Source organism: Salvelinus namaycush, chromosome 30 (assembly GCF_016432855.1).
Source record: "Salvelinus namaycush isolate Seneca chromosome 30, SaNama_1.0, whole genome shotgun sequence".
Lineage (NCBI taxonomy): Eukaryota > Metazoa > Chordata > Actinopteri > Salmoniformes > Salmonidae > Salvelinus > Salvelinus namaycush.
The window spans coordinates 2,303,945-2,376,033 of NC_052336.1; the positions used below are offsets into that span (position 1 = coordinate 2,303,945).

The 72,089-nt window shown below is 45.1% G+C and overlaps 1 protein-coding gene across 1 annotated transcript; it reads right to left on the reverse strand.

Moving 5' to 3' along the window:
• Positions 1–22,578: 22,578 nt before the first annotated feature.
• On the reverse strand, positions 22,579–54,349 carry LOC120024762 (elongation factor-like GTPase 1). Its single transcript, XM_038969048.1, has 9 exons — positions 54,058–54,349; positions 46,996–47,127; positions 45,974–46,121; positions 38,101–38,212; positions 37,751–37,874; positions 37,289–37,493; positions 36,143–36,726; positions 32,645–32,829; positions 22,579–23,517 (listed from the first exon to the last, which is right to left on the reverse strand). The coding sequence occupies exons 1-9, from the start codon at positions 54,347–54,349 to the stop codon at positions 23,329–23,331; spliced, it is 1,971 nt and encodes a 656-aa protein (XP_038824976.1). The 3' UTR covers positions 22,579–23,328.
• Positions 54,350–72,089: the final 17,740 nt, after the last annotated feature.

Sequence of the window (72,089 nt, forward strand, 5' to 3'; positions counted from 1 at the left end):
ACACCTCTTCCTCAGCCATCTCAGATGTTTTTATTTACATTTAAGTCATTTAGCAGACGCTCTTATCCAGAGCGACTTACAAATTGGAAAGTTCATACATATTCATCCTGGTCCCCCCGTGGGGAATGAACCCACAACCCTGGGAGGGGCAGAAAACTGTTTTCTGCCCCTCCCAAAAGATAGAATTTGTAGATAATTGGCCCTCTTTCTGGGACTCACCCACAAACAGGACCAAGCCTGACCTGCTGAGGAGTGACGGACTCCATCCTAGCTGGAGGGGTGCTCTCATCTTATCTACCAACATAGATAGGGCTCTAACTCCTCTAGCCCCACAATGAAATAGGGTGCAGGCCAGGCAGCAGGCTGTTAGCCAACCTGCCAGCTTAGTGGAGTCTGCCAATAGCACAGTCAGTGTAGTCAGCTCAGCCATACCCATTGAGACTGTGTCTGTGCCTCGACCTAGGTTGGGCAAAACTAAACATGGCGGTGTTCGCCTTAGCAATCTTATTAGGATAAAGACCTCCTCCATTCCTGCCATTATTGAAAGAGATCGTGATACCTCACATCTCAAAATAGGGTTACTTAATGTTAGATCCCTCACTTCAAAGGCAGTCATAGTCAATGAACTAATCACTGATCATAATCTTGATGTGATTGGCCTGACTGAAACATGGCTTAAGCCTGATGAATTTACTGTGTTAAATGAGGCCTCACCTCCTGGTTACACTAGTGACCATATCCCCCGTGCATCCCGCAAAGGCGGAGGTGTTGCTAACATTTACGATAGCAAATTTCAATTTACAAAAAAAAAAATGGCGTTTTCGTCTTTTGAGCTTCTAGTCATGAAATCTATGCAGCCTACTCAATCACTTTTTATAGCTACTGTTTACAGGCCTCCTGGGCCATATACAGCGTTCCTCTCTGAGTTTCCTGAATTCCTATCAGACCTTGTAGTCATAGCAGATCATATTCTAATTTTTGGTGATTTTAATATTCACATGGAGAAGTCCACAGACCCACTCCAAAAGTCTTTCGGAGCCATCATCGACTCAGTGGGTTTTGTCCAACATGTCTCTGGACCTACTCACTGCCACAGTCATACTCTGGACCTAGTTTTGTCCCATGGAATAAATGTTGTAGATCTTAATGTTTTTCCACATAATCCTGGACTATCGGACCACCATTTTATTACGTTTGCAATCGCAACAAATAATCTGCTCAGACCCCAACCAAGGAGCATCAAAAGTCGTGCTATAAATTCTCAGACAACACAAAAATTCCTTGATGCCCTTCCAGACTCCTTCTGCCTACCCAAGGACGTCAGAGGACAAAAATCAGTTAACCACTTAACTGAGGAACTCAATTTAACCTTGCGCAATACCCTAGATGCAGTTGCACCCCTAAAAACGAAAAACATTTGTCATAAGAAACTAGCTCCCTGGTATACAGAAAATACCCGAGCTTTGAAGCAAGCTTCCAGGAAATTGGAACGGAAATGGCGCCACACCAAACTGGAAGTCTTCCGACTAGCTTGGAAAGACAGTACCGTGCAGTACCGAAGAGCCCTCACTGCTGCTCGATCATCCTACTTTTCCAACTTAATCGAGGAAAATAAGAACAATCCAAAATTTCTTTTTGATACTGTTGCAAAGCTAACTAAAAAGCAGCATTCCCCAAGAGAGGATGGCTTTCACTTCAGCAGTAATAAATTCATGAACTTCTTTGAGGAAAAGATCATGACCATTAGAAAGCAAATTACGGACTCCTCTTTGAATCTGCGTATTCCTCCAGGGCTTAGCTGTCCTGGATCTGCACAGCTCTGCGAGGGCCTGGGATCGGGAGAGACACTTAAGTGTTTTAGTACTATATCTCTTGACACAATGATGAAAATAATCATGGCCTCTAAACCTTCAAGCTGCATACTGGATCCTATTCCTACTAAACTGCTGAAGGAGCTGCTTCCTGTGCTTGGCCCTCCTATGTTGAACATAATAAACAGCTCTCTATCCACCGGATGTGTACCAAACTCACTAAAAGTGGCAGTGATAAAGCCTCTCTTGAAAAAGCCAAACCTTGACCCGGAAAATATAAAAAACTATCGGCCTATATCGAATCTTCCATTCCTCTCAAAAATTTTAGAAAAAGCTGTTGCGCAGCAACTCACTGCCTTTCTGAAGACAAACAATGTATACGAAATGCTTCAGTCTGGTTTTAGACCCCATCATAGCACTGAGACTGCACTTGTGAAGGTGGTAAATGACCTTTTAATGGCGTCAGACCGAGGCTCTGCATCTGTCCTCGTGCTACTAGACCTTAGTGCTGCCTTTGACACCATCGATCACCACATTCTTTTGGAGAGACTGGAAACCCAAATTGGTCTACACGGACAAGTTCTGGCCTGGTTTAGATCTTACCTGTCGGAAAGATATCAGTTTGTCTCTGTGAATGGTCTGTCCTCTGACAAATCAACTGTACATTTCGGTGTTCCTCAAGGTTCCGTTTTAGGACCACTATTGTTTTCACTATATATTTTACCTCTTGGGGATGTTATTCGAAAACATAATGTTAACTTTCACTGCTATGCGGATGACACACAGCTGTACATTTCAATGAAACATGGTGAAGCCCCAAAATTGCCCTCGCTAGAAGCCTGTGTTTCAGACATAAGGAAGTGGATGGCTGAAAACTTTCTACTTTTAAACTCGGACAAAACAGAGATGCTTGTTCTAGGTCCCAAGAAACAAAGAGATCTTCTGTTAAATCTGACAATTCATCTTGATGGTTGTAAAGTCGTCTCAAATAAAACTGTGAAGGACCTCGGCGTTACTCTTGACCCTGATCTCTCTTTTGACGAACATATCAAGACTGTTTCAAGGACAGCTTTTTTCCATCTACGTAACATTGCAAAAATCAGAAATTTTCTGTCCAAAAATGATGCAGAAAAATTAATCCATGCATTTGTTACTTCTAGGTTAGACTACTGCAATGCTCTACTTTCCGGCTACCCGGATAAAGCACTAAATAAACTTCAGTTAGTGCTAAATACGGCTGCTAGAATCCTGACTAGAACCAAGAAATTTGATCATATTACTCCAGTGCTAGCTTCCCTACACTGGCTTCCTGTTAAGGCAAGGGCTGATTTCAAGGTTTTACTGTTAACCTATAAAGCGTTACATGGGCTTGCTCCTACCTATCTTTCCGAGTTGGTCCTGCCGTACATACCAATACGTACGCTACGGTCACAAGACGCAGGCCTCCTAATTGTCCCTAGAATTTCTAAGCAAACAGCGGGAGGCAGGGCTTTCTCCTATAGATCTCCATTTTTATGGAACAGTCTGCCTACCCATGTGAGAGACGCAGACTCGGTCTCAACCTTTAAGTCTTTACTGAAGACTTATCTCTTCAGTAGGTCATATGATTGAGTGTAGTCTGGCCCAGGAGTGTGAAGGTGAACGGAAAGGCTCTGGAGCAACGAACCGCCCTTGCTGTCTCTGCCAGGCCGGTTCCCCTCTCTCCACTGGGATTCTCTGCCTCTAACCCTGTTACAGGGGCTGAGTCACTGGCTTGCTGGTGCTCTTTCATGCCGTCCCTAGGAGGGGTGCGTCACTTGAGTGGGTTGAGTTACTGACGTGATCTTCCTGTCTGGGTTGGCGCCCCCCCTTGGTTTGTGCTGTGGTGGAGACCTTTGTGGGCTATACTCGGCCTTGTCTCAGGATTGTAAGTTGGTGGTTGAGGATATCCCTCTAGTGGTGCGGGGGCTGTGCTTTGGCAAAGTGGGTGGGGTTATATCCTTCCTGTTTGGCCCTGTCCGGGGGTTTCTTCGGATGGGGCCACAGTGTCTCCTGACCGCTCCTGTCTCAGCCTCCAGTATTTATGCTGCAGTAGTTTATGTGTCGGGGGGCTAGGGTCAGTTGGTTATACCTGGAGTACTTCTCCTGTCTTATCCAGTGTCCTGTGTGAATTTAAGTATGCTCTCTCTAATTCTCTCGTTCTCTCTTTCTCTCTGAGAACCTGAGCCCTAGGACCATACGTCAGGACTACCGGGCATGCTGACACCTTGCTGTCCCCAGTCCGCCTGGCCTTGCTGCTATTCCAGTTTCAACTGTTCTGCCTGCGGTTACGAAACCCCTACCTGTCCCAGACCTGCTGTTTTCAACTCTTAATGATCGGCTATGAAAAGCCAACTGAGATTTATTCCTGATTATTATTTGACCATGCTTGTCATTTATGAACATTTTGAAAATCTTGGCTCTCTCTAATTTTCTCCTTCTCTCTTTCTTTCTCTCGGAGGACCTGAGCCCTAGGACCATACGTCGGGACTACCGGCCGTGGTGACTCCTTGCTGTCCCCAGTCCGCCTGGCCTTGCTGCTATTCCAGTTTCAACTGTTCTGCCTGCGGTTATGGAACCCCTACCTGTCCCAGACCTGCTGTTTTCAACTCTTAATGATCGGCTATGAAAAGCCAACTGAGATTTATTCCTGATTATTATTTGACCATGCTTGTCATTTATGAACATTTTGAAAATCTTGGCTCTCTCTAATTTTCTCCTTCTCTCTTTCTTTCTCTCGGAGGACCTGGGCCCTAGGACCATGCGTCGGGACTGCCGCCCGTGGTGACTCCTTGCTGTCCCCAGTCCGCCTGGCCTTGCTGCTATTCCAGTTTCAGCTGTTCTGCCTGCGGTTATGGAACCGCCACCTGTCCCAGACCTGTTGTTTTTCAACTCTTAATGATCAGCTATGAAAAGCCAACTGAAAATTATTCATGATTATTATTTGACCATGCTTGTCACTTATGAACATTTTTGAACATCTTGGCATAGTTCTGTTATAATCTCCACCCGGCACAGCCAGAAGAGGACTGGCCACCCCTCATAGCCTGGTTCCTCTCTAGGTTTCTTCCTAGGTTTTGGCCTTTCTAGGGAGTTTTTCCTAGCCACCGTGCTTCTACACCTGCATTACTAGCTGTTTGGGGTTTTAGGCTGGGTTTCTGTACAGCACTTCGAGATATTAGCTGATGTACGAAGGGCTATATAAAATAAAATTGATTGATTGATTGAACCCTGGCGTTGCAAGCGCCATGCTCTACCAACTGAGCCACACGGGACCAAGTGAATAACATAATTTTTCCCATGAGGGACGACTCGTCTGGATAGGTTCCACAATAAACCTACAAACATAAACATAGTTTCACATACAACACATAACGAAAACAGAGGTCATCATAGACATGGGCAGGAGAACAGGAGTCCTCCTAACTGAGTTCTGAATGGGTAGTAGAACAGGAGTCCTCCTAACTGAGTTCTGAATGGGTAGTAGAACAGGAGTCCTCCTAACTGAGTTCTGAATGGGTAGTAGAACAGGAGTCCCCCTAACTGAGTTCTGAATGGGTAGTAGAACAGGAGTCCTCCTAACTGAGTTCTGAATGGGTAGTAGAACAGGAGTCCTCCTAACTGAGTTCTGAATGGGTAGTAGAACAGGAGTCCTCCTAACTGAGTTCTGAATGGGTAGTAGAACAGGAGTCCTCCTAACTGAGTTCTGAATGGGTAGTAGAACAGGAGTCCTCCTAACTGAGTTCTGAATGGGTAGTAGAACAGGAGTCCTCCTAACTGAGTTCTGAATGGGTAGTAGAACAGGAGTCCTCCTAACTGAGTTCTGAATGGGTAGTAGAACAGGAGTCCTCCTAACTGAGTTCTGAATGGGTAGTAGAACAGGAGTCTTCCTAACTGAGTTCTGAATGGGCAGGAGAACAGGAGTCCCCTAACTGAGTTCTGAATGGGTAGTAGAACAGGAGTCTTCCTAACTGAGTTCTGAATGGGTAGTAGAACAGGAGTCTTCCTAACTGAGTTCTGAATGGGTAGTAGAACAGGAGTCCTCCTAACTGAGTTCTGAATGGGTAGTAGAACAGGAGTCCTCCTAACTGAGTTCTGAATGGGTAGTAGAACAGGAGTCCTCCTAACTGAGTTCTGAATGGGTAGTAGAACAGGAGTCTTCCTAACTGAGTTCTGAATGGGTAGTAGAACAGGAGTCCCCCTAACTGAGTTCTGAATGGGTAGTAGAACAGGAGTCTTCCTAACTGAGTTCTGAATGGGTAGTAGAACAGGAGTCCTCCTAACTGAGTTCTGAATGGGTAGTAGAACAGGAGTCCTCCTAACTGAGTTCTGAATGGGTAGTAGAACAGGAGTCCTCCTAACTGAGTTCTGAATGGGTAGTAGAACAGGAGTCCTCCTAACTGAGTTCTGAATGGGTAGTAGAACAGGAGTCCTCCTAACTGAGTTCTGAATGGGTAGTAGAACAGGAGTCCTCCTAACTGAGTTCTGAATGGGTAGTAGAACAGGAGTCTTCCTAACTGAGTTCTGAATGGGCAGGAGAACAGGAGTCCCCTAACTGAGTTCTGAATGGGTAGTAGAACAGGAGTCTTCCTAACTGAGTTCTGAATGGGTAGTAGAACAGGAGTCCTCCTAACTGAGTTCTGAATGGGTAGTAGAACAGGAGTCCTCCTAACTGAGTTCTGAATGGGTAGTAGAACAGGAGTCCTCCTAACTGAGTTCTGAATGGGTAGTAGAACAGGAGTCCTCCTAACTGAGTTCTGAATGGGTAGTAGAACAGGAGTCCTCCTAACTGAGTTCTGAATGGGTAGTAGAACAGGAGTCCTCCTAACTGAGTTCTGAATGGGTAGTAGAACAGGAGTCTTCCTAACTGAGTTCTGAATGGGTAGTAGAACAGGAGTCTTCCTAACTGAGTTCTGAATGGGTAGTAGAACAGGAGTCTTCCTAACTGAGTTCTGAATGGGTAGTAGAACAGGAGTCCTCCTAACTGAGTTCTGAATGGGTAGTAGAACAGGAGTCCTCCTAACTGAGTTCTGAATGGGTAGTAGAACAGGAGTCTTCCTAACTGAGTTCTGAATGGGTAGTAGAACAGGAGTCCTCCTAACTGAGTTCTGAATGGGTAGTAGAACAGGAGTCCTCCTAACTGAGTTCTGAATGGGTAGTAGAACAGGAGTCCTCCTAACTGAGTTCTGAATGGGTAGTAGAACAGGAGTCTTCCTAACTGAGTTCTGAATGGGTAGTAGAACAGGAGTCCTCCTAACTGAGTTCTGAATGGGTAGTAGAACAGGAGTCCTCCTAACTGAGTTCTGAATGGGCAGGAGAACAGGAGTCCCCTAACTGAGTTCTGAATGGGTAGTAGAACAGGAGTCCTCCTAACTGAGTTCTGAATGGGTAGTAGAACAGGAGTCCTCCTAACTGAGTTCTGAATGGGTAGTAGAACAGGAGTCCCCTAACTGAGTTCTGAATGGGTAGTAGAACAGGAGTCCTCCTAACTGAGTTCTGAATGGGTAGTAGAACAGGAGTCCTCCTAACTGAGTTCTGAATGGGTAGTAGAACAGGAGTCCTCCTAACTGAGTTCTGAACGGGCAGGAGAACAGGAGTCCCCTAACTGAGTTCTGAATGGGTAGTAGAACAGGAGTCCTCCTAACTGAGTTCTGAATGGGTAGTAGAACAGGAGTCCTCCTAACTGAGTTCTGAATGGGTAGTAGAACAGGAGTCCCCTAACTGAGTTCTGAATGGGTAGTAGAACAGGAGTCCTCCTAACTGAGTTCTGAATGGGTAGTAGAACAGGAGTCCTCCTAACTGAGTTCTGAATGGGTAGTAGAACAGGAGTCTTCCTAACTGAGTTCTGAATGGGCAGTAGAACAGGAGTCTTCCTAACTGAGTTCTGAATGGGTAGTAGAACAGGAGTCCTCCTAACTGAGTTCTGAATGGGTAGTAGAACAGGAGTCCTCCTAACTGAGTTCTGAATGGGTAGTAGAACAGGAGTCCCCTAACTGAGTTCTGAATGGGCAGTAGAACAGGAGTCCCCTAACTGAGTTCTGAATGGGCAGGAGAACAGGAGTCCTCCTAACTGAGTTCTGAATGGGTAGTAGAACAGGAGTCCCCTAACTGAGTTCTGAATGGGTAGTAGAACAGGAGTCCTCCTAACTGAGTTCTGAATGGGTAGTAGAACAGGAGTCCCCTAACTGAGTTCTGAATGGGTAGTAGAACAGGAGTCCCCTAACTGAGTTCTGAATGGGCAGTAGAACAGGAGTCCTCCTAACTGAGTTCTGAATGGGTAGTAGAACAGGAGTCCTCCTAACTGAGTTCTGAATGGGTAGTAGAACAGGAGTCCCCTAACTGAGTTCTGAATGGGTAGTAGAACAGGAGTCCCCTAACTGAGTTCTGAATGGGTAGTAGAACAGGAGTCCTCCTAACTGAGTTCTGAATGGGTAGTAGAACAGGAGTCCCCTAACTGAGTTCTGAATGGGTAGTAGAACAGGAGTCTTCCTAACTGAGTTCTGAATGGGTAGTAGAACAGGAGTCCCCTAACTGAGTTCTGAATGGGTAGTAGAACAGGAGTCCTCCTAACTGAGTTCTGAATGGGTAGTAGAACAGGAGTCCTCCTAACTGAGTTCTGAATGGGTAGTAGAACAGGAGTCTTCCTAACTGAGGAGTCTTCCTAACTGAGTTCTGAATGGGTAGTAGAACAGGAGTCTTCCTAACTGAGATCTGAATGGGTAGTAGAACAGGAGTCCTCCTAACTGAGTTCTGAATGGGTAGTAGAACAGGAGTCCTCCTAACTGAGTTCTGAATGGGCAGGAGAACAGGAGTCCCCTAACTGAGTTCTGAATGGGTAGTAGAACAGGAGTCCTCCTAACTGAGTTCTGAATGGGTAGTAGAACAGGAGTCCTCCTAACTGAGTTCTGAATGGGTAGTAGAACAGGAGTCCTCCTAACTGAGTTCTGAATGGGCAGGAGAACAGGAGTCCCCTAACTGAGTTCTGAATGGGTAGTAGAACAGGAGTCCCCTAACTGAGTTCTGAATGGGTAGTAGAACAGGAGTCCTCCTAACTGAGTTCTGAATGGGTAGTAGAACAGGAGTCCTCCTAACTGAGTTCTGAATGGGTAGTAGAACAGGAGTCCTCCTAACTGAGTTCTGAATGGGTAGTAGAACAGGAGTCCTCCTAACTGAGTTCTGAATGGGTAGTAGAACAGGAGTCCTCCTAACTGAGTTCTGAATGGGTAGTAGAACAGGAGTCCTCCTAACTGAGTTCTGAATGGGTAGTAGAACAGGAGTCCTCCTAACTGAGTTCTGAATGGGTAGTAGAACAGGAGTCCTCCTAACTGAGTTCTGAATGGGTAGTAGAACAGGAGTCCTCCTAACTGAGTTCTGAATGGGTATTAGAACAGGAGTCTTCCTAACTGAGTTCTGAATGGGTAGTAGAACAGGAGTCTTCCTAACTGAGTTCTGAATGGGTAGTAGAACAGGAGTCTTCCTAACTGAGATCTGAATGGGTAGTAGAACAGGAGTCATCCTAACTGAGTTCTGAATGGGTAGTAGAACAGGAGTCTTCCTAACTGAGTTCTGAATGGGTAGTAGAACAGGAGTCTTCCTAACTGAGTTCTGAATGGGTAGTAGAACAGGAGTCCTCCTAACTGAGTTCTGAATGGGTAGTAGAACAGGAGTCCTCCTAACTGAGTTCTGAATGGGTAGTAGAACAGGAGTCCTCCTAACTGAGTTCTGAATGGGTAGTAGAACAGGAGTCCTCCTAACTGAGTTCTGAATGGGTAGTAGAACAGGAGTCCTCCTAACTGAGTTCTGAATGGGTAGTAGAACAGGAGTCTTCCAGTAGTTAGCTCCTACCTGAGTTCTGAATAAGCAGTCTAGAAGCTCTTTCTCAGGTCAGAATCACAGTGTGATACCAATATGTTGTGATGTTGCTAGCTACTGTTAGCTCTATGTATAGGACTGTTTTACAATCCCACAAACAGTGGCCTTTTCTGTTGTGAAATCGTGTGGAACATTCCTTGCTGTCAATCACTCAAACTGCCAACTTAAAAGGGGTGGGCTAAATTCAAACGAATCCAGGCATCCTGCAGAAATGTGAAATGGCTGGAATCGAGGAAACATACTTTAGACTACTTCAGAAAATGTACTATTTCTAGTCTAATCTAATGTTGTAATTTATAGGTTGAGCTCTCCTGGACAAGATCCTCTGCTGAAAGCATGTATGCCAATGAAAATGTCCAAATATCTAATATTATGTCAAGAAAGAATGTGGGGGAATAAAGGGGGTATTCAATTCAAACCAAAACACAATACAAGGCTTCTCCTGTGAATTAATGGAAAAACATACTGTTTTAGACAGAGGTGCGGAGATACAGTGTTACGGCCGAAGTGTTTGACTGGGATGTGATCCATGTTCTGTCGGCCACTCTGGGAAGACAGCCCTGTGTGTGTGTGTGTGTGTGTGTGTGTGTGTGTGTGTGTGTGTGTGTGTGTGTGTGTGTGTGTGTGTGTGTGTGTGTGTGTGTGTGTGTGTGTGTGTGTGTGTGTGTGTGTGTGTGTGTGTGTGTGTGTGTGAGGACAGCTATTCCCTGGCTAGCCCTGCTCCGGGTCCTAACATTGTGTGGTGTGTTGGTCTAAGGTCTTATATGGGATGGGTTTAGTCCCAGTCCGGGTGGAGAGTGATGCTGGACCAGTCCCTTCCTGACTGTATTTGTGTTCTCATGAGACTTTTACAGAACTAGGAGACACACAAACACACGCACAAACACACACGCACAAACACACACGCACAAACACACACGCACAAACACACACACACAAACACACTCCTCACTGATGTATGTGTGCTCCTGTGAGATGCTTCTGAAGAATACGGAAACTACAGGACTTCAACTTGTTCACACACCCACACTAACATGCAGGGCAGTGGACCCACACCCACACTAACATGCAGGGCAGTGGACCCACACCCACACTAACACGCAGGGCAGTGGACCCACACCCACACTAACATGCAGGGCAGTGGACACACACCCACACTAACATGCAGGGCAGTGGACCCACACCCACACTAACACGCAGGGCAGTGGACCCACACCCACACTAACATGCAGGGCAGTGGACCCACACCCACACTAACACGCAGGGCAGTGGACCCACACACACACTAACATGCAGGGCAGTGGACCCACACCCACACTAACATGCAGGGCAGTGGACCCACACCCACACTAACATGCAGGGCAGTGGACCCACACCCACACTAACATGCAGGGCAGTGGACCCACACCCACACTAACATGCAGGGCAGTGGACCCACACCCACACTAACATGCAGGGCAGTGGACCCACACCCACACTAACATGCAGGGCAATGGACCCACACCCACACTAACACGCAGGGCAGTGGACCCACACACACACACTAACATGCAGGGCAGTGGACCCACACCCACACTAACATGCAGGGCAGTGGACCCACACCCACACTAACATGCAGGGCAGTGGACCCACACCCACACTAACATGCAGGGCAGTGGACCCACACCCACACTAACATGCAGGGCAGTGGACCCACACCCACACTAACACGCAGGGCAGTGGACACACACCCACACTAACACGCAGGGCAGTGGACCCACACCCACACTAACATGCAGGGCAGTGGACCCACACCCACACTAACATGCAGGACAGTGGACCCACACCCACACTAACATGCAGGGCAGTGGACCCACACCCACACTAACACACAGGGCAGTGGACACACACCCACACTAACACGCAGGGCAGTGGACCCACACCCACACTAACATGCAGGGCAGTGGACCCACACCCACACTAACATGCAGGGCAGTGGACCCACACCCACACTAACATGCAGGGCAGTGGACCCACACTAACATGCAGGGCAGTGGACCCACACCCACACTAACATGCAGGGCAGTGGACCCACACCCACACTAACATGCAGGGCAGTGGACCCACACCCACACTAACATGCAGGGCAGTGGACCCACACCCACACTAACACGCAGGGCAGTGGACACACACCCACACTAACACGCAGGGCAGTGGACCCACACCCACACTAACATGCAGGGCAGTGGACCCACACCCACACTAACATGCAGGACAGTGGACCCACACCCACACTAACATGCAGGGCAGTGGACCCACACCCACACTAACATGCAGGGCAGTGGACCCACACCCACACTAACATGCAGGGCAGTGGACCCACACCAACATGCAGGGCAGTGGACCCACACCCACACTAACATGCAGGCCAGTGGACCCACACCCACACTAACATGCAGGGCAGTGGACCCACACCACACTAACACGCAGGGCAGTGGACCCACACCCACACGCAGGGCAGTGGACCCACACCCACACTAACATGCAGGGCAGTGGACCCACACTAACATGCAGGGCAGTGGACCCACACTAACATGCAGGGCAGTGGACCCACACTAACATGCAGGGCAGTGGACCCACACTACCATGCAGGGCAGTGGACCCACACCCACACTAACATGCAGAGCAGTGGACCCACACCCACACTAACATGCAGGGCAGTGGACCCACACTAACATGCAGGGCAGTGGACCCACACTAACATGCAGGGCAGTGGACCCACACTAACATGCAGGGCAGTGGACCCACACTAACATGCAGGGCAGTGGACCCACACTAACATGCAGGGCAGTGGACCCACACTAACATGCAGGGCAGTGGACCCACACTCAGTTCTCTGGCACCAGCTACAACGTAACCCCAGAGAGAGTAGCCTATAGAATGATTATTACAATGGGACTCATTCTTTATCATTAGAAAACACCTGGAAACATAGCAATGTCATACAGATTCTACACAGAATGATGGATGCATTAATGTCTATGTTTTGACATGAGTTTGCTAGTGCTATGTGGTATGTTTTTCTCATCATGCCTATTAGTTGTGACTTAGTTCTATGTCGGCTATGTCATTTTGAGACGGGTCTGCTCAGCCTCCTTGTTCAGATCATTTCTGGCGCCAATGGAACTGTGCCCATTCTCCCACATCACATACAGACAGGTCTATACAACATAAGTGAAATTCAAGAGCTTGTTAAGGTGAAGCAGCCAGTGTGTCTGCCTGTTCCTTGTTCCGAGGCCAGGTGTTTCTCTATCTAACGGCTGTGATAGAGCCGCCAGGGAAGTCACCCCTAGAGCGGGCAGACACAGGGAGTGGTGGGTGAAGAGAAAGAGAGAGAGTGGTATTAGAGGGGAGGCGTGAGAAACGTATTCTAGTGGGCACACAGACGGCTGCTGGCACTTGCTGGCACACTGACCTGGCAATTAGCCTCTGACTCACAACACCCACAGCACACTCCTCTGACTGGCCAGTGAGGGAACAGAGAGAAACAGAGAGAGAGACACTCACAGCACACTCCTCTGACTGGCCAGTGAGGGAACAGAGAGAAACAGAGAGAGAGACACCCACAGCACACTCCTCTGACTGGCCAGTGAGGGAACAGAGAGAAACAGAGAGAGAGACACTCACAGCACACTCCTCTGACTGGCCAGTGAGGGAACAGAGAGAAACAGAGAGAGAGACACTCACAGCACACTCCTCTGACTGGCCAGTGAGGGAACAGAGAGAAACAGAGAGAGAGACACTCACAGCACACTCCTCTGACTGGCCAGTGAGGGAACAGAGAGAAACAGAGAGAGAGACACTCACAGCACACTCCTCTGACTGGCCAGTGAGGGAACAGAGAGAAACAGAGAGAGAGAGACACTCACAGCACACTCCTCTGACTGGCCAGTGAGGGAACAGAGAGAAACAGAGAGAGAGACACCCACAGCATGCTCCTCTGACTGGCCAGTGAGGGAACAGAGCTAGGTCCATGTAACAGACAATATGAAGTACATTGACAAAGCACCCCAAGCCATGACATAATGCATCCTGTCCTCTACACATGACTGCTCTCTCTCTCTGTGTGTGTGTGTGTGTGTCTACAGGGAGTCTTCACCCTTCACCCTGGCCTTTATCTGGAAAACCTGAAATGAACACAAAAGTAAAGCACAGCAGCTCTGTGAAACCCATTAGCCTGCCATTGTCTCAGCACACTGCCACTGACGTCTGTAATGCATTAACACAGGAAGAAAGGAGACAGGGAGAGACAAAGGGAGAGATGGAAGAAGCAAAGGAGAGAGGAAAAAGATGGACAGACAGGGAGAGAGGAAGATGGAGAGTAGGAGGGAGGGCGAGGGGAGACAGAGAGGACCGGAGACTGGCTAGAGAGAGAGCTAGATAGAGAGAGCGGGACAGAGAAAGAGATACAGAGAGAGGCACATAGAGAGTGGAGCAGAGAGAGTGAGAGACGCGGCAGACAGGCAGCCCCAGACTGAACCATATGCAGAGTAACAGAAACCCCAGCCTGTTGAGCCGAGGTAAAAGTCAGGGTTCAGCTCCCCCAGGGCTGGAACAGTAACAGACAAAAAGAGCTTGTGTGTATGTGTCGTATGTACATGTCTGTGTGTGTGTATGTGTATGTGTGTGTGTATGTGTGTGTGTGTGTGTGTGTATGTGTGTGTGTGTGTGTGTACATGTAGGTGTGTGTGTGTGTGTGTGTGTGTGTGTGTGTGTGTGTGTGTGTGTGTGTGTGTGTGTGTGTGTGTGTGTGTGTGTGTGTGTGTGTGTGTGTGTGTGTGTGTGTGTGTGTGTACGTGTCTGTGTGTGTGTGTATGTGTGTATGTGTGTGTGTATGTGTGTGCAAGCAGCATCTGCTGCTCAACTGATCCTCCTGCCAAGTCAGCCGTTTCATGGGGGCTGTCACCCCTCGTCTCTCCCTCCTCTCCATCCATCTCCCCCTGCCTCCATCTAGCGCCCTCCCTCGTTCAGGCCTCCACTGTCCTCCCTCCCTCCCACCCTCATGGAGTGTGTGACTTCAGTAAACGAGGGGGTGGGTGAGGGAGGGGGGTTAGATGGATGAGGTAATGCTAGATGTGGCCCAGCTCAGCTTGGAGGAAACAAAGGCAATGAATTTCCGAGCTCCAGTTTGCAGATGAGCTTCCCTTTTGAAGTCAGAGAGGGTGAAGGAGCAGGTTATTACAGTGTGAGATAAAGTGTGTACAACATCCATAATTCTGTCTACCTCACAATTATCCAAATGAGTGTCTCTTTGTCACTTCTTGATGCTGGGGGAGACTGTAAAAACATTTATTTGTGTGTGTGTGTGTCTGTGTGTGTGTGTGTATTAGTTATTATATGTGGCTGTATGTTTCAATTGACCTTTATCCTCTGCTGAGTTGCTTTCTCTCTGTTTTAGGGGGATTGTCCTTGTGTAGCTGTGCCTGTCTGTCTGTCTGACTGTCAGCCTGTCTCTCTCTGTTTTAAGCCTAATGTATACCTGAAGGAGGTTAGCAGTTATTCTAAAGAAATGGTAGTAAACTCACATATACTGTCGCTAGCAGAATGTAGCACAGGGCAGGCTCCGCGGGTCGTCAAGATGCTCCTGAGAACCTGTGAGCTGACAGAAGCATATAGACAACCAGTGACCCGACATGACCCGACATGACCCACAAGGCTGCATCACCTCAGACATAAACGTACAGAGAGAGACAGCACCCAGACACACACACATATACAGTACACACATGCATGCACGCACACAGACTAAAGAAAACAAAACAATGTACGTTCTCTCACTCGCACACACAAACACACACACAAAGCTAGATAGTCCCCCATACTCATATACAAACAAAAGTAGATAAACAACCTGAAACGAGACTAGCACAACACTGGGATACATTTCACTGCCAATGTAAAGTACACAACAAACAATCACTGCTTCCTCTGTAGCCTGGTTGCCAGTCTCTTTCCACTTCTTTAGCTAACTCCTTTGTCCTGGCTATTGTTAGGCTAGTTCCTTTACTAGTAAGGCCAAACAGTGGAAGGTACAGTAAGACAGCAGAGGCAGGAGATCCAGACAGAACCATGTAGGGAGGGGGGTTGGTCTGGCTGCTGCCCTAGTTCAGGCTGTGTTTCTGGGCTAGTTTGCCTAGACAGGTCCCCTTTAGGTCTGGGACTCTCTCTCTCTCTCTCTCCCTGTGTGTCAGTGGACTCATTAAAAATACATCCCCACCGATTACACTGCTGGCCAACTGCAGCTCCTTGAAATCTGTTTTCAATCTCCTCCAACTTTATGTAACGTTATTAGTTTAACAGAAGGGGATTTTTATACAGTAGATTCTGGCACCAGTCAAACGCATGCACGAGGACATGGACGGACGGACGGACGGATGGACACACACACACACACACACACACACACACACACACACACACACACACACACACACACACACACACACACACACACACACACACACACACACACACACACACAAGTGATCTAAACCTCACCTGACTGTTTCAAAAAGTGTGCATTTCAACCATTACCCATGAGCCTTTGCTTCAGGCAGCACTCAGCAACTTGATAAATAATATATGGATGGACCCCCGCCCATGAGTCTGTCTCACGGACACACACACTCACACTCCCCTGGAGGCAATGATACACACACACACACACACACACTCCCCTGGAGGCAATGATACACACACACACTCCCCTGGAGGCAATGATACACACACACACTCCCCTGGAGGCAATGATACACACACACACACACACACACACACACACACACACACACACACACACACACACACACACACACACACACACACACACACACACACACACACTCCCCTGGAGGCAATGATACACACACACACACACACACACACACACACACACACACACACACACACACACACACACACACACACACACACACACACACACTCACACACACACACACACACACACACACACACACACACACACACACACACACACACACACACACACTCCCCTGGAGGCAATGATACACACACACACACACACACACACACACACACACACACACACACACACACACACACACACACACACACACACACACACACACACACACACACACACACTCCCCTGGAGGCAATGATACACACACACTCCCCTGGAGGCAATGATACACACACACCCAGAAACTTTCTAAAGTTGTGTTAGCCCCAAGCCAAGAAATATATACAGTACCAGTCAAAAGTTTGGATACACCTACTCATTCAAGGGTTTTGCTTTATTTTTTACTATTTTCTACAATGTAGAATAATAGTGAAGACATCAACACTTTGAAATAACACATAAGGAATATGGAATCATGTAGTAACCAAAAAAGTGCAGTAGCCAAAAAAGTGTCAAAATATATTATATATTCTTCAGATAGCCACCCTTTGCCTTGACAGCTTTGCACACTCTTGGCATTCTCTTAACCAGCTTTACCTGGAATGCTTTTCCAACAGTCTTGAAGGAGTTCCCACATATGCTGAGCACTTCTTGGCTGCTTTTCCTTCACTCTGCGGTCCAACTCTTCCCAAACCATCTCAATTGGGTTGAGGTTGGGTGATTGTGGAGGCCAGGTCATCGGATGCAGCACTCCATCACTCTCATTATTGGTCAAATAGCCCTTACACAGCCTGAAGGTGTGTTGGGTCATTGTCCTGTTGAAAAACAAATGATAGTGCCACTAAGCGCAAACCAGATGGGATGGTGTATCGCTGCAGAATGCTGTGGTACCCATGCTGATTAAGTATGCCTTTAATTCTAAATAAATCACAGACAGTGTCATCAGCAAAGCACCCCCACACCATCACACCTCCATGCTTCACAGTGGGAACCACACATGCGGAGATCATCCGTTCACCTACTCTGCATCTCACATAGACACGGCGGTTGGAACCAAAAATCTCAAATTTGGACTCATCAGACCAAAGGACAGATTTCCACTGGTCTAATGTCTAGCCCCAGTACATCACTGAGGCTAAGCTGCCTGCCATCTAGGACCTCTACACCAGGCGGTGTCAGAGAAAGGCCCTAGAAATTGTCAAAGACCCCAGCCACCCTAGTCATAGACTGTTCTCTCTACTACCGCATGGCAAGCTGTACCGGAGTGCCAAGTCTAGGACAAAAAGGCTTCTCAACAGCTTTTACCCCAAGCCATAAGACTCCTGAACAGGTAATCAAATGGCTACCCGGACTATTTGCATTGTGTGCCCCCCCAACCCCTCTTTTTACGCTGCTACTACTCTCTGTTTATCATATATGCCTAGTCACTTTAACTATGCATTCATGTACATACTACCTCAATTGGGCCGACCAACCAGTGCTCATGCACATTGGCTAACCGGGCTATCTGCATTGTGTCCCACCCACCAACCCCTCTTTTACGCTACTGCTACTCTCTGTCCATCATATATGCATAGTCACTTTAACCATATCTACATGTACATACTACCTCAATCAGCCTGACTAACCGGTGTCTGTATGTAGCCTCGCTACTTTTATAGCCTCGCTACTGTATATAGCCTGTCTTTTTACTGTTGTTTTATTTCTTTACTTACCTATTGTTCACCTAATACCTTTTTTGCACTATTGGTTAGAGCCTGTAAGTAAGCATTTCACTGTAAGGTCTACACCTGTTGTATTCGGTGCACGTGACAAATAAACTTTGATTTGATTTATTGCTCCTGTGTCTTGGCCCAAGCAAGTCTCTTCTTATTATTGGTGTCTTTGCAGCAATTCGAACATGAAGGCCTGATTCACGCAGTCTCCTCTGAACAGTTGATGTTGAGATGTGTCTGTTACTTGAACTCTGTGAAGCATTTATTTGGGCTGCAATTTCTGAGGCTGGTAACTCTAATGAACTTATCTTCTGCAGCAGAGGTAACTCTGGGTCTTCCTTTCCTGTGGCGGTCCTCATGAGAGCCAGTTTCATCATACCGCTTGATGGTTTTTGCGACTGCACTTTCAAAGTTCTTGACCTTTTCTGGATTGACTGACCTTCATGTCTTAAAGTAATGATTGGCTGTCGTTTCACTTTGCTTATTTGGGCTGTTCTTCCAATAATATGGACTTGTTCTTTTACCAAATAGGGCTCTCTTCTGTATACCCCCCCTACCGTGTCACAACACAACTGGTTGGCTCAAACACTTAAGAAGGAAAGGAATTCCACAAACTAACTTTTAACAAGGCACACCTGTTAATTGAAATGCATTTCAGGTGACTACCTCATGAAGCTGGTTGAGAGAATGCCAAGAGTGTGCAAAGCTGTCATCAATGCAAAGGGTGGCTACTTTGAAGAATCTCAAATATAGAATATATTTTGATTTGTTAAACACTTTTTTGGGTATTACATGATTTCATATGTGTTATTTAATAGTTTTGATATCTTCACTATTATTCTACAAAGTAGAAAATACTCAAAATAAAGAAAAACCCTTGAATGAGTAGGTTTTTCCCATATTTTGTTGTTACAGCCTTATTCTAAATGTATTGAATCGTTTTTTTTCTCCCCTCATCAATCTACACACAATACCCCATAATGACAAACCAAAAACAGGTTTGTAGAAATTTGTGCACATTTTTTTTTTTACCCCAGAAATATCACATTTACATAAGTATTCATTACCTTCACTCAGTACTTTGTTGAAGCACCTTTGGCAGCCATTACAGACTCGAGTCTTCTTGGGTATGATGCTACAAGCTTGGCACACCTGTATTTGGGGAGTTTCTCCCATTCCTCTCTGCAGATCCTCTCAAGCTCTGTCAGTTTGGATGGGGAGCGTTGCTGCACGCCATTTTCAGGTCTCTCCAGAGATGTTTGATCGGGTTCAAGTCCGGGCTCTGGCTGGGCCACTCAAGGACAGAGACTTGTCCTGAAGCCACTCCTGCGTTCTCTTGGCTGTGTGCTTAGGGTTGTTGTCCTGTTAGAAGGTAATCCTTCACCCCAGTCTGAGGTCCTGAGCGCTCTGGAGCATGTTTTCATCAAGGATCTCTCTGTACTTTGCTCCGTACAGCTTTGCCTCGATCCTGACTAGTCTCCCAGTCCCTGCCACTGAAAAACATCCCCACAGCATGATGCTGCCACCACCATGCTTCACTGTAGGGATGGTGCCAGGGTTCCTCCAGACGTGACGCATTACATAAAGGCCAAAGAGTTCAATCTTGGTTTCATCAGACCAGAGAATCTTGTTTCTCGTGGTCTGAGAGTCTTTTGGTCCCTTTTGACAAACTCCAAGCGGGTTGTCATGTGCCTTTTGCTGAGGAGTGGCTTCCGTCTGGCCACTCTACCATAAAGGCCTGATTGGTGGAGTGCTGCAGAGATGGTAGTCATTCTCTGTCAGAGTGACCATCGGGTTCTTTGTCACCTCCCTGACCAAGGCCCTTCTCCCCCGATTGCTCCGTTTGGCCGGGTGGCCAGCTCTGGGAACTGTCTTGGTGGTTCCAAACTTCTTCCATTTAAGCATGATGTGTTCTTGGGGATCTTCAATGCTGCAGAAATGTTTTGGTTTTCCTTCCCCAGATCTGTGCCTCAACACAATCCTGACTCTGAGCTCTAAAGACAATTCCTTCGACCTCATGGCTTGGTTTTTGCTCTGACATGCACTGCCAAATGTGGGACCTTATATAGACAGGTGTGTGCCTTAAAACAATGTAATCCATTCTAGAATCAGGCTGTAACTTACCAAAAATGTGGAAAATGTCAAGGGGTCTGAATACTTTCCTGAATGCTGCTTCACAGCAGGATTCTAAAACGGATCACTAACTTTTAGACAAACACATCACCTGAGAAAATGGCTCATGGTCACATAGAAAAACAACCACGCTAAGGTTCTACAATTAGGTACCATTTGATTTTCATGTTCATAACCGCTCGGTTTGTGATTCATGTTATTTAAACATATGTCTGTGGATTACCATTTTCACCACGGTCTACAGTGGTTGGAAGTTCCTAGCAGGCGAGGGATACATTCACTGTGTTGTGACAGCTCTAGCAAGCAGCATGTATGTCTACCGTCTTTCCCTGCCGCTCACTCTCTCTACTCTCCCCGTCCTCTCGGCCCACTCTTTTTAACATCCTGTGCTCACCGGGAAGATGCTTTGTGGCACTGGCAACGTCATTCCCTAGCTTCCAAGAGATTTGAAGAAATAATAACAGCTGTGAGAATTGAAGGCCTGGAAGAGAAGCCAAGCTCAACTATCGTGACGAATGATGATGTTTTTTGAAGAGTAATCTTGGTCTTCAGGAAGTAATTCAAGATATCAGCATATCTAAAGTATAGTATCCCGTCTCCCGGGTGGCGCAGTGGTCTAGGGCACTGCATCGCAGTGCTAGCTGCGCCACCAGAGTCTCTGGGTTCGCGCCCAGGCTGGGCTGGGTTCGCGCCCAGGCTCTGTCGCAGCCGGCCGCAACCGGGAGGTCCGTGGGGCGACGCACAATTGGCATAGCGTCGTCCGGGTTAGGGAGGGTTTGGCCGGTAGGATATCCTTGTCTCAGTATGTAAAATGTAATAAAAATGTATGCACTCTACTGTAAGTCGCTCTGGATAAGAGCGTCTGCTAAATGACTAAAATGTAATGTAAATGTAGTATCTACAAGAACAGGAAAAGTGGGCAAATGTGGTTTCTGGGTAAACAACCCATTTAAATGATAAGGGAAGATAAGATAGATCTTATGGTCCACAAGGACACATTTGTATATGGACATCATAGCTGTACCATCACAAAAATACATGTTATACGCAAGACAAAATAGATTGAATGGCCACAATTTCCTTCCCGTCATATGAACTGATGTGAAAGAACTTGTCAGGTGAAAGTAAAGTCCTGGAAGGCATCTTCCATATTGCTTTGGTCAATTTGCTGAACAGTGCAGATGGAGGGAACAAGCAGAGGAGGCTACTTTAGACTATCGAGATGCACCCCGTGCCAAAATGAATCTTGAAACGTCTTTTTCCCCCCAGGAAGCCCTTTCCTGGTGTGACGACCATTAGATGGACATACTAAATCACAATCCTTCACCCCATTACCAATCAAGCTCAGCCATGGGCCAGTGTGTTTTAACTATTTTGTGCGGTCTCCTGTTACTTCACACGTGTGTGCGCACACACCTCAATAACCGTTGATCTCCTTTGTTTTCTTGGTGGAGAGGGGAAGGAGTGGGGGAGGGGAGGAAAAAGGGGAGATGAGTGGGCGGGAAGGACAGGGGTCAGACAACACAATGGGAACAGGTCTGTAAGAGGAGTGGAGAAATAGGGGAAGAGGGAGAAATTGTAGACCAACTCTAGACAGTTGTTCTGGTACATTGATTGAAGTGCAAGGAGTTTCCCAGTGATGGCAAACTGTCTCATAATTGTCCTAGGGGAACACACACCCTCTAATCTGCAGAAATGATACATTTCAGGATTCAATTATTACTTTGGTATGTCTGAATAAAAAGTGTTATTGGTATTACTCAATGTAAATTAAGGGAAATTGTGAGCAAAATGATGAATTATATCACTTTAGTAAATTATTTTAAAAAGTGTTAATGAACATCTGTGGCCCCATCTAGTAAAATCCTCAATTACCTAAAATGTGTCATTGGTGTTACCGTCCTTTGTGTTGCTACTCCTACTGCTGGCATGTTATCATAATGGTAACAATTATTTTACGTCATTAAGCTGCCATATTATTTGATTTAGAATGGGAAGATGTACCCAAATACATTTAAATTAAATTAAATCTAGAAACATGAAGTAATTAATTTCCAAAATGCCATGTCCAAATGCCACCACATCTCAAGAATGACCGACACACATATCACTCCTGATTAATGAAACAAAAAACACACAGTTTTCTTTATTTATTGCTTTCTGGTAAATACTGTACATTTTGCTTTATGTCTTGTACACAGATACCTTACCCAGAGCTCTCAACATAGCATATCAACAAGGCTATAGCTCGTCTTGTACACAGATACCTTACCCAGAGCTCTCAACATAGCATATCAACAAGGCTATAGCTCGTCTTGTACACAGATACCTTACCCAGAGCTCTCAACATAGCATATCAACAAGGCTATAGCTCGCTAGCGCTGTCCCCAAATAATAAAATTTTTTACAATCCCCCTTTGCATCATATTTCTGTTTTTCCAAATTAAATGCCGCTCTTCAGGGGGCTGGGTACTGCAATTCAATTAGGTTGAGAGCAGAAATTAATTCAAGCCACTTCACTTAACAGCAAAACTGGATTTGAACGGGAACACTCGTCAATTATGCATAGCTGAAAGGGATTCTCCCTGGTAAAGACACAGCTGAATGTCCAGCTATTAAAACCCATTGGGCCGGTTTCCTAGACACAGATTAAGTCTAGTTCTGGACTAAAAAACATTTTCTAAGGAGGTTTTCAGCAATACTGCTCTGTAATATAAAAGCATCAGTGGCTCATTTTGAGTGACAGTTAGAGGGGTGATGATGGTGTAGCGATGGGGGACAGTATCCACTGGATGCTCTTTATGATGTCTGTCTCGGGTGTGTGTTGGTAGGAGTCAATCAGGAAACACACACAGGCCTATTTGTTCTTGCTCAGTGTTCTCTGTTTCTCGCCGTGCTCCACTATCTTCTCCTCCACGTACAGTCCTTTACGCCGGCGAACACCGTTCATGTATTTCAGAGCCTGATTGGCGGAATCAGCCTTCTCTCCAAAGTGGAGGTACTCCTCTTCTGTGGTAGGAACCCAGGACGGATCACTGGAGATCACCTTGAGACACAGAGAGACACACAGAGAGACACACACAGAGACAGAGAGAGAGCGATTTAGTTTAAAATACATAAAGACAGATTTAGTTTGAAGTACATAAAGACAGATTTAGTTTGAAGTCCACCCCTGAGCAGGATAATGCTTCATTAAATGGACTATAGATACAAATATCAGGACCTGTATCCCCAAAACATCTCAGAGTCAGGTCAACCCTGTCCATATTATCTTATTCTTTATGACTGAAAAGGCTAAACAGATCCTAGATCAGCACTCCTACCCTGAGACACTTTGTGGATACGGGCCCTGACCCATAAACATGAACAGATGTAAAGCATGGAGCGGACACTGGAATCTACCCCACATGACAAAGAACCCAGTCTTGGCTAAGCTTTGCTCAGCAGTGGTGGCAGACAAGGAAGGGATCATGGCTACTGTTATCCAACTCAGCTGCTCCCTGTCTTTCTCCCTCTACCTCCCCCTCTCTCCCCCTCTAGCTCCCTACCTGGCTCTCTCCCTACCTGGCTCTTTCTCCACCCCCCTCCCCTCTCTCCCCCTCCAGCTCCTTACCTGGCTCTTTCTCCCTCTACCTCCCCCTCTCTCCCCCTCTAGCTCCCTACCTGGCTCTTTCTCCCTCTACCTCCCCCTCTCTCCCCCTCTAGCTCCCTACCTGGCTCTCTCCCTACCTGGCTCTTTCTCCACCCCCCTCCCCTCTCTCCCCCTCTAGCTCCCTACCTGGCTCTTTCTCCACCCCCCTCCCCCTCTCTGCCTCCATCAGGCTCTGACAGTAGGGGAGGTTATAGAGATACATGTGTTCTTCCAAAGCAGTCAGTCACACAGACATCCAGATCAACACTGTGTCACTGTGTTCTAGAGGAGAGAGACTGTGTGTGTTTGTTGAGGAGGGCCTGGCTATGTGCAACCTGCTGAGGAGATGAGGCAATGCCTTCTGCTGCTTCACACACACACCATGCCACAATTACTGTACCAGTGTGTACGTGGGCCCCTGCACCTGGCCGTTAGGGGCCCCGAGTGACAGACTCTGGTTGCAGGCAACAGATGGTAGAGGAGGAACAACACCAGACAGATTACGAGGTTGCACGCACACACACACACACACACACACACACACTTCGGCACAATTGGGTCCAGTAGGGCGAAAGGGTGTGTGTTTCATTGTGTGTGTACGTGTGCAGGGTTAGAGTGGCGGGGGCTCAGCTCTAACTGTAACGGGGGGAAGGTACCAACAGGGGGGCTGAAACACACGAACACACTAGTATGCACGAGCGCACACAAGCAAAGACACACACAGGTCTTTGATTTAATCTGCTCTCTGCGGCCCCTGTTGTGTGCATCCCTTCGGTTACTTATCTTTACAGGGGCCTTTGTCTCACTGCTGTGTGTGTGTTTGTGAGTGAGAGAGAGAGAGAGAGAGCTTTTGTCACTGTGCTCCATGAAGCGTGTCAGTGGGCCTCACCTACATTAGCCTGAATGAAAACACACACACACACACACACACACACACACACACACACACACACACACACACACACACACACACACACACACACACACACACACACACACACACACACACACACACACACACACACACACACACACACACACAGCAGATGCTAGTCCCTGAACTACAACACAAAGGGAGGAAAAAAGTTATTGTCACAACCTCTTTCTCATGCTAATCTAATGTAAATCCATAACATTACACACATAGCTAACACAACAATACAACACTCACAGAAGAGCTCTCTCTCTGTCACTAAACACTATTCATATGTTAAATAAATATGAAGTCCATAGAAAATCAATGATAAACTAAATGCTAACAGTAGCTTGCATCTAATTTAATAGACTAGATGTATAGAATAGATTCAGATAGAAGCAAGTTGGAGTCTACTAAAACCCCATTGTTATTGTCTATGGAGTAACTATCTATGTTGTCATGATCGTCTATGGAGTAACCATCCATGTTGTCATGATTGTCTATGGAGTAACCATCCATGTTGTCATGATTGTCTATGGAGTAACTATCTATGTTGTCATGATCGTCTATGGAGTAACCATCCATGTTGTCATGATTGTCTATGGAGTAACTATCTATGTTGTCATGATCGTCTATGGAGTAACCATCCATGTTGTCATGATTGTCTATGGAGTAACCATCCATGTTGTCATGATTGTCTATGGAGTAACTATCTATGTTGTCATGACTGTCTATGGAGTAACCATCCATGTTGTCATGATTGTCTATGGAGTAACTATCTATGTTGTCATGATCGTCTATGGAGTAACCATCCATGTTGTCATGACTGCCTATGAAGTAACCATCCATGTTGTCATGACTGTCTATGAAGTAACTATCTATGTTGTCATGACTGTCTATGGAGTAACTATCCATGTCATGACTATCTATGGAGTAACTATCTATGTTGTCATGACTGTCTATGGAGTAACCATCCATGTCATGACTGTCTATGGAGTAACTATCCATGTCATGAATGTCTATGGAGTAACTATCTATGCTGTCATGACTGTCTATGGAGTAACTATCCATGTCATGACTGTCTATGGAGTAACTATCTATGTTGTCATGACTGTCTATGGAGTGACCATCCATGTTGTCATCCATGTTGTCATGACTGTCTATGGAGTAACTATCCATGTCATGATCGTCTATGTAGTAACCATCCATGTTGTCATGATTGTCTATGTAGTAACTATCCATGTTGTCATGACTGTCTATGGAGTAACAATCCATGTTGTCATGACTGTCTATGGAGTAACTATCTATGTTGTCATGACTGTCTATGGAGTAACTATCCATGTCATGACTGTCTATGGAGTAACTATCTATGTTGGCATGACTGTCTATGGAGTAACTATCCATGTCATGACTGTTTATGGAGTAACTATCTATGTTGTCATGACTGTCTATGGAGTGACCATCCATGTTGTCATGACTGTCTATGTAGTAACTACCCATGTCATGATTGTCTATGGAGTGACCATCCATGTTGTCATGACTGTCTATGGAGTGACCATCCATGTTGTCATGACTGTCTATGGAGTAACTATCCATGTCATGATGGTCTATGGAGTAACCATCCATGTTGTCATGATTGTCTATGGAGTAACCATCCATGTTGTCGTGATCGTCTATGTAGTAACTATCCATGTCATGATTGTCTATGGAGTGACCATCCATGTTGTCATGATTGTCTATGGAGTAACCATCCATGTTGTCTTGACTGTCTATGGAGTGACTATCTATGTTGTCATGACTGTCTATGGAGTGACCATCCATGGTGTCATCCATGTTGTCATGACTGTCTATGTAGTAACTATCCATGTCATGATCGTCTATGGAGTAACCATCCATGTTGTCATGACTGTCTATGGAGTAACTATCTATGTTGTCATGATCGTCTATGGAGTAACTATCTATGTTGTCATGATCGTCTATGGAGTAACCATCCATGTTGTCATGACTGTCTATGGAGTGACCATCCATGTTGTCATGATCGTCTATGGAGTGACCATCCATGTTGTCATGATCGTCTATGGAGTGACCATCCATGTTGTCATAACCGTCTATGGAGTAACCATCCATGTTGTCATGATCGTCTATGGAGTAACCATCCATGTTGTCATGATCGTCTATGGAGTAACTATCTATGTTGTCATGACTGTCTATGGAGTAACCATCCATGTTGTCATGACTGTCTATGGAGTAACCATCCATGTTGTCATGACTGTCTATGGAGTAACCATTCATGTTGTCATGATCCTCTATGGAGTAACCATCCATGTTGTCATGACTGTCTATGGAGTAACTATCCATGTTGTCATGATCGTCTATGGAGTAACCATCCATGTTGTCATGATCGTCTATGGAGTAACTATCTATGTTGTCATGATCGTCTATGGAGTAACCATCCATGTTGTCATGATCGTCTATGGAGTAACCATCCATGTTGTCATGACTGTCTATGGAGTAACTATCTATGTTGTCATGCCTGTCTATGGAGTAACTATCTATGTTGTCATGATTGTCTATGGAGTAACTATCTATGTTGTCATGATTGTCTATGGAGTAACTATCTATGTTGTCATGATTGTCTATGGAGTAACTATCTATGTTGTCATGATTGTCTATGGAGTAACTGTCTATGTTGTCATGCCTGTCTATGGAGTAACTATCCATGTTGTCATGACTGTCTATGGAGTAACAATCCATGTTGTCATGACTGTCTATGGAGTAACCATCCATGTTGTCATGACTGTCTATGGAGTAACTATCTATGTTGTCATGACTGTCTATGGAGTGACCATCCATGTTGTCATGACTGTCTATGGAGTAACTATCCATGTCATGATGGTCTATGGAGTAACCATCCATGTTGTCATGATTGTCTATGGAGTAACCATCCATGTTGTCATGGTCGTCTATGTAGTAACTATCCATGTCATGAATGTCTATGGAGTGACCATCCATGTTGTCATGATTGTCTATGGAGTAACCATCCATGGTGTCTTGACTGTCTATGGAGTAACTATCCATGTTGTCATGATCGTCTATGGAGTAACTATCCATGTTGTCATGACTGTCTATGGAGTAACAATCCATGTTGTCATGACTGTCTATGGAGTAACTATCTATGTTGTCATGACTGTCTATGGAGTGACCATCCATGTTGTCATGACTGTCTATGTAGTAACTATCCATGTCATGATTGTCTATGGAGTGACCATCCATGTTGTCATGACTGTCTATGGAGTGACCATCCATGTTGTCATGACTGTCTATGGAGTAACTATCCATGTCATGATGGTCTATGGAGTAACCATCCATGTTGTCATGATTGTCTATGGAGTAACCATCCATGTTGTCATGGTCGTCTATGTAGTAACTATCCATGTCATGATTGTCTATGGAGTGACCATCCATGTTGTCATGATTGTCTATGGAGTAACCATCCATGTTGTCTTGACTGTCTATGGAGTGACTATCTATGTTGTCATGACTGTCTATGGAGTGACCATCCATGTTGTCATCCATGTTGTCATGACTGTCTATGTAGTAACTATCCATGTCATGATCGTCTATGTAGTAACCATCCATGTTGTCATGACTGTCTATGGAGTAACCATCCATGTTGTCATGACTGTCTATGGAGTAACCATCCATGTTGTCATGACTGTCTATGGAGTAACTATCTATGTTGTCATGATCGTCTATGGAGTAACTATCTATGTTGTCATGATCGTCTATGGAGTAACCATCCATGTTGTCATGACTGTCTATGGAGTGACCATCCATGTTGTCATGACTGTCTATGGAGTAACCATCCATGTTGTCATGACTGTCTATGGAGTAACCATCCATGTTGTCATGACTGTCTATGGAGTAACCATCCATGTTGTCATGACTGTCTATGGAGTAACCATCCATGTTGTCATGATCGTCTATGGAGTAACCATCCATGTTGTCATGATCGTCTATGGAGTAACTATCTACAGTGGGGCAAAAAAGTATTTAGTAAGCCACCAATTGTGCAAGTTCTCCCACTTAAAAAGATGAGAGAGGCCTGTAATTTTCCATCATAGGTACACTTCAACTATGACAGACAAAATGAGAAAAAAAATCCAGAAAATCACATTGTAGGATTTTTTATGAATTTATTTGCAAATTATGGTGGAAAATAAGTATTTGGTCACCTACAAACAAGCAAGATTTCTGGCTCTCACAGACCTGTAACTTCTTCTTTAAGAGGCTCCTCTGTCCTCCACTCGTTACCTGTATTAATGGCACCTGTTTGAACTTGTTATCAGTATAAAAGACACCTGTCCACAACCTCAAACAGTCACACTCCAAACTCCACTATGGCCAAGACCAAAGAGCTGTCAAAGGACACCAGAAACAAAATTGTAGACCTGCACCAGGCTGGGAAGACTGAATCTGCAATAGGTAAGCAGCTTGGTTTGAAGAAATCAACTGTGGGAGCAATTATTAGGAAATGGAAGACATACAAGACCACTGATAATCTCCCTCGATCTGGGGCTCCACGCAAGATCTCACCCCGTGGGGTCAAAATGATCACAAGAACGGTGAGCAAAAATCCCAGAACCACACGGGGGGACCTAGTGAATGACCTGCAGAGAGCTGGGACCAAAGTAACAAAGCCTACCATCAGTAACACACTACGCCGCCATGTCATGATTGTCTATGGAGTAACTGTCTATGTTGTCATGATCGTCTATGGAGTAACTATCCATGTCATGACTACCTATGGAGTAACTATCTATGTTGTCATGATCGTCTATGGAGTAACTGTCCATGTTGTCATGATCGTCTATGGAGTAACTGTCTATGTTGTCATGACTACCTATGGAGTAACTATCTATGTTGTCATGACTACCTATGGAGTAACTATCCATGTTGTCATGATCGTCTATGGAGTAACTGTCTATGTTGTCATGACTACCTATGGAGTAACTATCTATGTTGTCATGACTGTCTATGGAGTAACTATCTATGTTGTCATGATCGTCTATGGAGTAACTATCTATGTTGTCATGATTGTCTATGGAGTAACTATCTATGTTGTCATGATTGTCTTTGGAGTAACTATCTATGTTGTCATGATTGTCTATGGAGTAACTATCTATGTTGTCATGATTGTCTATGGAGTAACTATCTATGTTGTCATGATTGTCTATGGAGTAACTATCTAACTGCTGCAGATAATGACAGAGTAATGTAAATTAAACTGGACAGACCTGTTTTAATGAAGCTCACACACAAAGGCTGACAACAATGTGCTGGTAGGGGGTGGGTGTGTGGAGCAACGGGGGAATCTAATACTGAGTGACATGCTGTGTGTTGTAATGAATTTGCATAGCGTGTGTGTCACATCTAGTTTCAAGTTTCAACGTTTATTCACCATGTGCCGAGGATACAACAGGTGTAAAACAATACAGTAACATTCTTACCTTGAGAGCTCTTTCCCAACAGCGTTTATAATAAAAAAGAATAATATAGATAATAATAACAAATAAAAGCAGTGTGTGTGTGTGGTGTCTCTTCTGCCTGGCAGTGTGACATCAGGTCAGACCGTAAAGCTGTTCACTAGGCTTGTGTGTGTGTGTGTGTGTGTGTGTGTGTGTGTGAGAGAAACACCGGGCTGCACACGCTCACCGGCGCTCTTGGCCAATTAAATTAGCCGACCTTGAACAATAACCACTTAAACCCTCAGACAGACAGGAGCACACACACACACACACACACACACACACACACACACACACACACACACACACACACACACACACACACACACACACACACACACACACACACACACACACACACACACACACACACACACACACACACCAAATAAGAAACACGTAATACACATACCCATGACATAGATACAGTGGGGTCTGACATTTTTGACCCCCTTGATAAAGATGGGCAAAAATGACTGTATAAAATAAATGATAAAACTAGAGTACATTGCATTGGGCTTGAGAGGTTCATACTGTTCGTCTTCTGTCATACTGTTCTTCTGCCATCCTGGGATTTACGGATTTACCGGCATTGTACACAAAGGGGCGCTAAAAACAAAAAGCCCATTGGAATGCTAACAAAATTAGCACAAGTAATAGCGAAATCACATATACCTTGTTAGGTAAATGCTAATAAGCAAAAATGAACAAACTAATTGCAAAGACAAGCAGATCCAGCTCATAAAGTTATACAAGTATAGCTAGTAGTTACCGAATGTCATTTTCGGTGAATGAGGACATTTACAAGTGTATGTGAACGAGAGAAATTGTGCAAATGAACCAAATGTTATGATGCATGTTTTTCTGAAGGAAAAGCATCATGTGTACACGGTAGCAGGGGAGAAGAATGGAGGATGGAAAAAACGCTAGTAGGAAGCACAGGGGGAAAATTGGCAGCTGTACAGAACTCCGATAACAGAGCTCTCAGACTTCTAAAACACGGTAGAAAGCAGTTATAATATATCTGATGGCAAAAAAAATAAATAATGGTGCTCTTTATAGGGATTAGAGAATAGAGTTACCAGGACAAAAGTAGTGTACTATATTGGGAATAGGGTGCCCAGGTCAAAACTAGCGCTCTATATAGAGAATAGGGTGCCCAGGTCAAAACTAGTGCTCTATATAGGGAATAGGGTGCCCAGGTCAAAACTAGCGCTCTATATAGGGAATAGGGGGCCAATTTGGATGCACAAATTGAAAAGACAGTTGTTTGAGGTTTCAATGTCTACAGTCCACAAGTTCAGGAAAGGTCTACAGAGACACATTTTCAGACCCGATACCTGTTTTTTGGTTACAGGGTCTGTGAAAAAAACTTGACTTGGTTTTGAGGTGGGTTTTAATATACCATGTTTTTGACCACTTGCCCCAGATATAAACAATGTATTTTATATTGAACTTTTATTTAACTAGGCAAGTCAGTTAAGAACAAATTCTTATTTACAATGACGGCCTAGGAACAGTGGGTTAACTACCTTGTTCAGGGGCAGAACAACAGATTTTTACCTTGTCAGCTTGGGGAGTCGATCTAGCAACCTTTCGGTTACTGGCCCAATGCTCTAACCACTAGGCTACCTGCCGCCCCAAAACAAGAAGGTATACAGAAGGTGGTATGGTAAAGAAGTGGGATTTTTGTCTGTATATAAAAGGGGTATAATAAGGATGAGCCAGAGATGGTCAGAGAAGTCATGTATTGATGTCAATGGGAGACTAGTTAAGATTCACCTCATACTGGAACTAATAGGGAACAGGGCTATGAGTTCCAGAGACAAGGGTGAAATAAACACTGACCCTAGTTCAGTATTGTGATTTCCTTTATTCCTTCATTTATGAAAAACCATTAAATTATTAAGAGCTAAAAATACAAGCACCTGTTTTCAGACTGATGAGTTGCAGCTCACAACCCCTTCACGGAGTGAGCCTTGCATGTGTTTTTGTCTGTGTGTGTGTTGTATGCCTGCTGTGTGTGAGTTGTATGCCTGCTGTGTGTGTGTCTGCACAAGGATGCACACGACAGGGTGTATGTGTGAGCGCGCCTCACCTCCCAGTGGCTGAAGACCAGTTGTGGACTAGCCAATCCACTGGTTCTCTTGCGTATCTCGTCAGCGAATCCGAAGCTCTCGGCCACAGGAAGGACGGCCTTGATGATGAACATCTCTGTCCCCTCCTTCATCTCCTCCTGTAACACTCGGCCCTCCCTCTTCCCCAGGACCCCGTACACACGACCTGGACACACACACAAACACGATAATTAGTAGAAGTGGCTTAACGTGTACTCTGGCCATGTATTCAGTGTGGCTAGCAATCTAATCAAATGATTGACCACATCGATTCACACACACAATCTAATCCAACTATGTATACAATCTATTTATGCATGATCTAATCCAACTATTGATCAGATCTAAATAATGGACACGATGTAATGAAAGTATTGATGAAGTCTATTTCTACACTAAATGTTACGCAACCAACATCTACTATAATATACACCATGGAATTAAAATATGGATCACATTCATCGATACCAATGAAACTAAGTTCTCCTAATGGGGGTATATAGAGCGGATAGCATTGGTATTCACAACAGGCTAGTAGGAGAGCGTGACAAACGCCCCATTTAAAGGGATGCTAGCGTTGCAGAAGTGAGTAAAAAGTCCTATTGTTTCTGCAATGGGCTCATAATAACACACTTAATTCTGGTGTTGATTTGGCTGGCTGTAAATGGATGTGACTGCTAAACGTGCTGTTTAGATATGGTTTATTATCTGTTTATTGATTATCCGGAACAGAAGTTGGGCAAGGCTCATTTGAATCTTAATGATGACCAAAAGTAGTGCACTATACAGGGAATAGGGTGCCATTTGGGACCAACCTTAGAAAACAAGAGTTGGTGATCAGTTACACTACAAAGACACACATTAGAATAGTTCTAGAGCATAGATAGTAATAATGCGGGTTGTCAAATCACATTTTATTGGTCATATACACACATTTAGTAGATGCTATTGCGGGTGTAGCGAAATGCTTGTGTTTCTAGCTCCAACAGTGCAGTAATATCTAACAATTCACAACAATACACACAAAACTAAAGTAAAAGAATGGAGTTAAGAAATATATAAATATTAGGACGAGTAATGTTGGAGTGGCATTGACTAAATACAGTAGAATAGAGATACAGAATATACATATGAGATGAGTAAAGCAGTATGTAAACATTATTAAAGTGACTAGTGTTCCATTATTAAAGTGGCCAGTGAATATAGGGCAGCAGCCTCTAAGGTGCGGGGTTGAGTAACCGGGTGGTAGCCGGCTACTGATGGCTATTTAAATATCAACCAATACTGTACCATCATAAATCTTTACTCTGTGTTTCAGTGGACGAGTTAAGAGATGTCTTCCCTACACCGGGGATGGGATAATATACCAGTCCAATGGACTCCTATCACACTAGAATGTGAGTTTTGTGCAGCAACTTCACCCTCCACCTGGTGTAACATTCTTGGTAGTTTAGCTGTCATGTTGTGGCTTGAATGTCCTGACAAGATGTATCAGTCATTTGTATCTGAATAGAAGCTGCTATATTTCCCTCCTCCTCCTCCTGTGTGGTTTAGAAAGCAGTAATGCCTCCAGGAAAGATTGAAGAAGCAGATCTGAAGGTGTGTGTGTTGTGTTTTAGCTATTTACCTAAGACCTCAGTGGTTAGTTTGTGTTTTAGCTATTTACCTAAGACCTCAGTGGATAGTTTGTGTTTTAGCTATTTACCTAAGACCTCAGTGGATAGTTTGTGTTTTAGCTATTTACCTAAGACCTCAGTGGTTAGTTTGTGTTTTAGCTATTTACCTAAGACCTCAGTGGTTAGTTTGTGTTTTAGCTATTTACCTAAGACCTCAGCGGTTAGTTTGTGTTTTAGCTATTTACCTAAGACCTCAGTGGTTAGTTTGTGTTTTAGCTATTTACCTAAGACCTCAGTGGTTAGTTTGTGTTTTAGCTATTTACCTAAGACCTCAGTGGTTAGTTTGTGTTTTAGCTATTTACCTAAGACCTCAGTGGATAGTTTGTGTTTTAGCTATTTACCTAAGACCTCAGTGGTTAGTTTGTGTTTTAGCTATTTACCTAAGACCTCAGTGGTTAGTTTGTGTTTTAGCTATTTACCTAAGACCTCAGTGGTTAGTTTGTGTTTTAGCTATTTACCTAAGACCTCAGTGGTTAGTTTGTGTTTTAGCTATTTACCTAAGACCTCAGCGGTTAGTTTGTGTTTTAGCTATTTACCTAAGACCTCAGTGGTTAGTTTGTGTTTTAGCTATTTACCTAAGACCTCAGTGGTTAGTTTGTGTTTTAGCTATTTACCTAAGACCTCAGTGGTTAGTTTGTGTTTTAGCTATTTACCTAAGACCTCAGTGGTTAGTTTGTGTTTTAGCTATTTACCTAAGACCTCAGTGGTTAGTTTGTGTTTTAGCTATTTACCTAAGACCTCAGCGGTTAGTTTGTGTTTTAGCTATTTACCTAAGACCTCAGCGGTTAGTTTGTGTTTTAGCTATTTACCTAAGACCTCAGTGGATAGTTTGTGTTTTAGCTATTTACCTAAGACCTCAGTGGATAGTTTGTGTTTTAGCTATTTACCTAAGACCTCAGTGGTTAGTTTGTGTTTTAGCTATTTACCTAAGACCTCAGTGGTTAGTTTGTGTTTTAGCTATTTACCTAAGACCTCAGTGGTTAGTTTGTGTTTTAGCTATTTACCTAAGACCTCAGTGGTTAGTTTGTGTTTTAGCTATTTACCTAAGACCTCAGTGGTTAGTTTGTGTTTTAGCTATTTACCTAAGACCTCAGTGGTTAGTTTGTGTTTTAGCTATTTACCTAAGACCTCAGTGGTTAGTTTGTGTTTTAGCTATTTACCTAAGACCTCAGTGGATAGTTTGTGTTTTAGCTATTTACCTAAGACCTCAGTGGTTAGTTTGTGTTTTAGCTATTTACCTAAGACCTCAGTGGTTAGTTTGTGTTTTGCCCAGCGTGTGTTCTATCGTGTGTGTGTGTGTCTGTGTGTTATATTGTGTGTGTGTGTGTGTGTGTGTGTGTGTGTGTGTGTGTGTGTGTGTGTGTGTGTGTGTGTGTGTGTCCGTGTGTTATATTGTGTGTGCCTGTGTGTGTGTGTGTCCGTGTGTTATATTGTGTGTCTGTGTGTGTCTGCGTGTTCTGCCGTGTGTCTGCGTGTTCTGCCGTGTGTCTGCGTGTTCTGCCGTGTGTCTGCGTGTTCTGCCGTGTGTCTGCGTGTTCTGCCGTGTGTCTGCGTGTTCTGCCGTGTGTCTGCGTGTTCTGCCGTGTGTCTGCGTGTTCTGCCGTGTGTCTGCGTGTTCTGCCGTGTGTCTGCGTGTTCTGCCGTGTGTCTGCGTGTTCTGCCGTGTGTCTGCGTGTTCTGCCGTGTGTCTGCGTGTTCTGCCGTGTGTCTGCGTGTTCTGCCGTGTGTCTGCGTGTTCTGCCGTGTGTCTGTGTTCTGCCGTGTGTCTGTGTGTTCTGCCGTGTGTACTGCTAAGCCTCTTACCTAACACCTCTGCTGTAGCCATGATTTCACAGGTGTACATAGCAGCCATGAGTCTCTGAGGTTTGGCCTGGAACGCGTGCCGACAAGCCTCCTTCACAGCAGCTATGAGCTGGCCAGAGAACGGCCCGTAGCAGTCCACTAGCCCGGCCCCAACCTCCGCCCTGCGTCTCCCATGGCTCGCCTCAGCAACGGCACCCTCTGCCTGGGAAGGCGTCTCACCCGCTCCCCCTGCCTTGCCTGAGGCCTCCTGCTGTCCTGCAGCCTCACCGGGGCTTTTGGAAACAGATGCATCAAGGGAGTTGGAGTCTTCTTCAGTCACAGAGGCCAGGTGGGTGCGCTGGGTGGGGAAGTTCATGTCCCATCTCTCCACAGAGAAGCAGACGCCCATGAGGGGCTCCTCGCACATTGGACCAGAGAGGGTGGCGAGCTGGAAACCGCTGACAACGCTGTTGTCAAAGTCTCGGATGGCGCTGGCCTCAGCTTTCTCCCCTCCCTCTTTCTCTCCTTTCTCTCGTTGGAGGCAGTGCCACACGGATGTTCTCTGGTACCCCTCTACGCTGTTAAGGAGGATGTTTGGTCCATACCTAATAAGAACAACATGGACATATTAATTACCATTAAATACCTGCATAGCACACAATTTCATCTCAATACCATGAAATATCACCCCAACCCATATGAAACACCCCAAAATACCTGCATAGCCTCTCATCCCAACCCATATGAAAAACCCTGAAATACCTGCATACCCTCTCATCCCAACCCATATGAAACACCCCGAAATACCTGCATACCCTCTCATCCCAACCCATATGAAACACCCTGAAATACCTGCATACCCTCTAATCCCAACCCATATGAAACACCCTGAAATACCTGCATACCCTCTCATCCCAACCCATATGAAACACCCTGAAATACCTGCATACCCTCTCATCCCAACCCATATGAAACACCCTGAAATACCTGCATACCCTCTCATCCCAACCCATATGAAACACCCTGAAATACCTGCATACCCTCTCATCCCAACCCATATGAAACACTCTGAAATACCTGCATACCCTCTCATCCCAACCCATATGAAACACTCTGAAATACCTGCATACCCTCTCATCCCAACCCATATGAAACACCCTGAAATACCTGCGTGGTCCAAAGGCCCATATCCGGTCCACGGCATTCCTCCACTTCCTCCCCTGCAGCAGGACCTCCAGCCTGCTCTTCAGCTCCATCAGGGCATCCAGGGTCCAGGTACTCATGTCCAGGGTCCTCCCCTCCCTCTGGGCCTGACCTGCCTGCTCCAGGGTCCGGATCAAGTCAGCACTACCCTCCAGCAGAAGAGTCACCTCTACACAACACAGGACACTTTTTGATCAGGATCAAAGCCCAGATTTACTCAACTTTCTTAAGAAGAAATTTCTTCTTAACTGCCATGTTTTCCCTTAACTACAGACATAAGAAGAAAGTTAAGCAAAGTTGCTATTCCTTAAAAAAGGCGATTGGAAATGTTCTGTTTCTTCTGTTTCTCCTTAAGCAAAAGGTTAAGGGCTTCCTATAGTCTGACAACAACAAACATCAACACACACACCCTCAACTCTCTCTCACCTTCGGGTAGTGGTATGGCCCGTACCCCCACGGTGGCCTGTCTGTTGGGGGTGGTGAGGGTCACCAGGCCGCTGGGGTCCAGGTGCAGGGTGTCTGACTCTTTCACCTGGTGGAGCACAGCCACCTAGACACACACACACACACACACACACACACACACACACACACACACACACACACACACACACACACACACACACACACACACACACGATAGTAGGGTTAGCTACTGCACATAGATTGCTGCTGCATCTTCAATTGTAGCACACTACTAATATATGGGGTGTCGTTTGAGATGTCATCAGTTATAAGATAGACACACACACCACACCCTCAACGTACACACACACCTTCTGTTGTTTCCCCAGGTCTTCATTGACCATGTCCACTTTGGGTGGTCTGATCACGGTCTCTCTGAATGGGATGATAGGCTTGGAGGCACTGATCTCAATCTTGGCAAACCTGGACGATGAGAAGAACACAGAGACTCAGATGTAGGGTTCCCAAAACTCTGGTAAATTTCCACAAATTCCCGGGTTTTCCAGAAATCCCAATAGGAAGATTCCTGGAATCAGGCGGAAATAAGCAGAAATTCTGGAATCCTCCATCCAGGATTTCTGGAAAAGCTGCAAAAATTACAAAGATGTGTAGTGAGGAGATGGAATACTCACATGCAGCAACACAAATGAAGTTGTCGTCTCTGAGTAAGAGCAAGTAGGACAACCCATGCATTGTAAATGTGCTGTATTACTGGGTACGAGAGCCAGAACAAACTCAAAAGAATACTATACATAAAGACACATTGGTATCTTAAGAGAGTGCTGAAAACTTTCACGTCTGCGTTTTTATTTTCCAAAACAATAACACCTGTCAGATATTATTAGGCTCTCCCGCCCATGCTGAGCCAAGCACAGCATATTCAAATCATCTGTCATAGCTCATCTTGCGAGCACACACACACACACACACACACACACACACACACACACACACACACACACACACACACACACACACACACACACACACACACACACACACACACACACACACACCTTCAAGTCTGTTTCTTCAATCTTTCTAAACCACACAGGAGGAGGATGAGGGAAATATAGCAGCTTCTATTCAGATACAAATGACTGATACATCTTGTCAGGACATTCAAGCCACAACATGACAACTGCAGGGCAGCAGGTAGGCTAGCGGTTAGAGAATTGGGCCAGTAACGGAAAGGTTGCTGGTTCAAATCCCCAAGCCGACAAGGTGAAAATAATCTGTTGATGTGCCCTTGAGCAAGGCACTTAACCGTAATTGCTCCTGTAAGTCGCTCTAGATAACGTCTGCTAAATGATTAAAATGATTAAAAAATCGAGATAAAAAAACGACCAAGAATGTTACATTACGTGGAGGGGATCTTGCGCCTAAACGCTGATATTTGGTCATTTTCTCCACTAATGGTTTAGGTTAGGATTGGGGGAGGGGAAGCTGATCCTGGATCTGTACCTGGGGAAACTTCACTTGTTCCGTTTTCTGCCTAATGAACACAACCCTGCGCTGGTGAGGCCAAGCTTCAGGTCTGGTAAAATAAAATGACGTCATTAGGTTATCACTGCTGAAACACTCAGAGGGATACAGAGAGGGTCACTTTAGGAAAAGAAAACAAGTGTGCTTCCCAAATGGCACCCTATTCCTGTAGTGCACTACTTTAGACCAGGGCCCATAAAGCCCTGGTCAAAAGAAGTGCATTACATCGGTAAAATGGTTCCATTTGGGACAGGTACACTGTCTATCTGTCTACTATCTCTCCGACTGCCAAGACCAACAGCCAAGTACTGTCAAAGTTTATTGACACAAACAGGCAATCCCTTGTCTGAACCTGGGCCACTGGGTCCATCCTAAACTGGCTGTGTGTGTGTGTCAGTGTTTGGGCTGAGAGACGGCACAACTTCCGTCCACACAACCAGAACCAGCTCATCTCGTTACTCAGCGCGTCACGTTATAAACACACACACACACACTCTCTTTCCCACACACACACACACACACACACACACACACACACACACACACACACACACACACACACACACACACACACACACACACACACACACACACACACACACACACACACACACACACACACACACACACACACACACACACACACACATAATCCAGTTAGAGTCAGTCCATACAAAAACAGGGCAGAAAACAAGTAATCCTCTTCCCATTCTGCTCTCTCCATTCCTCCCTCTTTCTCTCCCTCTCTCTCCCTCTCTCTCCTTCCTCTCTCCTTCCTCTCTCACTGATGTTTACTAGAAGCATCTCAGAAGCGCTGGAGCGTTCCCTGAATCCAATGTAGACAGCAAACTGTGTGGTTGTTTGAAGATGGGGGTTATTCTGGGTGCTGTGGGTGTTGGTTGTTTGAAGATGGGGGTTATTCTGGGTGCTGTGGGTGTTGGTTGTTTGAAGATGGGGGTTATTCTGGGTGCTGTGGGTGTTGGTTGTTTGAAGATGGGGGTTATTCTGGGTGCTGTGGGTGTTGGTTGTTTGAAGATGGGGGTTATTCTGGGTGCTGTGGGTGTTGGTTGTTTGAAGATGGGGGTTATTCTGGGTGCTGTGGGTGTTGGTTGTTTGAAGATGGGGGTTATTCTGGGTGCTGTGGGTGTTGGTTGTTTGAAGATGGGGGTTATTCTGGGTGCTGTGGGTGTTGGTTGTTTGAAGATGGGGGTTATTCTGGGTGCTGTGGGTGTTGGTTGTTTCTTTAAATCTCACTAAGACTTGGAATGCATCCCAAATGCCACCCCACTCCCTATATAGTGCACTCCTTTAGACCAGAACCCCACTCCCTATATAGTGCACTCCTTTAGACCAGAACCCCACTCCCTGTATAGTGCACCCCAGAACCCCACTACCTATATAGTGCACTCCTTTAGACCAGAACCCCACTACCTATATAGTGCACTCCTTTAGACCAGAACCCCACTCCCTGTATAGTGCACCCCAGAACCCCACTACCTATATAGTGCACTCCTTTAGACCAGAACCCCACTACCTATATAGTGCACTCCTTTAGACCAGAACCCCACTACCTATATAGTGCACTCCTTTAGACCAGAACCCCACTACCTATATAGTGCACTCCTTTAGACCAGAACCCCACTACCTATATAGTGCACTCCTTTAGACCAGAACCCCACTACCTATATAGTGCACTCCTTTAGACCAGAACCCCACTACCTATATAGTGCACTCCTTTAGACCAGAACCCCACTACCTATATAGTGCACTCCTTTAGACCAGAACCCCACTACCTATATAGTGCACTCCTTTAGACCAGAACCCCACTACCTATATAGTGCACTCCTTTAGACCAGAACCCCACTACCTATATAGTGCACTCCTTTAGACCAGAACCCCACCACCTATATAGCGCACTCCTTTAGACCGGAACCCCACTACCTATACAGTGCACTCCTTTAGTAATGAAGCAGGGAGATATGACTTACTCAGTGGGAGAGGAGAAATACATACATCCAGTAATGAAGCATGGAGATATGACTTATTCAGTGGGAGGAGAAATACATACATCCAGTAATGAAGCAGGGAGATATGACTTATTCAGAAATCAGAAATACATACATCCAGTAATCAAGCAGGGAGATATGACTTATTCAGTGGGAGAGGAGAAATACATACATCCAGTAATGAAGCAGGGAGATATGACTTATTCAGTGGGAGGAGAAATACATACATCCAGTAATGAAGCAGGGAGATATGACTTATTCAGTGGGAGAGGAGAAACACATACATCCAGTAATCAAGCAGGGAGATATGACTTATTCAGTGGGAGGAGAAATACATACATCCAGTAATGAAGCAGGGAGATATGACTTACTCAGTGGGAGGAGAAACACATACATCCAGTAATCAAGCAGGGAGATATGACTTATTCAGTGGGAGAGGAGAAATACATACATTCAGTAATGAAGCAGGGAGATATGACTTATTCAGTGGGAGGAGAAATACACACATCCAGTAATGAAGCAGGGAGATATGACTTATTCAGAAATCAGAAATACATACATTCAGTAATGAAGCAGGGAGATATGACTTATTCAGTGGGAGGAGAAATACACACATCCAGTAATGAAGCAGGGAGATATGACTTATTCAGAAATCAGAAATACATACATCCAGTAATGAAGCAGGGAGATATGACTTATTCAGAAATCAGAAATACATACATCCAGTAATGAAGCAGGGAGATATGACTTATTCAGAAATCAGAAATACATACATCCAGTAATGAAGCAGGGAGATATGACTTATTCAGTGGGAGAGGAGAAATACATACATCCAGTAATGAAGCAGGGAGATATGACGTATTCAGAAATCAGAAATACATACATTCAGTAATGAAGCAGGGAGATATGACTTATTCAGTGGGAGAGGAGAAATACATACATCCAGTAATGAAGCAGGGAGATATGACTTATTCAGTGGGAGGAGAAACACATACATCCAGTAATCAAGCAGGGAGATATGACTTATTCAGTGGGAGAGGAGAAACACATACATCCAGTAATGAAGCAGGGAGATATGACTTATTCAGTGGGAGAGGAGAAACACATACATCCAGTAATCAAGCAGGGAGATATGACTTATTCAGTGGGAGGAGAAACACATACATCCAGTAATGAAGCAGGGAGATATGACTTATTCAGTGGGAGGAGAAATACACACATCCAGTAATGAAGCAGGGAGATATGACTTATTCAGTGGGAGGAGAAACACATACATCCAGTAATGAAGCAGGGAGATATGACTTATTCAGTGGGAGGAGAAATACATACATCCAGTAATGAAGCAGGGAGATATGACTTATTCAGTGGGAGGAGAAACACATACATCCAGTAATCCGGTGCTAGACAGAAACAAAACTAATAAATAACCAGACCAACTTGAGCTGATGAAGATCCCCCTATTCCATGTGTAGTGGATTACTACCTTGTCCCTGCACAAAAGTAGTGCACTACATGGGGAATAGAGTCAGATTTGGGTCGTACCCATTGTCTGTTTGTGTGTCTTGAATAAATCAAAGAGTTGAGGACATTAATTATTTTTATCACTAACTTACACCGCGTTGAAATGGAGGAAGATATTGGTGTCCCCCAAATGGCAACCTATGGGCCCTGGTCAAAAGTAAGTAGTCAAGCAAGCCTTGGATAAGTCTGTCTCGTCTGAGCCAGAACGGCCCATAGCTGCTCCTGTTCAAAAGTAGTGCACTTGGGGAACATGGTGTCAGCTGAGACGCAGCCTATGTATGAGTCTCCATCCTGAACACTGTTGCTTTGCAGCCTCGTTTAGGAACCCTCTCCTTCTAATCATTTGGACATTTCTCCAATGTATCGTGAGTGGGAAAACCATAACTGTGCATACAGGAAATTGTTTTATTGCTGCGGCATTATAGTCTAGAGGTGATTTGGAGCCACTGTAACTATGGCTGCGTGTGTGAGTAGTGTGTGGTTTTGTGTGTCTGAATGTGTGTTTTTGTGTGTACATGTTGCCTACATTATCAGGACCAGAATGTCCTGACAAGGTAAGATATTCTTTTTTTCCCCTGGACTTTTTAGGCTTAAGGAAAATTGGATTTTGAATGGGAATACATTTTTACACCCAAAAAGTCTAGAAAATGTACATTAAAAAGCTGTGTTTTGTGTGTGTGTGCATTAGTGAGCAGAAATAAAAAGGTTTGCCTGGTTCACCCCAGCTTAACTTGGTCAGGATCAGTTGACCCATTTTCCAGGGCAGCGAGACAACCCTGGCGCTGTGACGTCACAGTCCCACGTGCCACATGAGTGGCTAAAACGGGCTTGACCTCTTTCTGAGCTAGAGAGTGAATGGCCACGGGCCAGTCTGCTTGTGTGTGTTGTTGTGATGTCACAACGGGGTCAGTCGGCATTCACAGCCAACACGGTTCCCCTTCCTCTGTCCTGCCCTGCTCTTTGCCTGACTAGCTGACTGACTGGCTGGCTAACTGGCATATTTTCAAACATAGAATAAGAATTGCAGTCATCCCCTGATTAAATGCAGTGGGGAACACAGAGACAGAATAACATTGTTCTCTCTCTATGGCTGGGACTGTCATTCACCAAACAGGAGCATACTCTTATACAAGGTAATTCAAGTGTTTCACTTGCCTGGGTGGCCTAATCAGGCTGACCTGGGCTATTTGTAAACATAGAATTACATTTACTAGACGGGATCCAGTCCCTGGATGCCCTGTCATACTGGCTGGTTTAGGACTGTTTCTAAATCACCCTGTGTTATCTTCCAGGGGGAAAGCTGTAACGATCCCTGAGACTCTTTATACATCTGGTCAGTGTGTTTGAGTTAGCAACAATAATGTTGACCTTCTAAGAAAGTTAGTCAGGAAATGAATGTGTGTGTGTGTGTGTGTGTGTGTGCCTGCACGTGTAATATAATTGATAACTTCGATCCCTCCAAAGGCTGTACTGAGAGTAAGTTTGATTGAAACATGAAAAGTATGTTTTAGTGTAGTCCAATGTTGATAAACTACATGTTGACCGTTTCTCTAACTTCCTGTGTTCTTGGCCCAATCCATAACGTGTTAACCAATGTAGCCATCGATCATTCTGTGGTGGGAGGATTACCAGTTCGACTGATTGGCTGAATGAAAGGTCCTCTCATCAATACTCTGTCTTCTACATTGATAAGTTATACAGATGAACTTAGTGACAAGGACAACATATGCAGATAGATGCAGATTTAGTTAGTACCAAGGTTACACCGAAGGACAGGTCATCTCTAATTCCCATTCATTCTTGTGGGGAATTAACGCTTTAGGACTATGGATATTCACCATTAGCGTTGCAAAATTCCAGTTATTAAATTCCCAAGTTTTCCAGAAATCCCAGTTAGAGGATTCCCGAATTTCCTGCTTTTTCCCTCATGATTTCAATAATCTCCCAAAGATTTATCTGAACATACTAATAATGTATGTTAAAGAGATAACGCACCTGAAAATCTATATACATCTATATTTAGGATTGAGGCCTGCACATTTGTCCCACTGCAACACACTGCATGTCATTTGGGACACAGGCCTAGACTCCACTGTACTTTGTATCCCTTTCAAAGTATCAAAGCATATGGAAATCTTTGATTTATTGGGTTATGAAAACTCCATTTGAAATAAAGCTGTGGAATATCTATTTTGATGTGTTCACACATCTCCCCACCTCACACCTCCAACGATACACATGCTGATTTCTTCATGTACTATAAACATAGATAATACAGGATCTTAGCAGGACTGGATGTGTGGGTGACCCCCCACATGTGTGGGTGGTCTTACAACAGCTTTAGGTATTGATTATGAATAGCTCTACATGGGACCTGATCCCTCAACGTCAGAGGGAGGCTGGTGAGAGTTTAGTTTATGGCAGGGGTGGAGGGCAACTGGTCATAGGATGCAAATGAAATGAGCTGTATTTAACATCTCTGTATGGAACTCTTTAAACCCCTCTCTCTCTCACCATCTCTTCTAATATGACATGATCAGAGTGGAGAAGACACATCTAAAGACAGCATCTCCAGTCAATAATCACACATGACTTTTTATAGAGAGAGAGACACCCACTCTCAGTCAGAAACATTACACACACACACACACACACACACACACACACACACACACACACACACACACACACACACACACACACACACACACACACACACACACACACACACACACACACACACACACACACACACACACACACACACACACACACACAGAATCATCATGTCAATCATCAGTGTGTGAGACTGGGCCAGACAGTGTAAAAACTGAGTCATCTCAAACTGAGCCGTCTGCTGCTCATCTACACTCTGTTACAGGGCGTCTGGTCAACATTTCACTACTATTGACTAGATTTAAAATCACAGACAGAGACAGACAGACAAAGAAAGACAGATACAGCCAAAAAGACTGACTGACAGACCTCTCTGTGCAGAGCTCATGTTCTAGTGATGACGCTCCAGGCTTCAGTCTCATAGTATACTTCCCTCCAACGGAGACCGGGGTTCAATCCCTGCGTCCAACCTTCCTACGGTTTCTCCCTCCCTGTTTCCAACTGTCTAAATAAACCGTCCAACTCGTCAATCAAAAGAGGGAAACAAGAGGCTCACCTCTCTCGGAGGTCGTCCAGACAGCGTTGCAGGTGGACCTCTCCGGCCGTGACCAGTACGTGTTCTCCTGTCTCCTGGATCAGAACCTCAGCACACGGGTCAGCCTGGTTCAACAGCCTCATACCCCGTACCAGCTTAGGCATCTCACCTTGAGACACACACACACACACACACACACACACACACACACACACACACACACACACACACACACACACACACACACACACACACACACACACACACACACACACACACACACACACACACACACACACACACACACACACACACACACACCAGATTGTAGAAAAGTACTTCTTAGTAGACTAAGCATGAATAATTTCCATGTATGGGCCCTACTGCACATAATACACCCTGGATTCAAACCTACATTTGTCTTTCGTTAAGAAAACTTAGACTGACGTTACCTGGGTCATGTTCATTAGGCAACAAACTGAAGAAATCACGAAATAGGGAGGGACTACTTGGATTTATCCAGAATTAATGCTAATTTTCATTTTTGTTGCAAAACATTTTCAAACACTTTCTGATGAGTGCCCTGATGAACAAAACCCAGGACGGGTTTGAATTTTCAGGGTTACAGGTCAGCTCAACTACTAAGTGCAACTATTTAAAAGAAAACAAACAAACACACACCATTTGAAGCTTCTCAAAACAGTTATCTTTCTAAGACTAGCTAACTAACTGACTGACTGCTAGCTGACTAACTCCCTCCATATGGGGCAAATGTTGCCCTCAGCTATAATACTAACGAACACCACGGAAGAGCTGCAGGAATGTCTGACTATCTGTGGAACAGCTGACTGGCTGGGTGGCTGACTGACTGGTTGAATAGCTGGTTGGTTGACAGAATGGCTGGCTGACTGGGGTCCTGGAGGAACGTTAGCTTCTCAACATTAGCATCTTACCTCAGATGACAGACGACAAAAACAAAACATCACTGACAGGCAACAACCTCAACAAATTCACAATGTGGTGTAAGTGTGTTTGACACTTACTTGGGTGTTTGGGTTCGATGGCCACTCGTACGATGGGCGTAGCTTCGAAGTTGAGGGGGATGAAAGGTGGGAGGGCAGGGGAGGTGGAGAGGGTCGCAGACTTCAACACACACTCCTCGAGACCGCCAATACCTAGGGAATCAATCAATCCATCAATCAATTAATCAATCCAGCACTTTCTACAAACACTTGTCACAGTGATTGACAACAGCTGGAGCCTAAACCTCCCAAAGAGTGATCAGAGAGACAGTAGTGACAAGGAAACAGTCCCTAGGTAGGAAGAAACCATGAGAGGAACCAGAGTCATGAGAGGGAGTTGAACCTGCTCTGGCTGGGACGAGGAGATTAGAGGAGGAGAGGAGAGGCATAATGAACAAGATGATATGAACAGCAGAGGACCTGATCCTAGATCAGAACTCCTGCTCCGAGAATACAGACACCTGGAGAGACATGAACAGAGTGTGGCTCTGGAGATAAGATAACGTCATTATTAGGGCAGCTACCACTTCAATGGTGAACAGTTCATTAAAAATGTACCTTCATAGGTTGTGCCCAAATGGCACCCTATTCCCTTTACAGTGCACTACTTTAGACCAGAGCCCTATAGTGGTCTGGTCAAAAGTCGTGGAGTATGTAGGGAATAGGGTGCCATATAGGACGCAGCCCTGCAATGTCTCTCTGTGGAAGAGAGCAGAGTAACTCCAAGGGGAGAGAATAATGAGACTAGCTTTGTCTCTGTTTCAGACACAAGTGAGGGAGAGAAACACACACAGAGAGAGATAGAAACACAGAGAGAGAGACAGAGAAAATGTGTGAGAGAAGGGGGAGACAAAAGGCCAAGAAATGTGCAAGAGAGAAAGAGAGAGAGAACTAGAGAGAGAGACAGATAGGAAAAGAGAGAGAGGGATGAAGAGAGAGAGGCAGGGAGAGAAAATAATTTCCCTGCTGTCAGAAGGTTCAGGGCTCTGAGGAACACTGAGGCTAATGTAGCCTGGGGGGAAGAAAGAGGTAAGGGAAGATAGAGGGGAGGAAAGAAGATGGTTTAGTACTGTACCAGAGGAAGAGGGCCCTATCCATAACCTACCCATAGGGCTGAGTATGGAAGGTTGCCTGGTGGCTCCTGACAAAGGGGAGAACATATCCCTTCCTCTCTCTCTCCTTCTTCCCTTTCTGTTTGAACATCTTGGCCATGTTCTGTTATAATCTCCACCCGGCACAGCCAGAAGAGGACTGTCCACCCCTCATGGCCTGGTTCCTCTCTACCCGACACAGCCAGAAGAGGACTGGCCACCCCTCATAGCCTGGTTCCTCTCTACCCGGCACAGCCAGAAGAGGACTGTCCACCCCTCATAGCCTGGTTCCTCTCTACCCGACACAGCAAGAAGAGGACTGTCCACCCCTCATAGCCTGGTTCCTCTCTACCCGGCACAGCCAGAAGAGGACTGGCCACCCCTCATAGCCTGGTTCCTCTCTACCTGGCACAGCCAGAAGAGGACTGGCCACCCCTCATAGCCTGGTTCCTCTCTAGGTTTCTTCCTAGGTTTTGGCCTTTCTAGGGAGTTTTTCCTAGCCACCGTGCTTCTACACCTGCATTGCTTGCTGTTTGGGGTTTTAGGCTGGGTTTCTGTACAGCACTTTGAGATATCAGCTGATGTAAGAAGGGCTATATAAATAAATTTGATTTGATTTGTTTATCACTCTCTCTAGAGTCCATTCTACCGTGTCAGAGCTGAGAGACCAGACTGTATCCAAAGAGTTAGTCGTTCTTTATTTTCAATTCTCTGATGATGTTTTGTTAAACTGAACTGTCTGATGTTGAATACTGTTTTGGATGAATTAAACTGGAGGTAAGATGAGCCTGGTCCCAGATCTGTTTGTGCCGTATGGCTAACACCTATTGTTGTTTGGCATGACATTGACCATAGGAGTTGGCAAGACAGCACCAACAGCTCTGCGGCTAGGCTAGGATTATTTAGCTTTAGTGCAGTAATGGATGAGCAGGCTAGGCCAGGGTCATGTTCATTTGGAAGCAAACGGAAGAAAACGGACTGAAACAGGAAGATACTTCGTCCAATGAGAAATATTGTTTTTCCTTTTTCTGTTGCAAAACATTTTCGGTCGCATGCCCCAATGAACACAATCCAGGACTGTAATGGAGAATGGAGGCTGGACACAGGCATTCTTTGTGCGTCCATTTTAAGGGGCTCAGCCGGCCTCAAATACACCGCCATGTTTATCCTACCGCTGATGACTTCCTGTGATCACACACACAGCGGGGGCAGGAGACTGGCAAATTTAAGCGTGGCTCTTTAAAACAGCAGGCGGAACAGTGAGCCACAGCTTCAGATAGTATTTTAATTTACTACATAAATCCTGCCACTCTTCAACTTTTCATCTCAGTCACACATGCCTTCTACACTGAACAAAAATATAAAACGGAACATGTAAAGTGTTGGTCACATGTTTCATGAGCATAAATAAAATAACCCAGAAATGTCTAAAATGTTGTGCACACATTAGTTTACATCCCTGTTAGTGAGCATTTCTTCTTTACCAAGATAATCCATCCACCTGCAATTGGCATGCTGACTGCAGGAATGTCCACCAAAGCTGTTGCCAGAGAGTTGAATGTTCATTTCTCTACCATAAGCCGCCTCCAATGTCATTTTAGAGGATTTGGCATTACGTCCAAGCAGGCCTCAAAACCGGCCTAGTGTGGGCGAGCAGTTTGCTGATGTCCACGTTGTGAACAGAGTGCCCCATGATGGTGGTGGGGTTATGGCAGGTAGGCATTTGCTACAGACAATGAACACAATTGCATTTTATCGATGTCAATTTGAATGCACAGAAATACCGAGACGAGGTCCTGAGGCGAATTGTGAGGACCATTTGTTTTAAAGCTATCTGTGACCAACATAATTCCTTATATGAACTGTAACTCAGTAAAATCTGAAATTGTCGGAGTGGTATTAACTAAAATTCTCTCTCGAAGCAGTGCGGCTTGGCAGGGTCGTGTTTCGGAGGACGCATGGATTTTGACCTTCGCCTCTCCCGTGTCCATATGGGAGTTGCAACAATGAGACAAGACTAACTACAAATTGGGGGGGGGAAATAACTATAATAATGATAAAAATATATATAAAAGAGGTAAAAAACAAGAGTTAAAAAAATACATTGAACAAAAAAATGGAATACTGTTTGCATTAACTTTGTCTTATTTCTACCTAGAAACTGATTTACAACTGGAAATATGTACAGCATTATAAGAAGTTGATCGAGCACACACACACAGTCTTGTTCAAGCGGAACAGATGCTGGACATATAACTGGGGGTCTGGTGTGTGATGTGTGTATGTAGCCAGAGAAGCTGATGACTCAGAAATTGAGCTGACTCCCTGTGATCCAACCCACAGCCCACTCAGTCACACAAAGAACAATACAACTAAGGAACAAAAGCCTTCCTTGGCTAAAGACAGGACCTTAACTGACTGACATGCGTGAAGGGCACAGGAACCTGATCTAGCCTAAATGCTTTGAGATGCTGTGCGTGTGTGTGTGTGTGTGTGTGTGTGTGTGTGTGTGTGTGTGTGTGTGTGTGTGTGTGTGTGTGTGTGTGTGTGTGTGTGTGTGTGTGTGTGAGAGAGAGAGTGAGAGAGAGAGAAATCTATCCAACTAGAGCCAATCCCACCGTCTACGGATGGAAAGACCAACTGGATGGTTGTTGAACTAATTGGCCAGGTGTGTAAGTTAGTTTCAATTGGCCGTTGCTGGACCTAGTTTCAGTTGGCCGTTGCTGGACCTAGTTTCAGTTGGTATTTGCTGGACCTAGTTTCAGTTGGTCGTTGCTGGACCTAGTTTCAGTTGGTCGTTGCTGGACCTAGTTTCAGTTGGTATTTGCTGAACCTAGTTTCAGTTGGTATTTGCTGGACCTAGTTTCAGTTGGTATTTGCTGGACCTAGTTTCAGTTGGCCGTTGCTGGACCTAGTTTCAGTTGGCCGTTGCTGGACCTAGTTTCAGTTGGTATTTGCTGGACCTAGATTCAGTTGGCATTTGCTGGACCTAGTTTCAGTTGGCCGTTGCTGGACCTAGTTTCAGTTGGCCGTTGCTGGACCTAGTTTCAGTTGGCATTTGCTGGACCTAGTTTCAGTTGGCATTTGCTGGACCTAGTTTCAGTTGGCATTTGCTGGACCTAGTTTCAGTTGGCATTTGCTGGACCTAGTTTCAGTTGGCATTTGCTGGACCTAGTTTCAGTTGGCATTTGCTGCACCTAGTTTCGGTTGGCCGTTGCTGCACCTAGTTTCAGTTGGCCGTTGCTGCACCTAGTTTCAATTGGCCGTTGCTGGACCTAGTTTCAATTGGCCGTTGCTGGACCTAGTTTGTTGGCCGTTGCTGGACCTAGTTTGTTGGCCGTTGCTGGACCTAGTTTCAGTTGGCCGTTGCTGGACCTAGTTTCAGTTGGCCGTTGCTGGACCTAGTTTCAGTTGGTCGTTGCTGGACCTAGTTTCAGTTGGTCGTTGCTGGACCTAGTTTCAGTTGGTCGTTGCTGGACCTAGTTTCAGTTGGTCGTTGCTGGACCTAGTTTCAGTTGGTCATTGATGGACCTAGTTTCAGTTGGTATTTGCTGGACCTAGTTTCAGTTGGTCATTGATGGACCTAGTTTCAGTTGGTATCTGCTGGACCTAGTTTCAGTTGGTCATTGATGGACCTAGTTTCAGTTGGTCATTGATGGACCTAGTTTCAGTTGGTCATTGATGGACCTAGTTTCAGTTGGTCATTGATGGACCTAGTTTCAGTTGGTATTTGCTGGACCTAGTTTCAGTTGGTCATTGATGGACCTAGTTTCAGTTGGTATCTGCTGGACCTAGTTTCAGTTGGTCATTGATGGACCTAGTTTGTTGGTCATTGATGGACCTAGTTTCAGTTAGTATTTGCTGGGCCTAGTTTCAGTTGGTATTTGCTGGACCTAGTTTCATTTGGTCGTTGCTGGACCTAGTTTCAGTTGGTCGTTGCTGGACCTAGTTTCAGTTGGTCGTTGATGGACCTAGTTTCAGTTGGTATTTGCTGGACCTAGTTTCAGTTGGTATTTGCTGGACCTAGTTTCATTTGGTCGTTGCTGGACCTAGTTTCAGTTGGTCGTTGCTGGACCTAGTTTCAGTTGGTATTTGCTGGACCTAGTTTCAGTTGGTATTTGCTGGACCTAGTTTCAGTTGGCCGTTGCTGGACCTAGTTTCAGTTGGCCGTTGCTGGACCTAGTTTCAGTTGGTATTTGCTGGACCTAGATTCAGTTGGTATTTGCTGGACCTAGTTTCAGTTGGCCGTTGCTGGACCTAGTTTCAGTTGGCCGTTGCTGGACCTAGTTTCAGTTGGCCGTTGCTGGACCTAGTTTCAGTTGGCCGTTGCTGGACCTAGTTTGTTGGTATTTGCTGGACCTAGTTGCTTGTAGTTGGTCCCGATTCAACATGTACAATCTGCCATTGACAGTTGGGGAAAACCTTCCCCCAAAAAACATTGATAGTTGGTTGGCTGTAGTTTTATTCAGACACTTATTGATTATTACAAGACAAACTGGGATTCATAGCAACATAAATACACTCCATTGAACTGTGATTGTGTATGTTTTGTAAGTGGTTCAACACATTGTTCTATATTAAGTAGGTTTTTTACTACTTTCCTTTTAAAAGCTGCACACAAACTGCCCTCCTGGGACAATGCAGATTTACTGAACTGAACCCATGAGTAGAACAGTCCTGTCTGAACTCTACCAGGCTCTAGTGAACCCATGAGTAGAACAGTCCTGTCTGGACTCTACCAGGCTCTAGTGAACCCATGAGTAGAACAGTCCTGTCTGAACTCTACCAGGCTCTAGTGAACCCATGAGTAGAACAGTCGTGTCTGAACTCTACCAGGCTCTAGTGAACCCATGAGTAGAATAGTCCTGTCTGAACTCTACCAGGCTCTAGTGAACCCAAGAGTAGAACAGTCTTGTCTGAACTCTACCAGACTCTAGTGAACCCATGAGTAGAACAGTCCTGTCTGAACTCTACCAGGCTCTAGTGAACCCATGAGTAGAACAGTCCTGTCTGAACTCGACCAGGCTCTAGTGAACCCATGAGTAGAACAGTCCTGTCTGAACTCTACCAGGCTCTAGTGAACCCATGAGTAGAACAGTCCTGTCTGAACTCTACCAGGCTCTAGTGAACCCATGAGTAGAACAGTCCTGTCTGAACTCTACCAGGCTCTAGTGAACCCAAGAGTAGAACAGTCCTGTCTGAACTCTACCAGGCTCCACTGAGGCTCAAACAAAAAAAACAAAAAAAGTAGTAGTCAAATGTACTTTTGGACAGCATTGAATTTCTTTACCAAGCTAAAATGGGACTTCAAAGCCAACAATATGGCAGAATGTACCAGTCACCTTACGAAGGAAATGGGTCTTATTTGAAGAGGAGAGAGAAGCCAGACTGGAAAACACTGAATATTATACTGGATGTGCGGCTGGAGATAGCTAAAATGTGTGTGTGTGTGTATATTGGGTTTTATTAAGTACAAGGCCAGAGCCTTGGAAATCTGCTCCTTCTTACATCCTATGGAATCTCCCTTCACTGGAAAGTCCCTATTTGACTCTGCAGTGTGTGTGTGTGTGTGTGTGTGTGTGTGTGTGTGTGTGTGTGTGTGTGTGTGTGTGTGTGTGTGTGTGTGTGTGTGTGTGTGTGTGTGTGTGTGTGTGTGTGTGTGTGTGTGTGTGTATATTGGCAGGAGAGGAGGGGATGTACCTCTAGCCAACTAATACACTGATTATTACATTAAAGCTTCTGTCCTTCGGCTAGAGAGAGTAGTTGGGGGCGAACTGACAAAAACCTCTTTAATATATACATTCAAATGGACAGACAGATTTCTGGACGCTATGAGACAGGGACAACATTCCATTCTCAATCAAATAGGAATTATCTTTGCAAAAAATCTACAAGAACAAAGCAAAATAAAATTGAGTGGGGGAAATTACCCAGAAATTAACCATCACTGTTCTTTGCCTGTAGGCCACGAGAGTTAATGTTAATACTCAACCAACTATGGTCTTCATGACAACTATGTTCTTCATGACAACTATGGTCTTCATGACAACTATGGTCTTCATGACAACTATGGTCTTCATGACAACTATGGTCTTCATGACAACTATGGTCTTCATGACAACTATGGTCTTCATGACAACTATGGTCTTCATGACAACTATGGTCTTCATGACAACTATGGTCTTCATGACAACTATGGTCTTCATGACAACTATGGTCTTCATGACAACTATGGTCTTCATGACGACTATGGTCTTCATGACAACTATGGTCTTCATGACCATAGCTGGTTGAGTTTAGGTTAAAATGTAGTAAGAGACAAGAATAACGGGATCCTTTTGGATCCTAAAGCCGTGTCACTGCCCTCATCTCCCTCCCTCTAACCATTGTGATATCACTGCTCCAACAGGCATCCTATGAGGCAAGGGCTGCCGGGACACCTTTCTGCTCACTTGAGTCATCCCCCCACTTTCTTCATCGTGGTGGCACATGGACACACACGCTCTGTTGTGCACTGCAATCGTACACACTCACACACACACACACACACACACACACACACACACACACACACACACACACACACACACACACACACACACACACACACACACACACACACACACACACACACACACACACAGTGAACATCTCCAGGTGTTGGCTCTAACTCATAGCGGGGACCAGTCCACTCCAATCCTTATGACTCATTTAATGTGCACTTTAGAAAACGGCTCCCATTACATTCCACACTAAACACTGAACAGGGTGCCATTACATTCCACACTAAACACTGAACAGGGTGCCATTACATTCCACACTAAACACTGAACAGGGTGCCATTACATTCCACACTAAACACTGAACAGGGTGCCATTACATTCCACACTAAACACTGAACAGGGTGCCATTACATTCCACACTAAACACTGAACAGGGTGCCATTACATTCCACACTAAACACTGAACAGGGTGCCATTACATTCCACACTAAACACTGAACAGGGTGCCATTACATTCCACACTAAACACTGAACAGGGTGCCATTACATTCCACACTAAACACTGAACAGGGTGCCATTACATTCCACACTAAACACTGAACAGGGTGCCATTACATTCCACACTAAACACTGAACAGGGTACCATTACATTCCACACTAAACACTGAACAGGGTGCCATTACATTCCACACTAAACACTGAATAGGGTGCCATTACATTCCACACTAAACACTGAACAGGGTGCCATTACATTCCACACTAAACACTGAACAGGGTGCCATTGCATTCCACACTAAACACTGAACAGGGTGCCATTGCATTCCACACTAAACAGGGTGCCATTACATTCCACACTAAACACTGAACAGGGTGCCATTACATTCCACACTAAACACTGAACAGGGTGCCATTACATTCCACACTAAACACTGAATAGGGTGCCATTACATTCCACACTAAACACTGAACAGGGTGCCATTACATTCCACACTAAACACTGAACAGGGTACCATTACATTCCACACTAAACACTGAACAGGGTGCCATTACATTCCACACTAAACACTGAACAGGGTGCCATTACACTCCACACCAAATTCTGAATAGGGTGGCATTGCATTCCACACTAAACACTGAATAGGGTGGCATTACATTCCACACTAAACACTGAATAGGGTGGCATTGCATTCCACACTAAACACTGAATAGGGTGGCATTGCATTCCACACTAAACACCGAACAGGGTGCCATTATATTCCACACTATCAAATCAAATCACATTTTATTGGTCACATACACATGGTTAGCAGATGTTAATGCGAGTGTAGCGAAATTCTTGTGCTTCTAGTTCTGACAATGCAGTAATATCTAACAAGTAATCTAACAAATTCACAACGACTACCTTATACACACACAAATGCAAAGGAATGAATAAGAATATGTACATGTAAATATATGGATGAGCGATGGCCGTGCGGCATAGGCAAGATGCAGTAGATGGTATAGAATACAGTATATACATATGAGATGAGTAATGTAGGATATGTAAACATTATTAAAGTGGCGTTATTTAAAGTGACTAATGATACCTTTATTAAGTCCATTTATTTAAGTGGCCAGAGATTTGAGTCTGTATGTTGGCAGCAGCCTCTCTATGTTAGTGATGGCTGTTAAAGAGTCTGAAAAACAGCTTCTCTCTCAAGGCCATCAGTCTCTCGGTCCCAGCTTTTGCCGTACCAGGCGGTGATACAGCCCGACAGGATGCTCTCGATTGTGCATCTGTAAAATTTTGTGAGTATTTTAGATGACAAATCAAATTTCTTCAGTCTCCTGAGGTTGAAGAGGCGCTGCTGCGCCTTCTTCACCACGCTGTCTGTGTGGGTGGACCATTTCAGTTTGTCCGTGATGTGTACGCCGAGGAACTTAAAACTTTCCATCTTCTCCACTACTGTCAGGTCGATGTGGATGGGGGGTGCTCCCTCCGCTGTTTCCTGAAGTCCACGATCATCTCCTTTGTTTTGTTGACGTTGAGTCTGAGGTTATTTTCCTGACACCACACTCCGAGGGCCCTCACCTCCTCCCTGTAGGCAGTCTCGTCGTTGTTGGTAATCAAGCCTACCGCTGTAGTGTCGTCTGCAAACTTGATGATAGAGTTGGAGGCGTGCATGGCCACGGAGTCATGGGTGAACAGGGAGTACAGGAGGGCTGAGAATGCACCCTTGTGGGGCCCCAGTATTGAGGATCAGCGGAGTGGACATGTTGTTTCCTACCTTCCTACCTGTTTCCTACCTTCCTACCTCGGTGGGCGGCCCGTCAGAAAGTCCAGGGCCCAGTTGCACAGGGCGGGGTCGCTTAATGACGAGTTTGGAGGGTACTATGATGTTAAATGCTGAGTTCTAGTCAATGAACAGCATTCTCACATAGGTATTCCTCTTGTCCAGATGGGATAGGGCAGTGTGCAGTGTGATGGCGATTGCATCGTCAGTGGACCTATTGGGGCGGTAAGCAAATTGGAGTGGGTCTAGGGTATCAGGTAGGGTGGAGGTGATATGATCCTTGACTAGTCTCTCAAAGCACTTCATGATGACAGAAGTGAGTGCAACGGTGCAATAGTCATTTAGTTCAGTTACTTTAGCATTCTTGGGAACAGGAATAATGTCAGCCATCTTGAAGCATGTGGGGACAACAGACTGGGATAAGGATTGATTGAATATGCCCGTAAACACACCAGCCAGCTGGTCTGCGCATGCTCTGAGGACATTGCTAGGTATGCCGTCTGGGCCGGCAGCCTTGCGAGGGTTAACACGTTTAAATGTCTTACTCATGTTGGCCACGGAGAAGGAGAGCCCACAGGCTTTGGTAGCGGGCCGTGTCACTGGCACTGCATTGTCCTCAAAGCGAGCAAAGAAGTTGCTTAATTTGTCTTGGAGCAAGACGTCGTTGTCCGCAACGGGGCTGGTTTTCTTTTTGTAATCCGTGATTGTCTGTAGACCCTGCCACATACGTCTTGTGTTTGAGCTGTTGAATTGCAACTCTACTTTGTCTCTATACTGACGCTTTGCTTGTTTGATTGCCTTGCGGAGGGAATAGCTGCACTGTTTGTATTCGGTCATGTTTCTAGTCGCCTTGCCATGATTAAAAGCAGTGGTTCGCACTTTCAGTTTTGCGTGAATGCTGCCATCAATCCACAGTTTCTGGTTAGGAAAGATTTAATTAGTCACAGTGGGCACGACATCTCTGATGCACTTGCTAATAAACTCACTCACAGAGTCAGCGTATACATCAATGTTATTGTCTGAGGTTATCTAGAACATATCCCAGTCCACGTGATCGAAGCAATCTTGAAACGTGGAATCCGATTGGTCAGACCAGCGTTGTATAGACCTGGGCACGGGCGTTTCCTGTTTTAGTTTCTGTCTATAGGCTGGGCTGGAGTCGTGGTCAGATTGGAGTAGTGGTCAGATTTGACGAAGGCAGGGCGGGGGAGGGCTTTGTATGCATCACGGAAGTTACAGTAGCAATGATCCAGAATGCTACCAGCTCTTGTCGCGCATTCGATGTGCTGATAGAATTTAGGAAGTCTTGTTCTCAGGTTAGCCTTGTTAAAATCCCCAGCTACAATAAATGCATCCTCAGGATGTATTGTTTCCAGTTTACAGAGTCCAATGAAGTTCTTTCAGGGCCGACAAGGTATCTGCTTGGGGGGGGTATACACGGCTGTGACTATAATCAAAGAGAATTCTCTTGGAAGATAATGCGGTCGGCATTTGATTGTAAGGAATTCGAGGTCAGGTGAACAAAAGGACTCGAGTTCCTGTATGTTGTTGTGATTACATGAGTCGTTAAATCAACCCCCACCCTTCTTCTTACCAAGAGGTCTGTTTCTGTCGGCGCGATGCATGAAGAAACTGGGTGGCTGTACCGACTCTGACAACATAAACACTGAAAAGGGTGCCATTACATTCCACACTAAACACTGAATAGGGTGCCATTACATTCCACACTAAACACACTAAAGTAGTGAAGTAGTGTGCTATAGAGGGAATAGGGTGCCATTTGGCAGTTCAGGAAAACTCCCTCACTTTCAGCAGAAACTCCAGGCACATACATTTTCTTCATACAACTGAAGGAGACATTGCAGGGAATCACTCAGTTTAAGTAGACAATGACTGTGTCCCAAATGGCTCCCTTTTCCCTACAGAGCATATGACTTCTGACCAGAGCCCTACAAAGACCACTTCAGAAACAAAGACACTGAATAGCATAGTTCCAATCCAGGACTTGTCCACACACTGACTGGCAGCTTTTTTTGTGGGGGGGGTTATTAAATACACTAAGTCTATAAGGAAGAGAGTCTGGGCTTTGTTCTAGCTCAGAGAGGAGGCAGTCTGCTAGCAGATACTGAAGCACCATCTAAGAAGAAAGAATAGTTTGTTTAGGGTCAATGGGCATATCTCGAATGCAGTGTGTCTGTGTTCTGATCCAAAGTAGTTCACTATGAGGATTCAGGGTGCCATTTGGGATCTACTCATTTTGTTGGCACTGGTAAAAAGGAGTGCACTATTTTCATTTCCATTTCAGTCATTTAGCAGACGCTCTTATCCAGAGTGACTTACAGAGCCATTAATGTTAAGTGCCTTGCTCAAGGGCACATCGACAGAGCCTTGTCGGCTTGGAGATTTGAACCAGCAACCTTTCAGTTCCTGGTCCAACGCTCTAAGCACTAGTGTACAATTTGGGATGCAAACATCATCTTCCTGGCATAAAGGGGGAATGAGAGGAGCATGAGGCAACCTTATCTCCTAACAAACAACGGCTTACAACAGGAGAGCACTGGGCAACTCCAGTCCTGAAGGTATGCAGTACTGGCCTTCATTTCAGCCCAGAACTGACACAGCACCAACACCTGGGCTGTGGTCATTAGGCACGAAACGGAACCAAAACGGAAATGTACTATAGGAACTGTTGAACCTAGTGTGTTGGAGCTGGGCTGGAGTAAAAGCCTACACACACGACTACAAGACCCCATGCACACAACCCTGGCTGCACACAATGTCAAGTCATTACAGGATCTCTGTGTGTATAGGACATGATCAGATCAGGGGGAAACAGGATATAACAAGCAGGAGGTTTTAACCATTAAATCAAACACCACCATAAAATCACTTCAAATATTAATCCTACCCTGGATCCTTTTACATACAACACTGTGTGAGTGGGCTGGCTGGGGACATATGAGCTATAGGAAGGGTTGGGGGCTGGATCATTGGTTGTGTGTGTGTGCACAGCGGGGTCTTAGGTCTGAAATAACACTAGTAGATTGCACTGGGGATGATTTGTGAACAATGAGTGCAGGAGGAAGTTTGATCCCTCGTACAGCAGAGTAGTGACAGGCAAGGTTTATGAGCCCGACATTATGTGTGTGTGTGCTCATGGCTCTTCATCTTTTGTAGAGTTCCAGGACACAGACACACAGACAAAAGTTCATTCTTACCTGTGTGAAAACACATGCACCATGGTTATCATCTATTAGCTGGGCTCCACCACAGCACCAGTGAGACAACAACCACGACAACAACCTGTTCTTTTACTTCTTTCTTTGGCTTTTCCTTTAATAAATACATCCTTGACCCTAGAATATCTGAGACCTGGCGGCTCCACTTCCTATTTTTATGCGTGAGCGATAGAACAGAGACAGACAGACAGATACAGTGCATTCGGAAAGTATTCAGACCATTTTGTTACGTTACAGACTTATTCTAAAAATTGATTCATTATTTTTTTTTTACCTCAATCTACACACAATACCCCATAATGACAAAGTGAAAACAGATCTAGAATTTTTTGCAGAAATACCTTATTTACATAAGTATTCAGACCCTTTGCTATGAGACTCAAAATTGAGCTCAGGCGCATCCTGTTTCCATTGATCATCCTTGAGATGTTTCTACAACTTGGAGTCCACCTGTTGTAAATCCAATTGATTGGACATGACTTGGAAAGGCACATACTGTCTATACAAGGTCCCACAGTTGACAGTGCTTGTCAGAGCAAAAACCAAGCCATGAGGTTGAAGAAATTGTCAGAGTCAAATTGCTACGAGACAGGATTGTGTCGAGGCACAGATCTGGGGAAGGGTACCAAAAATGTCTGCAGCATTGAAGGTCTCAAAGAACACAGTGGCCTCCATCATTCTTAAATGGAAGTTTGGAAGCACTAAGAAGCACTAAGAGCTGGCCGCACGGCCAAACTGAGCAATTGGGTGAGAAGGGCCTTGGTCAGGGAGGTCACCAAGAACACGATGGTCCCTCTGACAGAGCTCCAGAGTTCCTCTGTGGAGATGGGAGAACCTTCCAGAAGGACAACCATCTCTGCAGCACTCCACCAATCAGGCCTATATGGTAGAGTGGCCAGACGGAAGCCACTCCTCAGTAAAAGGCACATGACAGCCCGCTTGGAGTTTACCAAAAGGCACCTAAAAAGGACTCAGACCATAAGAAACAAGATTCCCTGGTCTGATGAAACCAAGATTGAACTCTTTGGCCTGAATGCCAAATGTCACGTCTGGAGGAAACATGGCACCATCTCTACAGTGAAGCATGGTGGTGGCAGCATCATGCTGTGGGGATGTTTTTCAGCGGCAGGAACTGGGAGACTAGTCAGGATCGAGGGAAAGATGAACGGAGCAAAGTACAGAGAGATTCTTGATGAAGTCCTGAGGTCTCTGGAGCAGGTTCTCAGACTGGGGCAAAGGTAACATTAGAGTGTCTAGTTTGAGAAACAGGTGCCTCACAAGTCCTCAACTGGCAGCTTCATTAAATAGTACCCGCAAAACACCAGTCTCAACATCAACAGTTAGGAGGCAACTCCGGGATGCTGGCCTTCACAAATGCTGATGCTCCAGATACTCAACTAGTCTAAAGAAGGCCAGTTTTATTGCTTCTTTAATCAGAACAACAGTTTTCAGCTGTGCTAACATAATTGCAAAAGGGTTTTATAATGATCAATTAGCCTTTTAAAATGATAAACTTGGATTAGATAACACAACGTGCCATTGGAACACAGGAGTGATGGTTTCTGATAATGGGCCTCTGTATGCCTATGTAGATATTCCATTAAAAAATATGCCGTTTCCAGCTACAATAGTCATTTACAACATTAACAATGTCTACACTGTATTTCTGATCAATTTGATATTATTTTAATGGACCAAAAAATGTGCTTTTCTTTCAAAAACATGGACATTTCTAAGTGACCCCAAACTTTTGAACGGTAGTGTATGTAAATGTGATAGTTTATTTGTATTTATTTGCAAACATTTCTACAAACTTATATTTGCTTTGTCATTATGGGGTATTGTGTGTAGATTGATGAGGGATTTTTCTATCAATTTTAGAATAAGGCTGTTAGGTAGCACTGTAGATAGATTGACAGACAGGTCAGTGGGTTGGAGTCAAGTCTCCAGACATTAAGTGCCCTGCTGTATTTTCCACTCAGGCAGAAACATCAGAGCCACATTTATTTCTCCACCTAGGGAATACTGGAGCACTCCCTCAGCCAGGGTTATTTTAGGACTACTAAGACCCGAAAACCAACACACACACACACACACACACACACACACACACACACACACACACACACACGAACACACACGAACACACACGAACACACACGAACACACACCTTGTATAAGTTAAGACGTCTGGATGTTTTTTCTCTGGTTTCTATAACAGCTCCAGCATATATTTCTTGAGCCTTGGAAACCAGGACACATGATTTAGAAAAGATGTTCCTAGACAGGAGGCAGAGTGTGTGTGTGTAAATTCATGCAAGTGTGTGTGTGTTCGTGCCTGTGTGTGTGTTTGCATGCTTTTGTACGAGTGTGTCTCTGCGTACATGTGTGTGTGTACGGAGCCCTGGAGTAGCGGGTTTGTTTTGAGTTAAAGGAAGAACAGGGTTGGTGAACAGAACAGCCATGTGGAGAAGTAGTGTGGAGGGAGAGAGATGAACCGCTGTGCTCAGCACTCTGCTACTTGTTGGCTTTGTCCCAAATCGCACCTTATTCCCTACATAGTGCACTACTTTTGACCAGAGTCGTATAGGTCCTGGTCAAAAGTAGTGCACTATATATAGAATAGCTTTCCATTTGGGATGTTGCCCTAATGGCATCAGCATCTGTCCAGCATGTGCTCCCCAGCCAACCATTCTCACACTGCTGCCTCCTGCCACCACATCATCAGATCACATTCCCCCCCCTCTCTCTGTTTAACCCTTTCCCCCTCTCTCTCTGTTTAACCCTTTCCCTCTCTTTCTCGGTTTTTCTCTTTGTCCGTTTCACTCTCCCTCCCTCATTCTGGGTTCTCCTCTTTCCGTGTCTCTCCCTTCCTCTCCTCATCTGTCTGTTTGTTTCTCCCCCTCCCTCCCTCTTCAGAGAGAAGAGATTACGGTGTGGATACAGAACATCAGGTGAGAGCCCTCCCTTAGACCACACTGAGTCAGCTAGGGACACCACATTGAACGATCACCGACGGTAATGTGCCGTCTGTCTTTGTCATTTTGCTGTAGATTACAAACTGGTGTCTTGTACAGCCGCTTCTTTTGTTTGCAGAGACGAGGAACTCTGGTAGGTCTTTGTCTCATTACGATGTTCAAATCTTAAAGACCTTTATCACATACTGATGAACAGAACAGAACGAGCAGACTCAGAAGCAAGGCCACATGTTGTGTGGGAGTCAACGCAGGTCCCCGATGTTCTCAAAATAGCAAACCATGACTCACTGAAGTTCTCACCCTGCTCGAGAATAACCAGGCATTGAATTCCCCTAGATGAGGTCCATCAGCAATGAATTGAACATCTTTCATACAAAATGTAAATATCTGTGTTTGGAGTGTGACTCCTCGTTGAAGGTCTGGGACCCTTTTCCCTGGTAAAGAGTAGGCAGGTTGCCTCATCCTTCACTGGGCTGAAGCCAACTTGTCATGTATCATGACAATGAATGACAGAAGAGTTGGCTACAGCACATACAGTACAGAATGGGACAAGGACATTAGCCTGGGTGGCCTGGCTGGTCTAGCGGTAATGCCACAGCCTCCAGCACATGTGTCTACAGTGTCAACATAAACGGCAATATGTCACATTGGAACCTGACACAACCTATATCTTTCCCCACTGTCACCCTCTCTATGTATCGGTTCAACAAAGTCAGAGAATACCTACAAAAAATAATAACCAAATGTATGTACAGTTGAAGTCGGAAGTTGACATACACTTAGGTTGGCGTCATTAAAACTCGTTTTTCAACCACTCCACAAATTTCTTGTTAACAAACTATAGTTTTGGCATGTCGGTTAGGACATCTACTTTGTGCAAGACACAAGTAATTTTTCCAACAATTCTTTACAGACAGATTATGTCACATATAATTCACTGTATCACAATTCTAGTGGGTCAGAAGTTTACATACACTAAGTTGACTGTGCCTTTAAACAGCTTGGAAAATTCCATAAAATTATGTCATCGCTTTAGAAGCTTCTGATAGGCTAATTGACATCATTTTAGTCAATTGGAGGTGTACCTGTGGATGTATTTCAAGGCCTACCTTCAAACTCAGTGCCTCTTTGCTTGAGATCATGGGAAAATCAAAAGAAATCAGTAAAGACATCAGAAAAAGAAATTGTAGACCTTCACAAGTCTGGTTCATTCTTGGGAGCAATTTTCAAACGCCTGAAGGTACCACGTTCATCTGTACAAACAAGAGTACGCAAGTATGAACACCATGGGACCAGGCAGCCGTCATACCGCTCAGGAAGGAGACGCGTTCTGTCTCCTAGAGATGAACGTACTTTGGTGCGAAAAGTGCAAATCAATCCCAGAACAACAGCAAAGGACCTTGTGAAGATGCTGGAGGAAACAGGTACAAAAGTATCTATATCCACAGTAAAATGAGTCCTATATCAACATAACCTGAAAGGCCACTCAGCAAGGAAGAAGAAACTGCTCCAAAACCGCCATAAAAAAGCCAGACTACGCTTTGCAGCTTGCACATGGGGACAAAGATCGTACTTTTTGGAGAAATGTCCTCTGATCTGATGAAACAAAAATAGAACTGTTTGGCCATAATGACCATCGTTATGTTTGGAGGAAAAAGGGGGATGCTTGCAAGATGAAGAACACCATCCCAACCGTGAAGCACGGGGGTGGCAGCATCATGTTGTGGGGGTGCTTTGCTGCAGGAGGGACTGGTGCACTTCACAAAATAGATGGCATCATGAGGAAGGAAAATTATGTGGATATATTCAAGCAACATCTCAAGACATCAGGCAGGAAGTTAAAGCTTGGTCGCAAATGGGTATTCCAAATGGACAATGACCCCAAGCATACTTCCAAAGTTGTGGCAAAATGGCTTAAGGACAACAAAGTCAAGGTATTGGAGTGGCCATCACAAAGCCCTGACCTCAATCCTATAGAAAATTTGTGGGCAGAACTGAAAAAGCGTGTGCTAGCTAGGAGGCCTACAAACCTGACTCAGTTACACCAGCTCTGTCAGGAGGAATGGACCAAAATTCACCCAAGTTATTGTGGAAAGTTTGTGGAAGGCTACCCGAAACGTTTGACTCAAGTTAAACAATTTTAAGGCAATGCTACCAAAAACTAATTGAGTGTATGTAAACTTCTGAATGTGAAGAAATAAAAGCTGAAATAAATTATTCTCTATACTATTATTCTGACATTTCACATTCTTAAAAATAAGTGCTGATCCTAACTGACCTAAGACAGGGAATTTTTACTAGGATTAAATGTCAGGAATTGTGAAAAACTAAGTTTAAATGTATTTGGCTAAGGTGTACGTAAATTTCCGACTTTAACTGTATGTATGTATGTATGTATGTATGTATGTATGTATGTATGTATGTATGTATGTATGTATGTATGTATGTATGTATGTAGTACCAGTAGAAAGTTTGGACGCCTACTCATTCAAGCGTTTTTCTTTATTTTTACTATTTTCTACATTGTAGAATAATAGTGAAGACATCAAAACTATGAAATAATGCATATGGAATCATGTAGTAACCAAAATATATTTTAGATTCTTCAAAGTCGCCACCTTTTGCCTTGATGACAGCTTTGCACATTCTTGGCATTCTCTTAACCAGCTTCACCTGGAATGCTTTTCCAACAGTCTTGAAGGAGTTCCCACATATGTTGAGCACTTGTTGGCTGCTTTTCCTTCACTCTGCAGTCCAACTCATCCCAAACCATCTCAATTGGGTTGAGGTCCCGTGATTGTGGAGGCCAGATCATCTGATGCAGCACTCCATCACTCTCCTTGGTCAAATAGCCCTTACACAGCCTGGAGGTGTGTTGGGCCATTGCCCTATTGAAAAACAAATTATAGCCCCACTAAGCACAAACCAGATGGGATATCGCTACAGAATGCTGTGGTAGCCATGCTGGCTAAGTGTGCCTTGAATTCTAAATAAATTACTGACAGTGCCACCAGCAAAGCACCCCCACACCATCACACCTCCTCCTCCATGCTTCACGGTGGGAACCACACATGCGGAGATAATCCGTTCACCTACTTTGCGTCTCACAAAGACACAGCAGTTGGAACCAAAAATCTCAAATTTGGACTCATCAGACCAAAGGACCGATTTCCACCGGTCTAATGAACATTGCTCGTGTGTCTTGGCCCAAGCAAGTCTCTTCTTCTTATTGGTGTCCTTTGGTAATGGTTTCTTTGCAGCAATTCGACCACGAAGGCCTGATTCACGCAGTCTCCTCTGAACAGTTGATGTTGAGATGTGTCTGTTACTTGAACTCTCTGAAGCATTTATTTGGGCTACAATTTCTGAGGCTGGTATTTCTAATGAACTCTGGGTCTTCCTTTCCTGTGGCGGTCCTCATGAGAGTCAGTTTCATCATAGCGCTTGATGGTTTTGCAACTGCACTTGAAGAAACTTTCAAAGGTCTTGACCTTTTCTGGATTGACTGACCTTCATGTCTTAAAGTAATGATGGACTGTCGTTTCTCTTTGTTTATTTGAGCTGTTCTTCCAATAATATGGACTTGGTCTTTTACCAAATAGGGCTCTCTTCTGTATACCACCCCTTGCCACAACACAACTGATTGGCTCAAACGAATTAAGGAAAGAAATTCCACAAATTAACAAGGCACACCTGTTAATTGAAATGCATTCCAGGTGACTACCTCATGAAGCTGGTTTAGAGAATGCCAAGAGTGTGCAAAGCCATAAGACTCCTAAACGGGTAATCAAATGGCTACCTGGACTATTTGCATTGTCCCGCCCACCCTACCCCTCTTGTACACTGCTTCTACTCTCTGTTTATCATATATGCAGAGTCACTTTAACTATACATTCATGTACATACTACCTCAATTAGCCCAACTAACCGGTGCCTGTATATAGCCTCGCTACTGTTATAGCCTCGCTACTGTTATTTTTCACAATATTTTTACTGTTGTTTTTTATTTCTTTACTTATCTATTGTTCACCTAATACCTATTTTTTTTACTTAAAATAGCACTGTTGGTTAGGGTCTGTAAGTAAGCATTTCACGCTAAGGTCTACACCCGTTGTATTCGGCGCACATGACAAATACACTTTGATTTGAAGCTGTCATCAAGGCAAAGGGTTGCTACTTTGAAGAAACTCAAATATATTTTGATTTGTTTAACACTTTTCTGGTTACTACATGATTCCATATGTGTTAATTCATAGTGTTGATGTCTTCACTATTATTCTACAATGTAGAAAATAGTAAAAATAAAGAAATACCCTTGAATGCGTAGGTGTGTCCAAACTTTTGACTGGTACTGTATATATCTGTCTTTATCTACCTGGGCCTACGGAAACCTTTGAGACCGATACTGTATCTATGTCTGCAACTGCTAACAGTCTGTCTTTCTCAGTGCTTTGTCCTCTCTCTGTCTGACAGAACATGTAGAAGGGAGAGCCAGACAACCACGTGGCGAGGCATGGCGTTAGCCACCTCTCTGGTTCCATCTACTGGCCGGCAAACGCCACTTACGGTACAAGGCCATCTGAGACAAAGACACTGGCTTCGTTTGAAATGGCACCCTTCCATCTTTAGTAGACTACTTTTGACTAAGGGTCCACAGGGCTCTGGTCAAAACTAGTGCACTATATAGGGAACAGGGTGCAATTTGGGATGCAGCTAAAGACATTGGCAGAGGGAGCAGCCTAGCGCACCTTGTAGCTCACAATAGGGGATACGATAACATACAGGCTTTGTTCAAGCCCAGCTCCAACACTATCTACTGGACTTCTGACACAACATGCAGAGACAGCTGAAGGGATACAGAGTACAATGACCCTTGCCTTGCACACTGATCTGAAGTCAGTATGTACACCACCTAATGGTTAAATGGTAGGCTGTGAGGGATGGTAAGCTGAGCCTAGATCTGTGGCTAAGGACAACTTCTAGCTTGAGCACTTGACACAAAATACAATAGATCACAAGGATGCGCGCGCACACACATACACACACACACAACTGATCTGCCTTAGTAGCTAAGATGACAACAGCTCATCCTCCAGGTATCTAGCAGCTATCTAGGCCAGTGGTTCCCTCCCATTTAACTGACCCACTAGAGCTGCTAGTTGTCCATGTGACCCGACTAAGTACACAAGACAGATGTTAGATACTAGGATCCAGTCCCATCCCGAGTCGCTCGCAGATCCAAATCGTATTACCCATGACCCATCAGTGGGTCTTAACACAGCATTTGGAAAGACACAAGCAGAGATGTACTGGTTAAGATGTAGAGATGTCATGTTAGGCAGTAGGACCCTGTCCTAGGCACCAAGACTAAGATCACTTTATTCCTCCATTTGTAGACAAGGTCCAACGGAAATGTGACATCCGCTTTACCGCAACCTCTCTAAAAGACACACACAGGTTGGAGAGGGGAACCTGTTGAGCAGCTGTTGTGGGTTTAAGTGCCTTGCTCAAGGGCACAACGACAGGCGATGGCATCTAGAATTTGATACCAGCAACCCTCCAGCTGCCAGATCACTTCCCGCACGATTTTTCCAGTTAGACCCGGGATTTGAACTGGCAACCATCCTGCTGCTGGCTTGCCCCTCTAACTGCCAGGCTACCTGCCACCCAAGACCCCCCAAAATATGTTGGTTTAATGTATTCCAATGTATAGAGTTGCACACTCTATATATAAACTCACAGTAATTTATTGGGTAAAACAGCAATGTTTCAGCATCACTGTGCCTTCTTCAGGATGATGTATTCAAACCAGAGGTGTACTGATTAAAACAATAACGTGTATAAACTATGAGACCAGGAGCAGAGAAAAACACTAACAGCTCTAGGATTGAAAAATGTCAGTAACTTTTCCAAAATTCCCAGGTTTTCCAGAAATCACGGATGGAAAATTCCTGAAATTAGGGGGGAATAAGCAGGAAATCCGATGTCCTCCAGCCAGGATTTCTGGAATACATGGGAAAGTTACTGGAATTTTGCAACCCTCAACAGCATTGACTCAAAGACAGACTTAATGAAACGGAGAAGGCTCCGTGCTCTCTCTCTGACTCCCTCACTTGCTAGCTCTCTCCCAAAAAGAGAAAAAGAGAATCCTTAACAACACTCCCTCAAAGGCTGCATTTTCAGATCTAGGTTATACAGGAGAGATGGAGAGAGAGAGAGAGAGAGAGAGAGAGAGGAGGGAGAGAGAGAGATGGTGAGAAGATAGGAGGGAGAAGAGAGGAGGGAGAAGGTGAGAGAGAGAGGGAGAAGAGAGAAGGTGAGAGAGAGAGGAAAATAAGAGGGGAAGGAACCGAGAGAGAGCGAGTGAGCTAGAAAGAAAGAGAGCAAGATATAAAGAGAGAAGGTGCATGGGAGGATAAGAAGAGGAAAGAAAGAGAAGAGAGCTGGTCAATAAACTCTGGGGGGGAGTAGAGAAGTGTTAGATGACTGTCTGAATGCAGCAGCAGGGTTTCTACTGGGATGTGAAAGTGTATCAAGGACGGTTGAATAAGAGATGATTGAGTGGCTCTGGCGGAAATATACACACCCACACAGCCCCCCCCCCCAAGCCCATCTCACACGCCAAAACAACTTAATCTCACCCTGACTCAATCCCTCCATGACAGGTACAAACACACACACGCCACACACCCCTGACTCAACCACTGCGAGGGTCTAACCGAGACATCTGTGCCCCCTAGAGTCACATCCTCTCCAGGGATAGATCACCAGGGTGACGTGGTCCACACTGGGACATCCTCTCCGGGGATAGATCACCAGGGTGACGTGGTCCACACTGGGACATCCTCTCCAGGGATAGATCACCAGGGTGACGTGGCCCACACTGGGACATCCTCTCCAGGGATAGATCACCAGGGTGACGTGGTCCACACTGGGACATCCTCTCCAGGGATAGATCACCAGGGTGACGTGGTCCACACTGGGACATCCTCTCCAGGGATAGATCACCAGGGTGACGTGGCCCACACTGGGACATCCTCTCCAGGGATAGATCCCCAGGGTGACGTGGCCCACACTGGGACATCCTCTGCAGGGATAGATCCCCAGGGTGACGTGGTCCACACTGGGACATCCTCTCCAGGGATAGATCACCAGGGTGACGTGGTCCACACTGGGACATCCTCTCCAGGGATAGATCACCAGGGTGACGTGGTCCACACGGGGACATCCTCTCCAGGGATAGATCACCAGGGTGACGTGGTCCACACGGGGACATCCTCTCCAGGGTTAGATCACCAGGGTGACGTGGTCCACACGGGGACATCCTCTCCGGGGATAGATCACCAGGGTGACGTGGCCCACACTGGGACATCCTCTCCAGGGATAGATCACCAGGGTGACGTGGCCCACACTGGGACATCCTCTCCAGGGATAGATCACCAGGGTGACGTGGCCCACACTGGGACATCCTCTCCGGGGATAGATCCCCAGGGTGACGTGGTCCACACTGGGACATCCTCTCCAGGGATAGATCACCAGGGTGACTGTTCTGCTGGTGAATGTGCAGTCACTGGAGAACAAATTGGATGAACTCCGTGTGACAAGGACAATATAGTATATCTCATGGGTTTCTTCATGCATCGTCTAGACGGGACGACAGCCTCGGGTAAGACTAAGACGGAGGGGTGTGTCTCCTTGTTAAGAGCAGCTGGTGCAAGATATCTAAATGTTAAGGAAGTCTCAAGTTTTTGCTCACCTGAGTTAGACTACCTCATGATAAGCTGCAGACCACACTATTTACCAAGAGAGTTTATCTATATTTTCACAGCTGTCTATTTACCAGCACAAACCGATGCTGGCACTAAGACCGCACTCAACGAGCTGTATAAGGTCAAAATCAAACAAGAAAATGCACACCAAAGTCAGCCTCTGAAATCTGTTTGACCAGCATGTCACCTGTGCAACTAGAGGCAACAACCTCCTGCTCACCTTCACTCCACACACAAGGCTCTCCTCGCCCTCCCAAATCTGACTACAACTCTATCCTCCTCAATCCTGCTTACAAGCAAAAACTCAAACAGGAAGTACCAGTGATGCGCTCAATGCGGAAGTGGTCCGTTGAAGCGGATGCTAAGCTACAGGACTGTTTTGCTAGCACAGACTGGAATATGTTCCAGGACTCATCCGATAACATTGAGGAGTTTACCACATCAGTCACTGGCTTTATTAATAAGGGCATTGACGATGTCGTCCCCACAGTGACTGTACGTACATATTCCAAATAGAATCCACAGATTACAGGCAACATCTGCACTGAGCTAAAGCTGCCGCTTTCAAGGAGAACACACACCGACAGAGTCATTGCGCAAAATAGTACGCAGCATGATCTGGATACGTATGCAACAAAAGTTAAACATTCACCATCTGCTACCATTTCTGTCAAGCCTTCTACGCATACCGTTTTACGCATACGTTCGATAAATCCAACGTATGCAACACACCGAACTCAGTGCAAATGCCTCTGCAACGCAATGCTGCAAGGCAAACGCAGCATTTCATTGAAAATTAATGTACCAAAATGCAATGGAGCTGTCGGAGTGATCGAAGCATTAGAAATCCTGCTACGACCTCCGATGAACCATCAAACAGGCAAAGGGTCAATATAGGACTAAGATAGAATTTGACTGACACTCGTCAAATGTGTCAGGGCTTGCAAACTATCACGGATTACAAAGGGAAACCCAGCCGTGTGCTGCCCAGTGACGCAAGCCTACCAGATGAGCTACATAGCTTCTATGCTCGCTTTGAGGCAAGCAACACTGAACCATGCATGAGAGCACAAGCTGTTACGGACGACTGTGTGATCTCGCTCTCCATAGCCGACGTGAGTAAGACCTTTAAACAGGTTAACATTCACAAGGCCGCGGGCCAAGATGGATTACCAGGACGTGTACTCAAAGTGTCTTCACTGACATTTTTAACCTCTCCCTGACCCAGTCTGTAATACCTACGTTTCAAGCAGATCACC

Coding starts and splice junctions, on each gene's coding strand:
- LOC120024762 (XM_038969048.1), bottom strand. CDS start 54,349: ATGGTCATGAAGACCATAGTTGTCATGAAGACCATAGTCGTCATGAAG. Junction 47,128..54,057: donor TGTCATGAAGACCATAGTTG/GTTGAGTATTAA, acceptor TTGATTCCCTAG/GTATTGGCGGTCTCGAGGAG. Junction 46,122..46,995: donor CATCGAACCCAAACACCCAA/GTAAGTGTCAAA, acceptor GTGTGTCTCAAG/GTGAGATGCCTAAGCTGGTA.